The sequence below is a fragment of the Hordeum vulgare genome, chromosome 5H, assembly GCF_904849725.1.
Source record: "Hordeum vulgare subsp. vulgare chromosome 5H, MorexV3_pseudomolecules_assembly, whole genome shotgun sequence".
NCBI classification, from domain to species: domain Eukaryota; kingdom Viridiplantae; phylum Streptophyta; class Magnoliopsida; order Poales; family Poaceae; genus Hordeum; species Hordeum vulgare.
Window position 1 is genome coordinate 92,709,793 of NC_058522.1, and position 72,089 is coordinate 92,781,881.

Below are 72,089 nucleotides of genomic sequence, written 5' to 3' on the forward strand. Positions count from 1 at the left end.
GAATCGTTGCCGTCTGCCTCCGTGTCAATCTTTGTCGTCTGCCTTCTCCTCCCCTCCCCTCCCCTCCATCTTTGCCGTTTGCTTCCAGGACCATCTTTGCCGTCTGCCCCCCAGGAAGCAGACGGCAAAGAGACTATATGGCCAGCTGCTACTGCCTAGGTTGCACAGCTGGGCGCCACGTGGCACCTTTGCCGTCGGCTGGCTGACGGCAAAGGCCTTTGCCATCAGCTGGCAGACGGCAAAGAACCTATATTGTCACATATTTATTTATTTTTTCTATTTCACAGCACATATACATATAATTCATAGCACATATATCATAAATAGATCACAACACATATATGATATACATATAAAGCTCATCAATGCCATTTGTTCATCAACGTACATCCCATATATCAAAAGAACCAACACATACAAAGTTTCATCCATATATACATACATATAGTTGCACATATATTGTTCATCAACACATTGTTCATCAACACATTGTTCATCAACTCAAATAAAAACGGAAACTAAAGCACTCCAACGCCAGCTTCCATGCATGTAGTACATCCAATCTGCAAAATGGGAATAATAAAGTCAGAAGAAGAAGAACAACAACATATGTATGACAAATAAGCTAAATTGAAGAAGAAAGAGAAGAAGCAAGAAGAGAACAAGGAGAAGAAAAACAAGAAGGAGGAGGAGGAGGAGGGGAAGGGGAAGGAGAAGGAGAAGGAGGAGGGGAAGAAGAAAAAAGAAGAGAAGAAGAAGGAGAAGAAGGAGAGAACAAGAAGGAGAAGAAGGAGGGCTCCTTCTCCTTCTTCTTCTCCTCCTTCTCCTTCTTATTCTCTTCTTCTCCTCCTCCTTATTCTTCCTCTCCTTCTCCTTCTCTTATTCTTCTCTTCTTCTTCTTCTTCTTCTTCTTCTTCCTTCTCATTCTTTTTGAGCTAACCAAGGTTCTTATGCCATTTTGAGCTTATTATGGTATTTTGGAGCTAAATGGGCTAATTATGTCATTGTTGGGTTAATTAAAGCAAGGATAATATGGAAGAGGAGAAGAAAGAGGAGGAGGAGGAGGAGAAGAAGAAGAAATCAAGAAGGAGGAGGAGTAGGAGGAGAAGGAGGAGGAGGAGAAGGATAGAAGGTCCTTGGCCTTCTCCTCCTCCTCCTCCTCCTCCTCCTCCTTCTTCATCTCTTCTTCTTCTATCTATCTTTTCATTTTGCCTATTTCTTCTCCTCTTCTCCTCTTGTTGGAGCTAAATTACCTAATTATGTCTTTTTTGAGCTAAGTATTCCAATTATGTCATTTTAGAGGAAAACAAGCTAAGTATATAATATTCATGAGCTAACCAAGGTTCTTGTGCCATTTTGAGCTTATTATGGTATTTTGGAGCTAAATGGGCTAATTATGTCATTGTTGGGTTAATTAAAGCAAGGATAATATGAAAGAGGAGAAGAAAGAGGAGGAGAAGAAGAAGAAATCAAGAAGAAGGAGGAGGAGGAGGAGAAGGATAGAAGGTCCTTGTCCTTCTCCTCCTGCTCCTGCTCCTCCTCCTCCTCCTTCTCCTTCTTCTCTTCTTCTTCTTCTTCTTGTTCTTCTTTCTTTTCATTTTGCCTATTTCTTCTCCTCTTGTTGGAGCTAAATTACCTAATTATGTCTTTTTTGAGCTAAATGGGCTAATTATCCCATTTTAGAGGAAAACAAGCTAAGTATATAATATTAATGAGCTAACCAAGGTTCTTATGCCATTTTGAGCTTATTATGGTATTTTGGAGCTAAATGGACTAATTATGTCATTGTTGGGGAAATTAAAGCAATTGCAAGGATAATATGAAAGAGGAGAAGAAAGAGGAGGAGGAGAAGAAGAAGAAATCAAGGAGGAGGAGGAGGAGAAGGAGGAGGAGGAGAAGGACTAGAAGGTCCTTGGTCTTCTCCTCCTCCTCCTCCTTCTCCTTCTCCTTCTTCTCTTCTTCTTCTTCTTATCTTCTTCTTCTTCTTCTATCTTTTCATTTTGCCTATTTCTTCTCCTCTTCTCCTCTTGTTGGAGCTAAATTATCTAATTATGTCTTTTTGAGCTAAATGTTCCAATTATGTCATTTTAGAGGAAAACAAGCTAAGTATATAATATTCATGAGCTAACCAAGGTTCTTGTGCCATTTTGAGCTTATTATGGTATTTTGGAGCTAAATGGGCTAATTATGTCATTGTTGGGTTAATTACCCTGCTGCTTGGACATGCACCTACCACGCAAAGTTCGGAGGTCCATAAGGTGCCATTGTTGGGTTAACTAACCAAGCTAACTAAACCTATCGCTAAACCTAGATAGCACTAAACAGCAAAAAAAATAACAAAAACAGAATCTACCACTATAACAAAAACAGAATCTACCACTAAGTAAGTAAAAAAGAATCTAGCTACCACTAAATACCAAACAATAAGAAATCAACTTCTTTTACTTTTTTCTTTGCTTCTCCTTCTTATTTTTTTCTTATTCTCTTCTTCTCTTCTTCTTCTCTTCTTCTTTACTTCTTCTCCTTCTTTTTTTTCTTCTCTTCTTCTTCCTTTTCTTCTTCTTCTCCTTCTTATTTTTTTCTTCTCCTCTTCTTCTTCTTTTTCTTCTCCTCCTCCTCCTCCTCCTACTCCTCTTCTTCTTCTCCTCTTCTTGTCCTCCTCCGCCTCCTCTTCTCCTCTTCTCCTCCTAACTAAATCTACTAACCTAACTAAAACTACTAACCTAACTAAATCTACTAACCTAACTAAAACTACTAACCTAACTAAATCTACCACAAAAACTACTAACAATAACAAGTACTAAAACTACTAAAAAATAATAAAACACGTAAAAAATAATGCGGGTGGGGGGATGGGGGTGGTGGTGTGGGGGTTCACCGAGAGGGGCGGCTGTGGAGGGGCCGGGGTGGAGGGGCGGCGCCGGGGGCGCTAGGTGCGGCGGCGCGACGGTGGTGGGGCAGAGGCAGCGGCAGCAGGGGCGAGGTGGGGCAGCGGCAGGGGCAGCGGCAGCGGGGGTGAGGCGGGGCAGCGGCAGCGGCAGAGGCAGCGGGGGCGAGGTGGGGCAGCGGCAGGGGCGGCGACGCGACGGGGCCGGCGGCGCGACGGTGGTCCTGGCGGCCGGAGAGAGGGGCGCGCGGGGTGGGGAGAGAGAGCGAGGGGCTGTTACAGAGAGAGATGGGGGCGGGGTGGGGGGAAGGAGTCGTTAACGGAGTTAGCGCTTTGCCGTCTGCCTCCGGACTCTTTGCCGTCCGCCAGCAGACGACAAAGGTCCGACTCCTGTTTGACCTAGCCACCCCGCGGTAAGGTGGGCCTATCTACATCTTTGCCGTCTGCCTCTGGACTATTTGCCGTCCGCTAGCAGACGGCAAAGAAGTGACATATGGCAAAAAGACTGTATGCCATCAGCCAGTACTATGCCGTCCGTTTTGCTGAAGCTGACGGCAAAGACTATCTTTGCCATCAGCTAGCAGACGGCAAAGACTAGGCAGATGGCAAAATACTGATTTCCAGTAGTGAATGCTAATAAAGGTACATGGAAACGTATGACCGTTGACCTCCAGGGGGGTTACGATGCACAGAGTGGAATCCAGTCGGTAAGTTCGATACGCTCCGAATGCTCATCTCCGACTGGATGATGGAGGAATCGTCACCGACTGGATGATGGGAAGTCCTTAATTCAGTCGGAACTGACTAAGGGCCTTATCCCTTATGAAGGGTAGTCCTTGGGTAGGACTCATAGGGCAGGCCTATGACCCTACCCTAGGACTATAACTCCATCATTACTCCCCGAATGGATTAGGGTTGGAACGACGAAGCGATCCTTGGAGTACGGATCCGACTGGTACGGATGCGACTTTGGCGTAGTTTGCCTCGATCCATTTTATCCTCTTTGACCAGTGATCCGAGTGGATCTAAGCCTCGGAAGGCTTTGCCGCGGATGAGGGTCACAGTTCCCGTCACCTAACCGTAAGTGCATTGTTCTTCTATCTTCTTCCAATATTTGATTGAACTCATGCTTATTGGTCGAATGAATTTTACTCGACAGAGCTGCCACCTCCGCCACCTCTCAGCCACGCCAGGGGAATGATCCCTTGGACATGGATAATGTTTTCACATCCCAGCCAGGTCCGTCGTGGCGATTCCGAGAGCTGTACATTATTGCATCACGAATTATGTCTTTGGTCTTGCTTTTTTTTTCTGTGATCTCACGTCGTTCGGTCGGATTTCCTTCAGAGGTGATTCCCGTGGAGGAGGACGACCAGGAGAGGCCCGAGCAAGCTACGGTGCCTGTCCTTGAGGCTGTTCCACCGGTTACTACTGCTATCATGGACGCGCCACCGACTGAGACGATGCCGTCGACTAGAACGGCACTTATCGGTGCTGAAACGACTGGAGCAGGACTTGGGATGCCCAAGGAGTCTCTTGTAGTGCGAGGTCCGTCGACTGTCTAGTACAACGCCCGGCGTCTCTCGGAAGATCAGGTGAGGGCTGCCAAGGAGGCCATGGTGCAGGCGGAGTTGATGGCGGGTGACGCCAAGAGAGCGTACGACTCCATCGCGTCTGTGTACAAGCGAAGCTTGGAACTCCGGGACGATATCCGAGTAAGTGGGCTAGTAAGTATTTACTTTCCTCTTGTAACCCACAGGGTGTTTAAGCAATGTACTCGGATACAGTATGATTATTTTGCAGTGGGTTCACTCTTAGTGAACCCAGTGGGTGTAGTCCCCGAGACTTCTGTCGAGTGCTTGCATCGGCAGTTGTCTTTATATACATTTTCTTTAACTTGATCAGATCGAAACTAATCTGTTCAAATGTTACCGGTGGGGGCACTCCGAGTGATCCTACTGGATGAGTCCCCGAGAGTAATTTTACTCACGTCGGGTAGTAGTAACCTCATAGGCTTTTTTGTTGTTATGTATCTCAATAGGGCGGGCCTGTTTGAGCTTCATGCCAGTGGGGTCACTCTTAGTGAACCCACTGGGTGTAGTCCCTGAGACCGCTGTCGACTGCTTGCGTCGGCAGGGGTCTGAAGAACTTCGAATTTGTATTGTTGTCCTTTTTGAATTTGTCTGATCGTCTCTTGGCGGTGACTTGCAGAAGACTTGCGAGATGGGATCAGCGTACGAGACTCTGAGGGCTGAAAAGGTTCAGTTTGCTGCGGAACTGGATGCAGCAATGCTTGCCTTGGCTGGTCTGAAGGATGTTCTGTCTGAACGAGAAAAGTCCTTGGAGGAGTCCCGTGAGGCAAACAAGGCATTGGCAGCTGAAGTGGAGAAAATGGGGAAACAAAGGACCGAGCTGATGGAACAGATGCAGGTGTTGAACAGGCGGTGCATAGCGCAGGAGAATTACGTCAGTGACTCGGCAAGGAAGATGATAGCGCTTCTCGGTGGTAAGTTCTGTTTTTCCGAGTGCTTCTTGACTGTGTATTTCACTCTGAGCTTATTTTTTCTCGTCCTGTCTGTGCAGATTTTTGCATGGAGCTGAGGCTGAGGCAGCTGACGTTGAGCGGTCGGTTCTTCCGAACATTCCGCTCGGCGAGGACGCCAATCGAGACCTGCTCCGAGCGCACATTTGCCTGGGCAAAGTGGGACCTTTCATCGGTCGACTGAGAGAGGTCGTCGGCCGAATCGACAAGGAGCTTTGGCCTGAAGACGAGTCTCGGCAAGAGATGGAAGGTTTGATGACGGGGCTGGAGGAGGTCCCGAACCGAGTGCAGGCGTGGAAGAAGTCTGCGGCTCGCTGTGGTGCGGACGTGGCGCTGTCGCTGGTCCGAGTGCACTGCAAGGAGGCTCGCGAAGAGAAGCTGAAGGCGTTGCAAGTCGCCCACACCAAAAAGCTTTGATTCGAAGATTTCATGGAGACCTTCCTTGAGAGCGCCACTCGCATCACAGACGGGATCGACCTCGACACTTTCGTGGAGCCTGCCAGTCCCAGTGCCAGTCCTGACGACGTTTGAGAAAACTTTTACCTCGGTATGACGAGTGTTAGCTGTATGAAACTTTGGCCACTGCTGTTGGCCGTCACATTCGTGGTTCGGTGTGGATAAGCTTGATCTACACCGAACCGACTATCTTTAGACGAACTTTGAATTTGAATCGGATCTTTTGCTCTTCTTTTGCCAAAGAGTTGTTGACACGATTTTGGCTTGTGGTTTTTGTTTGACGTTTCTTGGTGAAGCCAATGGCAAACCTGCGGAGCATGTAATTGTCAGTTGTCTTGACATCTGCATAAGCCTCACTGAGGGTCTGCTGAATCTCCGAGTGGATCTGGAGGATACACTAGAAGGCAATCGAGTACTTAGGCGATTCGTGATCGTGGCTAAGTCTTCGAGTGCGACTGTCATGTCGTACTCGGAGCGAGTTGTTACTCATGTAATTGTCAGTTGTCTTGACATCTACATGAGCCTCAATGAGGTTCTGCTACTCATGTAATTGTCAGTTGTCTTGACATCTACATGAGCCTCAATGAGGGTCTGCTAAGCCTCCGAGTGGATCTGAGAGATACACTCGAAGGAAGCTTTCTATTTAGGCGATTCTTGATCGCAAACAAGTCCCCGAGTGCGATGTTAAGTGCACACTCGGAGAAAGTTTGTACTTAGGTGATTCGTGATCGCAGCTAAGTCCCCGAGTGCGACGATTAGTGCGCACTCGGAGAAAATTTGTACTTAGGCGATTCTTGATCACAGCTAAATCCCCGAGTGCAATTAAACGTTAAGTGCACACTCGGAGAAAGTTAATACTTAGGCGATTCTGGATCACAGCTAAGTCCCCGAGTGCGACGTTTAGTGCACACTCGGAGAAAGTTTGTACTTAGGCGATTCGTGATCGCAGCTAAGTCCCCGAGTGCGACGATTAGTGCGCACTCGGAGAAAATTTGTACTTAGGCGATTCTTGATCACAGCTAAGTCCCCGAGTGCGACGTTAAGTGCACACTCGGAGAAAGTTTGTACTTAGGCGATTCTTGATCGCAGCTATGTCCCCGAGTGCACTTAAACGTTAAGTGCACACTCGGAGAAAGTTAATACTTAGGCGATTCTGGATCGCAGCTAAGTCCCCGAGTGCGACGTTTAGTGCACACTCGGAGAAAGTTAATACTTAGGCGATTCTGGATCGCAGCTAAGTCCCCGAGTGCGACGTTAAGTGCACACTCGGAGAAAGTTAATACTTAGGCGATTCTTGATCGCGGCTAAGTCTCCGAGTGCGACGTTAAGTGCACACTCGGAGAAAGTTAATACTTAGGCCATTCTGGATCGTAGCTAAGTCCCCGAGTGCGAAGTTTAGTGCACACTCGGAGAAAGTTTGTACTTAGGCGATTCTTGATCGCGGCTAAGTCTCCGAGTGCGACGTTTAGTGCACACTCGGAGAAAGTTAATACTTAGGTGATTCTGGATCGCAGCTAAGTCCCCGAGTGCGACGTTTAGTGCACACTCGGAGAAAGTTTGTACTTAGGCGATTCGTGATCGCAGCTAAGTCCCCGAGTGCGACAATTAGTGCGCACTCGGAGAAAAATTGTACTTAGGCGATTCTTGATCACAGCTAAGTCCCCGAGTGCGACGTTAAGTGCACACTCGGAGAAAGTTTGTACTTAGGCGATTCTTGATCGCAGCTAAGTCCCCGAGTGCACTTAAACGTTAAGTGCACACTCGGAGAAAGTTAATACTTAGGCGATTCTGGATCGCAGCTAAGTCCCCGAGTGCGACATTTAGTGCACACTCGGAGAAAGTTAATACTTAGGCGATTCTGGATCCCAGCTAAGTCCCCGAGTGCGACGTTAAGTGCACACTCGGAGAAAGTTAATACTTAGGCGATTCTTGATCGCGGCTAAGTCTCCGAGTGCGACGTTAAGTGCACACTCGGAGAAAGTTAATACTTAGGCGATTCTGGATCGTAGCTAAGTCCCCGAGTGCGACGTTTAGTGCACACTCGGAGAAAGTTTGTACTTAGGCTATTCTTGATCACGGCCAATTCTCCGAGTGCGACGTTTAGTGCACACTCGGACAAAGTTTGTACTTAGGCGATTCTTGATCGCGACTAAGTCTCCGAGTGCGACGTTTAGTGCACACTCGGGGAAAGTTTGTACTTAGGCGATTCTGGATCGCAGCTAAGTTTTTTTTTGAGACCGGAGTCTGCGACCGCGGAAGAATTTTGAATCTGCAAAAACTCAATCTGCTTTGTATTACTTCAACGATACTTGTTCTTTACATTGCTTTAGTCGACGGTCACGTGTAGAAGCGCTTGAGGAGATCTCCGTTCCATGCTCGCGGCTCGTCCGTTTCCCTGTCGATGTTGTAGAGTCGGTATGCTCCGTTGTTCAGCACCTTGGAGATGATGAAGGGTCCTTCCCATGCGGGAGCCAACTTGTGAGGTCTCTGCTGATCCACTCGGAGCACCAGGTCCCCTACTTGGAATGTACGACTCCTGACGTGTCGCGCGTGAAAGCGCCGCAGATCTTGTTGGTAAATGGTTGAGCGTGTCAGTGTCATCTCGCGCTCCTCCTCTAGGAGATCCACTCCGTCTTGCCTTGCTTGCTCTGCTTCAGCTTCGGAGAAGAGTTCAACTCGTGGAGCGTTGTGAAGAAAGTCACTCGGAAGGACTGCCTCTGCTCCGTAAATGAGGAAGAACGGGGATTGCCCTGTAGATCTATTTGGGGTTGTGCGGAGAGCCCAAAGCACCGAAGGTAGCTCGGTGACCCATGCACCGGCGGCATGTCCCACTTCTCGCAGGAGTCGAGGCTTCAAACCTTGCAGAATAAGTCCATTCGCCCGCTCTGCTTGCCCGTTTGTTTGGGGATGCGCCACAGATGCAAAATCCACTCGGATACCTTGGCCTGTATAGAAACTTTTGAATCTGTCCAAGTCAAAGTTTGTTCCGTTGTTAGTGATTATGCTGTGAGGTACCCCGAATCCGGAGATGATGTCCCTGACAAACTTGATGGCCGTAAGGGCGTCGAGCTTCTTGATGGGCTTGGCTTCAATCCACTTTGTGAACTTGTCGACTGCCACCAACAGATGTGTGAATCCCCCTTGGCACGTCCTGAATGGACCGACTGTATCTAATCCCCATACTGCAAACGGCCAAACAAGAGGAAATGTCTTCAACGCAGATGTTGGCTTGTGGGACTTGTTAGAGTAGAACTGACAGCCTTCACACCGGTCGACCATATCTTTCGCCATTTCATTTGCCTGCAGCCAGAAGAAGCCAGCTCTGAATGCTTTGGCGACGATTGCCCTCGAGGAGGTGTGATGACCGCAGGTTCCCGAGTGAATTTCTTCCAGGATTAACTATCCCTCCTCAGGGGAGATGGATCGTTGAAGGACGCCTGAAACGCTTTCTTTGTACAACTGGCCATTAATGACAGTGAACGACTTTGACCTTCGGACGATCAGTCTGGCTTGGACTTCGTCTTCTGGTAATTCTTGCCTTAGGATGTATGCAATGATCGGCACAGTCCAATCGGGGATGACAGCAAGAATCTCCATGATCAAATCAACCACAGAAGGTACTTCGACTTTAGTCGGATCTGTCGAGCACTTTGGTTGTACTGGTTCCTCTGTGAAAGGATCTTCTTTAACTGAGGGAAGGTGGAGGTGCTCGAGGCAGACGTCACTCGGGACTGGTCTCCGAGTGGATCCGAGTTTTGCCAACTCATCAGCTGCTTGGTTTTTCAGTCGCAGAACATGGTGGAGTTCTAGACCTTCAAACTTTTTCTCGAGCTTCCTCACTTCATTGCAGTATGTGGTCATGGTGGGGTTTCTGACGTCCCACTCCTTCATCACTTGATTAACCACCAAATCCGAGTCGCCATAGACCATCAGGCGACGGACGCCGAGTGCGATGGCCATGCGCAGTCCATAAAGGAGAGCTTCGTACTCTGCCTCGTTGTTGGAGGAATCAAAGTGTATTTGCAACACATACTTGAGTTTGTCACCCTTTAGCGATATGATCACAACGCCAGCGCCGGAGCCATTCAACATCTTGGACCCATCAAAGAACATTGTCCAATGAGCCGAGTAGATGTGGGTAGGTTGCTGTTGTTCTACCCATTCTGCTATGAAGTCAGCCAGAGCTTCAGACTTTATAGCTTTCTTGGCCTCGAACTTGATGTCGCAGTACAACATCTCCATTGCCCACTTCGCCACTCGGGCCGATGCGTCCCGATTGTGGAGGATTTCCGACAACGGAGCATCAGAAACAACAGACACCGAGTGGTCTTGGAAATAATGAGCCACCTTCTTCGCAGTCATGTAAATCCCGTAGATGAGTTTTTGATAGTGGGGATACCTCTGCTTGGAAGGAGTCAGGACTTCGGAGACATAATACACTGGCCGCTGAACCTTGTATGCTTTCCCTTCTTCTTCCCGTTCGACTGTGAGAACAGTGCTGACGACTTGATTTGTAGCTGTGATGTACAGAAGAAGGGGCTCTTTACTGAGCCGAGCAGTAAGAACCGGCTGGGTGGAAAGTAGGACTTTGAGGTCATCGAACGCGACTTGGGCTTCGTCTGTCCACTAGAAAGTAACTGATTTCTTCATGAGTCGTTAGAGAGGAAGCGCCTTCTCGCCGAGTCGACTGATAAACCTGCTCAAAGCCGCTAGGAAACCTGTGAGCCTTTGAACATCGTGTATTCTAACCGGCTGCTCCATTCAGACGATGGTCCCGATCTTTTCGGGGTTGACATCGATCCCTCGTTCGGAAACGTAGAAACCGAGCAACTTTCCGCTGGGAAGGCCGAATGAACACTTGGCTGGGTTGAACTTGATATCGTACCTATGAAGGTTGGCGAATGTTTCTACCAAGTCAGTCAGCAGGTTGGAACCTTTGCGTGACTTGACTACGATATCATCCATATACGCCTCCACATTCCGACCGATCTGGTCAAGGAGGCATTTTTGGATCATGCGCATAAAGGTTGCTCCTGCATTCTTCAAACCAAATGGCATAGTGATGTAGGAGAAGCACTCGAATGGGGTGATGAAGGCTGTTTTTACTTCGTAGGGGCCATACAGACGTATCTAATGATAGCCCGAGTAGGCATCAAGAAAAGACAAACTCTCGCAACCCACAGTCGAATCGACAATTTGATCGATGCGGGGGAGCGGAAAATGGTCTTTCGGGCAGACCTTATTGAGATGCTTGAAGTCGATGCACATTCGGAGCAACTTGTCCTTCTTGGGCACCATGACAACATTGGCGAGCCACTCGGAGTGGTGTACCTCGCGAATGAAGTTGGCTGCCAAAAGCTTGGCCACCTCTTCTCCGATTGCCTTCCTCTTGTGCACGGCGGACCGACGCAGGCGTTCTCGGACAGGCCGAGCGGCGGGATCCACCTGCAGTCGGTGCTCAGCCAACTCCCTGGGTACACTTGGCATGTCAGAGGGCTTCCATGCGAAGATGTCGTAGTTCTCACGGAGGAATTGGATGAGCTCGGCTTCCTATTTAGGATCGAGGGTGGTGGAGATGTTCGTCGGGGCAGCGGTGTCGTCCGTCGGGTGGATGCAGACGTTCTTCGTCTCTCCCGCCGACTGGAATGCGGATTCTGAAGCTGGCTTCTTCGAACGCATCAAGTCAGCGGGGTCGACTGACTTCTTGTACTCGTCAAGCTCGAGGACAGCCATCTGCTGATCGGCGATCCTCGATCCCTGCTGCAGACACTCCTCAGCCCGCTGCCGATTGCCTGTGATAGTGATCACACCTTTCGGGCCTGGCATCTTCAGCTTCAGGTACACGTAACATGGACGGGCCATGAAACGCGCATACGCCGGGCGGCCCAGAATTGCGTGATACGCACTCTGGAAGTCCACCACCTCGAACGTCAACTTTTCCTTGCGGAAATTCTTGTCGGAGCCGAAGACGACGTCCAACGCGATCTGGCCGAGTGACTTGGCCTTCCGTCCAAGGACGACTCCATGGAACTGCATGCTGCTCTCGCTAAGTTTGGACATCGGAATGCCCATCCCCTTGAGAGTGTCAGCGTACATGATGTTCAAACCACTGCCGCCGTCCATGATGACTTTGCGCAGTCGGACTCCTTCCACCACCGGGTCGACGACCAGAGCCTGCCTCCCTGGGGTGGGTACGTGTGCTGGATGATCCGACTGGTCAAAGGTGATTGCAGTCTGAGACCATTTGAGGAATGTGGGGTTGGTCGGCGTGGCCATGTTCACCTCCCTGTTGACCAGCTTCAGCCGACTCTTGCTCTCAACGTCAGCAAAAATCATCAGTGTTGCATGGACTTGGGGGAACGGATCCTCCTTGTCCTGCTCATCCTGTTCATTGCCCTTTTCACTCGGTTGCCCTTCACCGAACCCCTGGAGCAGGAGGCGACATTGCCGAGTGGTATGCTTCGGATATATGGTGTTGCCCTCTTCATCCATCTTCGTGTGAATCGGACATGGCTGGTCCAGGATGGGGTTTCCGAACTGCTTCTTCTTGGGGGTGAACTGAGACTTCCCCTTGCCCTTGAACTTGGCATTGGTAAAGGCTGCGGCCTCTGCCTGTAGAGTGGACGGAGCTTTCTGCTTCTGCTTTTCGAGTGTTGTTCCCATCTCCATCGGCGACTGCTTTGTGCTTGCCGCTCCGAATGCGGTCTTCTTCTTCGCCATTTGCATAGCGTGTCGCTATCTCCATCATCTTACTCATGGAGATGTCGCCTGTTTGACCGAACTTCAGGTACAAATCTCTGTACCGCATGCCTGCCTTGAAGGCGCAGACTGCTTGGTGCTCTGTGATGTTCTCCACCGTGTCATAGAGGGTCGTCCAACGCTGAATGAAATCGCGCAGGGGCTCATTCTGCTTCTGGACACAGTGCTGGAGCTCCATGAGGCCAGCAGGGCGTTTGCACGTCCCTTCGAAGGTCCTGACGAAGACTCGGGCCAGATCTGCCCAGCTGTAGATGCTTGAGGGGGCCAACTGGTTCAGCCACGCTCGTGCCGAGCCGTCGAGCATCATAGGAAGGTGTTTCATGGCGACGTGGTCGTCCCCTCCTCCGATCTGGACTGCCACTCGGTAGTCGTCCAGCCACGTTTCTGGCTTGGATTCTCCTGTAAACTTGCTGATCCCCATCGCCAATCGGAAGTTGGGAGGGATGTCAGCCGAACGGATGGCTCGACTGAAACACTCGAGACCAGAGACAATGGTCCTGCTTCCACTCGGACGGTCCATATCGTGACCATCGCGGTGGGCTCGGCCCCTGTCAACCCTCCTCTGGGCGATATGCCCCCTCACGTCGGGCCTTGGATCATAAGTGTCACCGACTGAACGCCGATCATCATGATGTCGGGGCTCGTAGGGCCCACCCCGCGGAGGGGTGCGTGAGCGGCGACGATCTTCGGGTTTCATGGAACGGCTGCCTCCCCTGTGTCGCTGATGAGAACCGGGGCTGTGAACTGACCGATGCGTGTTCGCGCGAACAGAACTTTTGTGGATCCTGTTGTGCGACTGGGAGACCGCCGAATTTTGCTGCTGCGCCGTGTGCAGCAGGGCACGGATCTGCTCGATCCCTCTGCCAGCCTCTGAATCAGTCGGCTGGAGGGAATCGGTTATCCTGGCGGCGGCAGCCAGGTTGAGGACGGGTCTGCGGAACACCTCCACATTGCTGTGACGAGTGCACCGACTGGCAGAACGGAAGGGTTGACGGCGAGCGCCGGAGGTTTCGCTGACCTCGTGCTCGTTCCGGCCGGTCTGGCGGGGGCTTTCATGGGAGTTGGCCATGTGCACTTCGGCTGCAGGCCCGCGACCCACGTAATCGGAAGGGAACTCAGTCGGAACTGAGTCCGAGTACTGGGACGGCGGCGCAACTACAACCGACTCAAGGACCGCCACTTGTGAAGACGCGCTCTGGCGCGCCTGGGCGTGTTGCACCCAACGCTGGAGCCGCGGACGGCGAGACCGCTTGTCGCGGCGCGTGACAGGGGCGAAGGTCGACACCGGAGCCGACTGCTGGAGAAGAAGAATGACGCGGGTGCCGGCACATAAGTGCGTAGCCCCGCGACTGGGGAGCGCCTCGACGTCAAGAGGGGCATCCCGAAGCCATCCCGAATCGTCGACGATGAAGGAGAGAGCGCCGAAGAGGATCTCGTGAACCATGCTCAAATCTCTACTGGATGACATGATGAAAAGTGTAGTCGCAAACTCGCCGGAAGTCGCTTAGACGCCTGCCCCACGGTGGGCGCCAATTGTTGTGGGTATAAGTCTGACAGTAGATGTGTAGGGTACGAAAGGATGGGTAGAGCCTTAGCTACGGTGAGGTCGTATGAGTTCAGGCCCCTCTACGGTGGAGGTAAAAGCCCTACGTCTCAGTGCTCTTGGGAGCTTGTTGTCGAGTGGAATATGGATTACAGTGAATTGCTAACCCCTGCTCCAGTGGGGAAGGGCGGCTTATATAGAGTGCGCTACCCTTAAAAACGGTTCGGTGCGCAGGCGTGGAGTACTGGCGAATAAATGCCTATGTTACAGGTAACGTATGTCTTAAATGCTAATAAAGGTACATGGAAACGAATGACCGTTGCCCTCCAGGGGGGTTACGATGCACAGAGTGGAATCCAGACGGTAAGTTCGATACGCGCCGAATGCTCATCTCCGACTGGATGATGGAGGAATCGTCGCCGACTGGATGATGGGAAGTCCTTAATTCAGTCAAAACTTACTAAGGGCCTTATCCCTTAAGAAGGGTAGTCCTTGGGTAGGACTCATAGGGCAGGCCTATGACCCTACCCTAGGACTATAACCCCATCACTATCCACGACTCGCATGCCTCCAAATGGTGTATGAGTGCAAGAAGTTGGAGATGGGTTGAGATCATAAAATAATTTTTTAATTGAGAACTCAATCTACTAAAATTTCACACTTGGCCTCCTTCGGAATCTTATTTTGACTGATCCCAGACCACAAGTCAGGCACAAGTCAAAATGATCCTCTCCCTTTCGACTTTGAGCACTCATGCAATGGATGAGCGTAAGCAAGATATGTTGGCACTTAGGATGGTAAATAGAATAATGATGGGGAAGGAAGACAAAAAGGTGTGAAAGGCTCACATCAATTAGGGCAACCATAGGCTAGAGAAAGCCAAATGATTGATATGATGTGAGGAGTTGGGATTGCCATGCAACGGATGCACATATGAGCTAAGGTAAGCTCTCCAATGGAACTAGTGGGGGTGCATCCAGCTTGTTTTCTCATGAAGACCTAGAGCTCATTTGGGGATGCTCATCATTGGAATATGCAAACCAAGTTCTATAGTCTAAGGGTCTCCACATAGTCATGCATGAATGATAATCTCTATGTAGTACAAATATAGCAATGGAGTACGAGTGTGGATCTTTCAAAGGAATAGTATTGTTGCCCACTTCTCTCTTTTTTTATCTTTTTTCTCTTTTTATTTTATTTTTTGTGGCCTCTTTGGCTGTTTCTTTTTATCTCTCATTTGTCCTATTTGGGATCTTTTGTTTGTCCTCTTTGGGATCTTTTCATCACTTAAGGGCAACACTCTATGTTTTACCTGAATAAAAATAAGATCATCACACTTTATAAGAAGTACTCAACATAAAGACAAGTGAAAACTATCATGATGTATGAAAATTTATGCCTGTGCGAGTGTAGTAGGATATGCAATGATACTAGCGCGTCATGTAGCAATAATTGGGGGCAAGTCCCAACTATCATGCGGCTCTAAGATCAAGCAAACGCATGTATGACATGAAGATCAAGTCATGAGATGGTGGATGTTGCATGGCAATGTATCTCGGAAAGGCTATGTAAATGCCTTAATAGGTAGGTATGGTGGCTGTTTTGAGGAAAGATATAATGAGGCTTATGTATGACAGAGCGTAACATGTCATGGGATTGGATGCACTAGCGGAGTTTGCACCAACTCTCAGTGTGAGAAAGGGCAATGCACGGTACCGAAGAGGCTAGCAAAATATGGAAGGTGGAAGTGCCAACAATCGAATACTCACATTAATCCGAAGAACTCATACACTTATTATCGGTAACTCTCTATCTAGTTAGGAAATTCACAAAGAGACAAGTACCCCGAGGAAGACTGTTTGGGGGTTTGGTTATCCTTGCGCATCCTTGACTCATGGTAACATGAGGGTACTCTATATATTCCAACCCCTCCAGAGGTTAGCGATCAATTTAGTAGCTAGATTTCTCAACTAATTTTTGTTTTTGAATAACACATAGATTTTCTAAAATACGACACCTATCACTAATAGGCTCAAGCTCTTGGCGCCAATAGTCCAAACATTACTCAAATCAATACCTCAAAACTATTGCAGGTTACTACTATACTTAAATAGCAATCTTAATTACCTACTCATGCAAGACACACAACTCAGTGCAACGAGCCAACTCTCTAAACAAGATAAGCATGATAACTCAAGAGACTTCCAAAAACAACGTAAATAAAAGCTCTTAAAAGATAGGCATGAAAACTAAGAGCTAAGCATGACAATAGCTACGAAAAGATGAAGAACACACAAAAAGGGGTAAGCATGAAAACCTATGTTGTGTTCTAGAGTGGAATGGAGCGTGTTTCTCCCCCAAACAAGGTAGGCTAGGTTCCAACTTGTTATTAAAAACAAGCAAAACTGAAACAAACTAAAAAGTAAATAGCGGGACGCTCCAAGCACAACAAATAACATATGAAGTGATAAAAATATAGCAAGGAGATGGATGAACTGATGATTATTGATAGAGAATGGGATGCACGGGGGAATACCCAACCGTAGACGCTTGAGTCTCCTTGAATATTTTTTGTGGTGCATGGGGGCATCCCCAAGCGCTTGACACTAATGTATCTTCTTTCATCATCTCCCATCGCGTACTTGAAAAGTCCCTTCATACCAAACTTATCATAAGCTGATTAGAGTGGTTAGTACCCTTAATAAAGTAATTCATTACCTGCTGGAAATAAAGATTTTCGTGAAAAGCTACTGCTTCTCATGATTGACAAAAGGTTTTTTCAAATAAAAAGTAAACTTAGGATTTGCAAAACAATGAAAACGCAAAACATGGCAGAATCTGTGAAAAACTGAACAGCAGGTAGTAAATAATTTATTCGGGGCACTTATGCAATTAAAATCTGAAAACTCAGAACAGATTCCAGAAATACAATTATATATAGCATACTGTCAAAAAAATGCAGATCAAAAAGATGATCTGGTGATTTTTGGCGAATTTTTCCATCAAGGAGACATAATCTGTTTCTGGACAGCATGTCACAATTTTTGAACTTTCTTGCAATCGGACGCTATAACTTGGCACAAAGCTTGAAAATAAAGATACAATTATGTTGCTACATTAGTAACAAGCATCAAGACCACTAAAACTTAAAGTAAAAAAGCTCAAGGTAAAGATACAAGTGTTGTCTCCCTAGAGCTCTTTCTTTATAGCCATAAAGATAGGCTTAAGATTTTAATGATGCTCTCGTAGGAATAAGAGTTGTAGAACAAAAGAGGGCCTCAAGAAGCAAATACCAAACACATTTAATTATAACATGCTTCCTATGCATAGGAATATTGCAATAGAATAATTCATTGAAGCACAAAGCAATAAGCATAGGAAGACAAAACAAGTACAACTTCAAAACCTTCAACATAAAGAGAGGGAACTTGATATTATTCAAATATCTATAAGCATATGTTCCCTTCTCATATTAATTTTCAGTGGGATCATGAATAAACTAAACAATATAAGTATTACATAAAGCATTGTTACCTTGATCGACATGGACTTCATGAAGAGGATAAAACTTGGAGTAAAAGAGAGACTGAATCTCTTCCCAATCCCGTAGGTGAGAAACATCTAGTAGCCTATACCATTCCAATGATTTTACTTTTAGTGACAAGGAAAATAATTTCCTCATGACTCAATCTCTTGTCAAACCTGAAATCTTAAACAACTCACAAAGTTCTGTAAGTTTCAACAAATGAATACTAGGATTGACTGTTCCATCTCCTGCATAATAATCATTCCTTATTATTTCAATTATCCCAAGTGGTATTTTGAATGGGATACATTCAGTAGGTGGAGGAGACTTCTCTACCACGGGTGTGGTAGAGCGGCCTTCCCCAAGAAGCGAACTAAGAGTGCAGTTTTCCATATGCCTAACTAGTGAAGTGACACAACTTAGTGTTCTCAGTGGAACACATAGCAGCAGCAACAAGCAAGAACAAATCAACTATTTTGTTTGTGGTTTTTGGTATAAGACTCGAAAGCAAAAAACTAAAAAGCAAACTAACAAGACTAAAAAGCAAAGGTAAAAGAGAGCGTGCAACTCCCCTATCTTGAAGACTGGAGTCCCCGGCAACGGTGCCAGAAAACTTTGCTTGATGACGAGATGATGTATATACTTCTCGCACCTCGTTGCTTACCCCAAGTGGAAGGTTGAGATGCAGTCAGCAGCAAGTTTTTCCTCACACGGAGACTGAGTTTTATCGAACCAGGACGACTCCTAGGATCAACAAGTAGGTGTCTCCTGTCCTGGTCAGCAGAAGACGTGGACCTGCACACACAAGAAATAACTTTGCTCCCAACGAGTACATAGAGGTTGTCAATCTCTCCCGCCTTGTAGTTTGTAAAGGATCAAAACACAAGCGGGAAAGTTATAGTGATTACAACGGGAAAGTAAATGAAAGCGGTAAATGATGGAGGTTTAACAATGATGATGATGATATGGACCGGAGTCACATGATGTTCACTAGTGATGTCTCTCTCCCAAAAGACGATAAACAACTATGCTTGGGTAAACAAATCACAGTTCGGCAATTGACACAATTATGAACGCACTGCAATGCTAATTATGCTACTTGATAGTTAGAGGTTCAATAGGATGGGTAGTTCGCCAATACAAGTTGACCGTTTATTCATCATCATCTACTTACTAATCATCCACCTTGAGATATCTGTCCAGAACATCTCGCCGGTATTAAGTTGCGAGCCCCACCCAAAGTGTAAACTCAAAGTAACGGACAACTGCATTAGCGAACTATGTGTAAGGTAAACAATCCTTGCAACACTGGTCATAAGCACCGTTGTTTTCTCCCTCGTGGGAACAATAAATCCCCTAGTATCATGTTTCTGTCACTCAAGCTAGACATCAAGGGGCATGAACCCACAATCATGCATAACGCTCCCTCTTGGAGTTACAATCTACTACTCGGCCAAAGCAATAAGTAGCAACACAGAATATGCCTGAATCACTAAGGAACATAATATAAAAGGATAATCAAATATATAACTCATAACAGTCTGAACATAATCTCATAATCCATCGGATCCCAACAAACCGAGCATAGCAATAGCAAGAGAATTACATAGATGCCTTGATAATGTAGGGGAGCTCACAAGGACTAACCAATGAAGCACAAGACTGGAGACAAGACATCACATAGGTACTGGTCATGGACCCATGGTCCAAGGAGGACTACTCACGGCACGTCCAGGAAGCGTCCATGGCGGTGGAGAAGCTCCCGGAGGTCAATCCTCCCTCCGGCAGGGTGCCGGGAAGAGGTCTCCTGGCGCTCCCGATCTCGGAAGCTTTGCGGCGACGGAACGATGGAGAAATTCGTGATTCTCGGAGTTTCTGTTTCGCTGATTTTTTATATATTTTCCTGGATTTTTTCGGGCTTCGGAAAATTGGGTAAAAGCCCCTGCAAAATAGACATCAGCAGACATAAACTGGCAATGAGTACACTGAGTTAGTAGGTTAGTCCAAATATGTGTAAAATGATATAAAAGTTTAGAAAAACATATAACAATGTCACCAAAAAGATCATGGAACAAGCAGAAATTATAAATACGTTTGGGATGTATGAGCATACCCCATAATATGGTGGTACTTCTTCATATGTGCATTCCTCTTATTTGTTGCAGACTTTTTCAAGGCGTCCTCTGATTTCTTGTACGCCACAACAATTGGTCGAGTAGTCTTTTATCTTCTCACAGCCGTTAGAGAAATCTGGAGTCTTATCTTGCAAGATAAAATCCTTGTGCAATCTTTTCTTCCAGCCCCTGAATAGATCGGCCATCTTCTTAACAGTCCACTCCTTGACTTTTTTCTCTAGGGCCTCTTTTCGCATGTTCATTTCCTCCTCATTTGGCTCCTCCTCATCTAGATCCACCTCTGGCGCTGGCAGGGTGAAGTCAAGCATGAGCTTTCTCCAAAGGTTTTCTTTGGCTATTGTGCCGACATATGAGACTCCTTCCTCCCTAGGCTTAAGCCATTCTCGAGTGGTGATAGGGATGTAGTCCCCAACAAAAATTCCACATGCCTTCACAAATTTCTTCTTTACATCTGTGGGAGCAATCGGTTGCCCACCTTTGGAGACTCTTTCGATCTTGTACCTCTCACCGTCATCCATCTTCTTGCTTGGGCCTCGTTTTGTATGTACTGAAGTTTTGCTCGACCCAGAGGGATAAAAGAAAAAAGAGCGTCAATATATGTATGTAAACAATAGAGTATTAATTTATTAATATATATGCACCTCGCCGGAGCCGTAGGCTTCTCCCTCATCGGAGCCGCTGAGTCCTCCCTCGCCCGAGGCATGGGCGTCTACCTCACCGGAGCTTCTACCTCATGTGTTGAGAGACTCATCTCCGTCGCCTGACTCGTTCAGAAACTGATTGGTGACATCGCCAACAATAAAGTCATCCCTGGGATGACACCATGCATCATGTCTTCTTGATCTTCGTCTTTGTCGTGTATTGGATCCATAGTATGTGCAAATTAAGAACAATGCGCAAAATTAAGAACAATAAGAAAAGGGAACATTTTAATTAACTTGGGGAGAGGGAAACGTTTCAGTATTGTCATTTAACTGGGGGGGGGCTCATGAAGTCCCCCCTCATGTCGAAGTTATCGGGGTTATACTTTCACGAGAGTACACTCCTCCGACGATCGTCGGGGACTCCTCCGACGACCGCCGGGGACTCCTCATCGGCGATCGTCGGAAACTCTTCACCGGCTATCATCGGGGACCCCTCTGACGACCGTCGGGGACTCCTCTAACGATCGTCGGGGTCTCCTCATCGGCGATCATCGGGGACTACTCACCGGCGATCGTCAGGGACTCCTCACTAGTGATCGTCGGGAACTCTTCACCGGCCATCGTCGGGGACTCCTCTGACGACCGTCGGGGACTCTGCACCGGCGATCCTCCGGGACTCCTCTAACGACCGCCGGGGACTCCTTCGACGATCGTGACGGAATCCTCACCGGTGATCGTCGGGGACTCCTCCGACTAGCATTAGGGACTCCTCACCGGCGATCGTCGAGGACTCCTCTGACGATCGTCGGGGACTCATCTCATATAATATCATTATGCAAAAAAAGACAGGGACTCCTCACATGCAAATTTTAACATTTGTTTCTCTATCTAAAAAAACCTAAAAGTAATTCTTTCATCTCTTCTCATCTCTCTCACATTTCCACAAAACATCTCATCTCATCTTCACAAAGCATCTCATCTCAAAAAACAAAGCACATTTAGTCAAAAGTCAACATTGTCTTCACTTTTCTTCACTTGAACACTCATTAGGACATGCTGAGATAGAACACTAATTGCATTTTCAGTAATTCCTATATGTTTATCTTACCAAAACCCCAACCACACCCATATTATCTGACCTATTTGATTTTGACCCAAGATACCATCATTGGAGAAGTTGGCGAATGGGAGTACTAGCCATAAACATGCACGGAAGAATATCAGGACAATAAAAAAATGCATCCAAGATTTGTTGCGGACTTATTTTGATAAATTTACCTTATCCTGTTATCAAGATTCAAAGGAGGATGAATTGACATTATCCTGTTATCCAGAAGTATGACACAGTGTTCACCAATAACTTCAGCTGACAGAAATCATGCACCACAAACGTTCTATCAGTCACCTATTTATGCTTGAATTTCTTTCCATGGAGTACTGCACATACATACTTAAATTGGAACAATGCCTAAAAAGTTTAGTAAATAAACAATTTGGACATGGCTAATGCTACGGTTATAAGTACTAAAAGAAACTCCCTCTTTATGCTATAACCTTCCGAGATCGGAGGTGATTGCTTCAGTGGACGAGGATGAGTCCGTGATGAGAGGTGTCGTTTCTGCCTCGCTCGCTGCTGCTGCGTGATACGTCTCCATCGTATCTACTTTTCAAAATTCTTTTGCCCTTGTTTTGGACTCTAATTTGCATGATTTGAATGGAACTAACCTGGACTGACGTTGTTTTCAGCAGAATTGCCTTGGTGTTGTTTTTGTGCAGAAATGGAAGTTCTCGGAACGACCTGAAAATTTACGGAGAATATTTCTGGAAAATATGAAAAATACCTGCGCAAAGATCCACCGGAGGGGATGGGCCAGTGGGCCACAAGCCTTGTAGCCGCCGCCCCCTGGTGGCGGCTACCAAGCTTGTGGGGCCCACGTGGCTCTGCCGCCCCCAAACTCAGCTTTATAAATTCACTTTCGTCCCAGAAAAAATAAAGAGAGATGACTTCATCGCGTTTGCGATACGGAGGTGCCGCCACATCCTATTCTTCATCTGAAGGGCAGATCTGGAGTCCGTTATGGGCTCCGGAGAGGGGAAATCGTCGCCATCATCATCATCAACATTCTTCCCTCTCCAATTCCATGAAGCTCTTCATCGTTCATGAGTAATCTATTCATAGGCTCGTTGGGCGGTGATGAGCAGGATGAGATCTATCATGTAATCGAGTTAGTTTTGACGGGGATTGATCCCTAGTATCCACTATGTTCTGAGATTGATGTTGCTACTACTTTGCCATGCTTAATGCTTGTCACTAGGGCCCGAGTGCCATGATTTCAGATCTGAAATTATTATGTTGTCACCAATATATGTGTGTTTTAGATCCGATCTTGCAAGTTGTAGTTACCTACTATGTGTTATGATCCGACAACCCCGGAGTGACAATAACCGGAACCACTCCCGGTGATGACCATAGTTTGAGGAGTTCATATGTTCACCAAGTGCTAATGCGTTGTTCCGATTCTTTATTAAAAGGAGAACCTTAATATCCTGTAGTATCCTTTTGGACCCCACTGCTATGGAAGGGATGGTCAATAGATGTCATGCAAGTTCTTTTCCCTAAACACGTATGATGACACACGGAATGCATGTCTACATCACATTGACGAACGGGAGCTAGCCACATATCTCTCCGTGTTATAGTTGTTGCATGATGAATGTCATCCAAACAAATCACCGACCCATTGCCTACGAGTTTGTTCCACTGCTATTGTTACTTGTTTTGCTCTCCTGCTGTTACTACTGTTGCTTGCTACTACTGCTACTTGCTACTATTGCTACTTGCTACTGCTGTCACTACTGCTGTTCCTTGCCACTGCTGTTACTCGTTACACTGTTGCTACCTGCTACAATACTTTTTCTCGCACCGTTGCCGGGAAAGAATATTTCCCGTCCACGGGCAACTTCTGGCGCCATTGATACGACAGTTAGGAATAGTCTGCCTTGTCAACAGATCATTCCTGGCATCGTTGCTATCATACTACTTTGCTACTGATACTTTCCTTGCAGATACTAATCTTCCACGTGTGGTTGAATCTGACACATTCAGCTGCTAATACTTGAGAGTATCCTTTCACTTCCTGTCGGGCGAACCAACAAATTTGGGTTGAATACTCTACCCTCGAAAACTGTCGCGAACCCACGCGTTGGTGGGCCATTGCAAGACAATTGCTAATTGTTGAGAAACTGGGAGCAGTTCTTTTCTGGCTCCGTTGCCGCGGAGGCATCAAGTCAGGAATACGTCAAAAACATTTCTCTAGTGTGGTTGCCGGGGACTGCTAGCAGCATTTTTCTCACGCCGTTGCCGGGGAAGGGATTGCTATGTTCTCCGAGTCACTTGGGATTTATATCTGCTCATCACTATGAAGAATCTGAAAGATCCAAAAACCAAAGTCTTGCCCTCAACTACGAGGGGAGGTAAGGAATTGCCATCTAGCTCTGCACTTGATTCACCTTCAGTTATGAGTAAGTTTGAGACACCACCTACTGCTAGAGATGTTATGCCTGATACTGCTAGAGATGCTATGCCTGATGATGCTATGCTTGATACTGCTATGCCTGATACTGCTAGAGATGCTATGCCTGATACTGCTAGAAATGCTATGCCTGATGATGCTATGCTTGATACTGCTTTGCATGATGATGCTAGAGATGCTATTTTGCCTGATGATGCTATGCTTGATACTCCTAGAGATACTACTTTGCCTGTTATGCCACTAGGGTATTCCTTGATGCTCATATTGCTAGAGTTACTGCCAATGCTCGTGATGCTTCTGAAACTGCCGATACTATTGAGATAGAACCTGCTTTTGCTCCTACTAGATCTAGCTCTCCTAGATATGAATTGCTTGATATACCTCAAGGTTATGTTATGGAGGGAGATATAGCTGAGGATTTTCTTGCGTGTAAGGATGCCTATGACGCTAAGAAATTACTTCTAAAGTGGAAGGAAAAATCTGTGAAAGCTAGGATGAAATACGACCCAAAGTTTTCCACTTCACCTATCTTTATCACCGATAAGGATTATGAATTCTTTGTCGACCCTGAGATAATCTCTCTAGTCGAATCTGATCCTTTCCACGGTTATGAGTCTGAGACAGTCGTAGCCCATCTTACCAAACTACACGATATAGCCACCCTTTTCACAAGTGAGGAGAAGATCCGCTACTACTATATCCTTAAGTTGTTTCCTTTCTCTCTAAAGGATGACGCTAAAGTCTGGTTCACTTCTCTTGCTCCTGGATGTGTGAGTAGTCCCCAGGATATGGTCTATTACTTCTGTGAGAAATATGTCCCTGCCCATAAGAAGCAAGCTGCCTTGCAGGAAATATACAACTTCGCTCAACTCAAAGAAGAGAGTCTCCCACAAGCTTGGGGGAGGCTCATCCAGCTACAGAATGCTTTGCCTGATCACCCTCTTAAGAAGAACGAGATACTTGATATCTTCTATAATGGACTTACCGATGCTTCTAGAGACCATCTAGATAGTTGTGCCGGTTGTGTTTTTAGGGAACGAACTATAGAACAAGCTGAGATTCTACTGAATAACATCTTGATCAACGATAATGCTTGGACTATTCCCGAACCACCTCCTAAGCCAACTCCTAAGAAAAGAGGTATTCTATTCCTCAGTTCTTAAGATATGCAAGAACCCAAGAAATCTATGCAAGAGAAAGGCATTAGAGTTGAAGATGTCAAAAATCTACCACCTATCGAAGAGATCCATGGTCTTGATAACCCGATACAGCTAGTAGAAGTAAATTCTCTGCGTAGGTTTGATGAGAGTGATATTCCTTTGGACAAACCCGCTAGCCTATGCTTTGATGAATTTGTCAACTTTGTTGCCAAACAACAGAGTTTCAATGATTATGTTAGCAGACATTTGGAACAAAGTAGTCGTATGCTTAGTCATTTAAGTGCTTGTGTAGACAGAAATGTCAATGATCTGAAGCTTCTGAGTAAACATGCCTCTATGATTAGTACTCAGGTAGAACAAGTACTTAAAGCTCAGAATGACTTTCTCAATGAATTAAATGACAACTCTGTCAGAGTAATTACTAGAGGAGGAAAAATGACTCAGGAACCTTTGTATCCTAAAGGCCATCCTAAGAGAATTGATCAAGATTCTCAAGGAATTAATGCTGATACACCCAGTCATCCTAAGAAGGATGATAGAAACCTACATGTCAGTTCACCAAATACTATCACACGTGCAGAACCAAATGATATTTCTGCTTCTGATGCAGAAACACAATCTGGTGATGAACATGAACCTGGTGACAATATGGATAGTGATGTTCATAATGAGGCTCAGCCTAGCAATGAGAAGGATGTGGAGATTGAACCTACGGTTAATCCTGATAACCCACAACCTAAGGGAAACGATAAGAATGACTTCACTGCTAGGAAGCATGGTAATGAAAGGGAGCCATGGGTTCAGAGACCCATGCCCTTTCCTCCTAAGCCATCCAAGAAAAAGGATGATGAGGATTTTGAGCGCTTCGTTGAGACTATAAGACCCGTCTTGCTCCAGATGCGGTTAATTGATATGCTCAAAATGTCTCCGTACGCCAAGTACATGAAAGATATCGTGACTAATAAACGGAAGATACCAGATCTTGAGATCTCCACCATGCTTGCAAATTACACTTTCAAAGGTGGAACTCCTAAAAAACTTGGTGATCCCGGAGTGCCCACTATACCTTGCTACATTAAAGGAAATTACGTAAGAACTGCCTTATGTGACCTTGGAGCCGCTGTTAGTGTTATGCAGCTCTCTCTTTATCGTAGACTTGAACTGGATAAGTTGACACCCACTGAAATCTCTCTGCAAATGGCCGACAAATCAACTATTTTCCCTATCGACATTTGCGAGGATGTGCCTGTTGTGGTTGCTAACACCACTATCTTAACAGACTTTGTTATCTTGGATATTCCCGAGGACGATGCCATGGCTGTCATCCTCGGCAGACCCTTTTTAAACACTGCAGGGGCTGTTATATATTGCAACAAAGGCAATGTCACCTTCCATGTCAACGGTAATGAGCATACACTGCACTTTCCAAAGAAACGATATCAAGTACATTGCATCAATGCTATCGAAAAAACTTCATCGATTCTTATTGGGAGCTTTGAATGCCCTATTCCTCGTGTCAAGATGAAGTATGATTTGCTTGTTGGGGAGATACATGTCCCCATTGAGGTGACTTAGTGGCTATTAGACAATTCTCTATTTCCTCTTGCGATTCGAAAAGGTTTTTTTATGAGGATTTGATCAACCCCATTGACAGATTTCTTTCGATGACCATGAAATGGATGAATCAAAGAGTCACATACCTCTGTTTTAAGCTTTCACTTTCTGTTGCTTAGAAGAAAAATGATAAATTTGGTTTAGTTTTTCCTGCTTTCTGTTTTAGAGTCCCGGAGAAAAATACCCCGAAAATAAAAGTTCTCCGATGGTCCTGAAAATCTAGTATGATTTTTTTTGGATTTTTTGAAAAATACTGGGACTGAGAGCTGGCCTGGGGGCCACACCAGTGGGCCACAAGCCGTGTAGCCGCCGCCCCCTGGTGGAGGCTACCAATCTTGTGGGGCCCACAGGGACCCTGTCCACTAATTCCAGCTCCCATCCTCTTCTTCTACCTCCAGAAAAAAACATTTCGTAGCTCAACCCCGCGTTCTTGCTCATTTGGCTGAGATTTTCGATCTCCTTGCTCAAAGCACCATTCTTCGAACCGTTTTGGGGAAATTACTCCTTGGTAAGTGACTCCTCCATTGGTCCAATTAGTTTTTGCTCTAGTGCTTTATCCTTCACGTATTCTTGCTACCTTGGTGACCCTGTTCTTGAGCTTGAAATGTTGATTTTAGCTGGTCCCAAGTAGTTTTGGCGCGTGATACGGTCTCTAGGCACTAGTAGGAGTAATTGCTACAAGGTGTGGTCGGTCTTCATTCACTTTTCTCTTGAACTACAAAAATTTCAGCAAAAGGAAATTATGTTCAGGAGGAAGTTTCATGGTGGTTCCTCAAGTAAGAAGGGTCCCCGTCTTTCTATTCGGGAGCCCGATCCTTATCAACTAAGGGAGGCACCGGTACAACCATGTGAATGGCCTTCCGATGAGTTCATGATCGAAGCAGGCTTCAAGGATGAGTTTGATACACTTGTTCGCAATGCCGGGTTAGAAGAATTCCTCTCAGATAAATGTGAACAGTATGTTATGCTCACTGCCTCTTTCGTGCGTCGATTTAAATTTTCAGTTGGCCGTGACTCATCCATACTGTTCGATTTGTATGATAAATCCTACACCATGGATTTGGAGGATTTCAATAGGATTTGCAAGATACCCGATGTGGATATTCCTAATGATCCCGCTAAGTCTTCGGTTAGAGATTTTGTCTCTAGTATAACTGTTGGAGAAACTAGAGACATCACGCAAGCTACCATAGGAAGCATTCATTTCCCTGCCTTGCACTACTTTGCCCTCTTCATAGGTAGATGCATTAACGTCAAGGGTGCACATTGTCACCTATGCGCAACCGACCTAAGTATCCTTAAGAGCGCAGTAACAGGTGACAGGAGCTTCAACGTGGGAGGTATAATAGCAAGGAGGCTGAATAATAATGCCATTGACGGGGATTTCTTTGGTAGAATTTATGCTACGCGCTTAGTAAATTTTCTTGGAGTACCCATCCGTTCAGGAGACCGCCCTCTCCGTACATCCTACCTTGATCGTGTCGCCCTAACACGTTGCCAGTTCCTTGAGAGGGATGATGAATCCCTCCTATACCGTTTGATATTTAACCGGTAGCGTGTTTTCGATATTACCCTTCCTCCTCCTGCTTTCTTTGACTTCCAGGTAAAACGGAGATACTACATAACCATAGGAGAGGGAGGCGACGGTTGCTCGTCTTCGTGAGGCAGCTATTCAGGCAGTGGTTGCAGCACTCCCGTATAACACCCATTATGATTTTGGGTTTCGCCAGGACCATCCATGGGAGTAGACCAAGCTAGGCCAAAAGCCTAAGCTTGGGGGAGTATGTGTTCTCACTGACCTTACATTCATGCTTATGCTTTCACTTTGTTAGTCGGTGTTTACATTTTGCCACTTTATTATCCATGCTAGTTAATTTTCGTTTTCTTGTTTTCTTGTTTTGTGTCCTTTTGAGAAAACCCAAAAAGATTTTCCTTTCTTCTTTTGCTTGTTGGGAGTTTTCCCGTGTAAATAGTTTTCTTTTTCTTTGGGCAAGGTAGAAGATATTGGTTACAATGTTTAGTGGCTCTTGGATGCATACCTGTTTAGCTTTCAAAGAGCCATATTTCTTTGTCTTCTCCTTTGTGTTTGCCTGCAGATTCAGCTTAGTCCAATGCACGAGCACTCTTATTATTGTTCACATCGTTCGATCGTGCAAGTGAAAGGCAATAATGATGATATATGATGAAGTGACTGAGACTGGAAAAGCTGGTATGAACTCAATCTATTTTGTTTTTGTAAATATGACTAGCTTGTCGTCCCAGATTCAGCTTTGTTGTGAGAAAACCATGTTTGCAATGACAACTTAGAGATCATAGTTACTGATGCCATGCTTAATTAGCTGAGAGCTTATAATGGTTTGTCTTGAATGCCAACATAGATTTTGAGATTACTATGATGTAGTATGATAGGATGGTATTCTCCGCTGAATGATTCAAGTGGCTTGACTTGGCGCATGTTCATGCATGTAGTTGAAACAAAATCAACATAGCCTCTATGATGTTCGTGTTCATGGTGATTTATATCCTGTTCAAGCTTGCACTCAATGTTAGTCAAACTCATTGCATCTTGATGACTGTTGTTGCTTTCTAGTTGGTCGCTTCCCAGTCTTTTGCTAGCCTTCACTTGTTCTAAGCGGAATACTGCTTGTGCATCCACTTCCATAAACCCAAAAGTTTTTCCATGAGAGTCCACCATACCTACCTATTTGAGGTATCTACCTGCCGTTCCAAGTAAATTTGCATGTGCCATTCTCTAAACCTTGAAGAAATAATCTGTTTTGCATGCCCAAACCGCTCATGTGGTGACAAGGGGCAATTGATATCTTCCATGTTAGGCGTGTTATCCTCGACATGTGTTTATTCACAGTCATTCACGATAAAAGGGCCGGTAATTGGAATGGCCAGTTCCACGCCTAAATCGAAAACATAACTGTAAAACAAGACTTCCCCCGGATTGATGTTACTATGGACGGTACCCGAGGATTCGGCTCGCCGTGGAGTGTGATTGATTGGTGGTGGGAGAGTTAAAACTTTACTTTTCTATTTGGGAACCGCCTATAGCATGAGTACGTGGAAGATATTGAGAACTCTTGGTCATTGCGTTGACAATGAAAGCATGCCACCCAAAATTATTATCTCTGTTTTCAAAGCTTGAGCTCTGGCACCTATGCAAATCAATGCTTCCCTCTGCGAAGGGCCTATCTATTTATTTTCCTGTTGAGTCATCCTCTTCTTGTATAAGCACCAATTAGAGAGCACCTCTGTCATTTTTATGCTTTGCTTTTGATTGATATTGAGTATGACTATGACTGGATCTTCGTTGCTATGAATTACAATGTTTAGTCAACCCTTGATCTTTGAAAGTGCTCTGCATTTATGTTTTGCGGTCTCAGAAAGAGCTAGCGAGATACCACCTATTCATATTGCTTCATGATTGTTTCGATTGAATTGTTGGTATCTGAAACTCATTATTATTTGCTCGCTAGCTGATTATGCCATTGATATTAGTTTACCGTGAGACCTTTGTGTCACTTGCTTATGTGGTTAACTTGTGATCTTGCTAAAATTCTGGTTATTAGTTAGACATAGTTGCAAGAACAAGATCAAATAGAGTTTGTCAAAGTTTTTCTTTCTCTTTCAGTTTGTCAACTGAGTTGCTTGAGGACAAACAAGGTTTTAAGCTTGGGGGAGTTGATACGTCTTCATCATATCTACTTTTCCAAACTCTTTTGCCCTTGTTTTGGACTCTAATTTGCATGATTTGAATGGAACTAACCTGGACTCACGCTGTTTTCAGCAGAATTGCCTTGGTGTTGTTTTTGTGCAGAAATGAAATTTCTTGGAACGTCCTGAAAATTTATGCAGAATATTTCTGGAAAATATGAAAAATACCTGCGCAAAGATCCACCGGAGGGGATCGGCCAGTGGGCCACAAGCCTTGTGGCCGCCCCCCCTGGTGGCGGCTACCATGCTTGTGGGGCCCACGTGGCTCTGCCGCCCCCAAACTCAGCTCCATAAATTCACTTTCGTCCCAGAAAAAATAAAGAGAGAAGATTTCATCGCGTTTGCGATACGGAGGCGCCGCAACATCCTGTTCTTCATCAGGAGGGCAGATCTGGAGTCCGTTTTGGGCTCCGGAGAGGGGAAATCGTCGCCATCGTCATCATCAACCTTCTTCCCTCTCCAATTCCATGAAGCTCTTCATCGTTCGTGAGTAATCTATTTGTAGGATCGCTGGGTGGTGATGAGTAGGATGAGATCTATCATGTAATCGAGTTAGTTTTGACGGGGATTGATCCCTAGTATCCACTATGTTGTGAGATTGATGTTGCTACTACTTTGCCATGCTTAATGCTTGTCAGTAGGGCCCGAGTGCCATGATTTCAGATCTGAAATTATTATGTTGTCACCAATATATGTGTGTTTTAGATCCGATCTTGCAAGTTGTAGTTACCTACTATGTGTTATGATCCGGCAACCCCGGAGTGACAATAACCGGAACCACTCCCGGTGATGACCATAGTTTGAGGAGTTCATGTGTTCACCAAGTGCTAATACGTTGTTCCGGTTCTTTATTAAAAGGAGAACCTTAATATCCCGTAGTATCCTTTTGGACCCCGCTGGCACGGGAGGGATGGACAATAGATGTCATGCAAGTTCTCTTCCCTAAGCACGTACAACGACACGCGGAATGCATGCCTACATCACATTGACGAACGGGAGCTAGCCACATATCTCTCCGTGTTATAGCTATTGCATGATGAATGTCATCCAAACAAATCACCGACCCATTGCCTACGAGTTTGTCCCACTCCTGTTGTTACTTGTTTTGCTCTGCTGCTGTTACTACTGTTGCTTTCTACTGCTGCTACTTGCTAGTGTTGCTACTTTCTACTATTGTCACTACTGTTGTTCCTTGCCACTGCTGTTACTCGTTACACTGCTGCTAGCTGCTACAATACTTTTTCTCACACAGTTGCCGGGAAAGAATATTTCCCGTCCACGGGCAACTTCTGGCGCCATTGATACGACAGTTAGGAATAGTCTGCCTTGTCAACAGATCGTTTCTGGCATCGTTGCTATCATACTACTTTGCTACTGATACTTTGCTTGCAGATACTAATCTTTCAGGTGTGGTTGAATATGACACATTCAGCTGGTAATACTTGAGAGTATCCTTTCACTTCGTGTCGGGCGAACCAACAAATTTGGGTTGAATACTCTACCCTCGAAAACTGCCGCGAACCCACGCACTGGTGGGCCATTTCAAGACAATTGCTAATTGTTGAGCAACTAGGAGCAGTTCTTTTCTGGCTCCGTTGCCGCGGAGGCATCAAGTCAGGAACACGTCAACAACATTTCTCTAGTGTCGTTGCCGGGGACTGCTAGCACTGCGCCGGCGATGACAGCGAGGGGCACGAGGTAGACGATGGTGTGGGCGCGACGGTGGCGACATGAGGAGCTGACTTGGGCTCGGGGATGGAGCTAGCTGTGAACACCGGCGACAACGAGGAGCGGGCTCGGCGATGGGGAGGAGGGCGCGCAAGGAGGTCCGGCGCCGGCGATGGTCAGCGGGATCGGGGACGGCAGGGCGTCGGCGACGGCGTGGTCGGGAAGCCTGGTAGTGTCGAGGTGGTCGTCGGTGCAGTCAGGTGAGAGGAGGAAGAAGGAACTAATGATTTGGATTGGAAAAATTCTATCGACCAGCTTATATAGGTTGACCTTCCGTCCCGGTTTGGGGCTTCAACCGGGACTAAATGACCCCCTTTAGTCCGACTTGGAGCCACCAACTAGGACTAAAGCTCATTTTCGGCACGCCGAACGGCGGGAAGCGGAGGCCTTTAGTCCCGGTTGGTGGCTCCAACAGGGACTAAGTCCCGGTTGGAACCGCAAACCGGGACTAAAGGGGTGTGATGCCGCGGCCAAATGTTTAGTCCCACCTCGTTAGTTGAGAGGAGCTGAGATTGGTTTATAAGCCCCGCTGCGCCAACCGTCTCGAGCTCATCTCAAACGTAGTCCTACGGGGCTAAACGCACTCTGTTTGCCCTGTGGTCCTAGAGGGCCTTCTGCGGGCCTGCATCCTAGCCCATCTAGCTTCTAGGGTTTCTTGTTGTATGCACGCCGTGATGACCTAGTACGTGGCATTTTTTATTTTTTATTTTAATAATTTTTAGTCCAAGTTTATATTTTAATACTTTGCTATTAAAGAATTTTTTTCTCTTTTATTTTAGTTTTCTATTAATGTTTTAACAAAAAAATATGAAAAATATTTTGAGTTGATATTTTTTTGATTATTTTTAGTTAATGTTTTACTTGATTCTTTTTAACAAATAAACACTTTGATAATTTTAGTTGATTATTTTTAGTTCATTCTTTTTAGTTAATGTTTTAGTTGATTTTTTAGCTGATTCTTTTTACTTCATTATTTTTACTATTAGTTTATTCTTTGAGCTAATTGACCCTGAAATTGAAAAGCACTACAAATGGGCTTTGAAAAGGTTGAAAGTTGGCGTAGTTGTTTAGGGTTTAGTTCTCGTAGTTATTTTAGTTCTCGTAGTTGTTTTAGTTCTCATACTCGTAGTTGTTTTAGTTCTCGTAGTTGGTACCTCTTTCACAAAAAACGCCATTTTCCACTAATAAAAGGAAAAGTACATTTTGTTTAGAACCAAGTGGTACCAAGTTTAATACATTAGTACACATCACATAAAGTTTAATACATTAGTACACATCACATAAAGTTTAATACATTACATAAATATATATTTCGATCCCTTGGATATGATCGCTTTGGCCATAACCGTGGAGCATCTTCATTATTTAACGGGATGCTTGGGTCAATTATCACTATGAAGGGCGGAATTTCATCAAACTTATTATAATCTGCTAACATGTCTGTCTTGTCCTCGATTCCCATGATGTTTCTTTTCCCTGAAAGAACTATCTAACGCTTTGGCTCATCGTCCGATGTATTCATTGCTTATTGTTTTTCTTTTTTTGGTCTGGAGGACATGTCTTTCACGTAGAAAACCTGAGCCACATCATTGGCTAGGACAAATGGCTCGTCTCTGTAACCAAGATTCTTAAGATCAACTGTTGTCATTCCGTACAACTGGTCTACCTTTACCACTTCTCCATTCATGTTCACCCAACTACACCGAAACAAAGCGACCTTAAAAGTAGGTCCATATTCTAGTTCCCATATCTCCTCTATGTAACCATAGTATGTGTCCTTTTTCTATTCTCGTTTGTTGCATCATGGCGAACACCACAGTTTTGGTTGGTGCCATTTTTATCCTGTGCAGTCGTGTAAAATGTATTCTCGTTTATCTTGTACCCTTGCAAATGTAATACAATCGAAGAAGGTGATGCGGCCAACAAGTAGATTTGATCTCCAACAGTGTTGTCATTCATGAGACGTGCTCGCAACCAACTGCCAAAAGTATCCATGTGTTTTACTTCAATCCAGGAGTTGGCCTTCCCCGCGTACTCGAAGCGTACAAAATTCTTGCGTTCCTCGATATACAAAGCCACAAAGGTGGAACTATTTAGAACTGTGTAGTGTGCTTGAGTGAAAGAATGCACATCCCTACATATCACTGCTTTCTTTCCTAGCGTGCCTTTTCCACTCAGTATCCCCTCATGCCGCGATTCAGGAACACCAATCGGCTTAAGATCTGGAAGAAAGTCTACACAGAACCCAATGACCTCCTCTGTTCCATAGCCCTTGGAGATGCTTCCTTCTGGCCTAGCACAGTTATGAACATATTTCTTTAAGACTCCCATGAACCTCTCGAAGGGGAACATATTGTTTAGAAATACAGGACCAAGAATGGAAATATCGTCGACTAGGTGAACCAGGAGATGCGTCATAATATTGAAGAAGGATGGGGGGAACACCAACTCAAAACTTACAAGATATTGCACCACATCCCTCTATAGCCTTTCCAAACGTTCTCGGTCAATTACCTTATGAGATACTGCATTGAGGAATACACATAGCTTCAGAACGGGTAACCGAACATTTTCCGCTAGAAGCCCCCTCAATGCAACTGGAAGCAACTACGTCATAATAACGTGGCAATCATGAGGCTTCAGGTTCTGGAATTTTTTTCTCTGCCATATTTATTATTACTTTTATATTAGACAAGAAGCCAGTGGGGACCTTCATACTGCCCGCACATTCAAAAAAGATTTCCTTCTCTGCTTTGGTAAGAGTGTAGCTGCTTAAGTATTGACGCCATTTATCAGTCTTCTTGTCATATGGGTCTTTCATACGTTGCTGCTCCTCCCGTGCTTCTGGTGTATCTTTTGTCTTCCCATACACACCCAGGAAGCCTAGCAGGTTCACGCAAAGATTATTCGTCACGTGCATCACGTTGATTGAAGACCGGACCTCTAGGTATTCCCAATAGGGTAGCTCCCAAAATAAAGATTTCTTTTTCCACATGGGCACGTGTCCGGTAACGACGTCTTTCAGAACAGATTGACCGCCGGGACCCTTTCCAAAGATTACTATTTGACCCAAATCCTTGACCATAGCCAATAACTCATCACCAGTAGGGAGTTTAGGCTTCTTCTGATGATCTGCCTCACCGTTGAAATGCTTGTCTTTCTTACGGGATGATTGGTCGGAAGAAATTGACGACACCCCAGGTGGACAACCTTCTTAGATATTTCCAAATATGTACCTTTAATCTTATCTAAACAGTGTGTGAATGCATTGTAATCCTTGTTTGACTGTCCTGAAATGTTACTAAGAGCAGACCAATCATTGATGGTTACTAATAACCCACAAGTATAGGGGATCGCAACAGTTTTCGAGGGTAGAGTATTCAACCCAAATTTGTTGATTCGACACAAGGGGAAGCCAAAGAATATTCTCAAGTATTAGCAGTTGAGTTGTCAATTCAACCACACCTGAAAGACTTAGTATCTGCAGCAAAGTAGTGTGATAGCAACAATAGCAACGGTAACAATAGCAGCAGTAACAGCAGTAGCGGTAACAATAGCAGCAGTGACAGCAGCAGCGACAGAGTAACAGTAGCAGCAGTGACAATAGTAGCGGCAAAGTAACGTAGCAAGGACCAGTAGGAAAAGACTCGTAGGCATTGGATCGGTGATGGATAATTATGCTGGATGATATTCATCATGCAACAGTTATTACACGGAGAGATATGTAACTAGCTCCAGTTTGTCAATGTAATGTAGGCATGCATTCCTTATATAGTCATACGTGCTTAGGGAAAAGAACTTGTATGACATCTATTGTCCACTCCTCCCGTGGCAGCGGGGTCCTAATGGAAACTACGGGATATTAAGGTTCTCCTTTTAATAGAGAACCGGAACAACGCATTAACACTTGGTGAATACATGAACTCCTCATACTATGGTCATCTCCGGGAGTGGTTCCGGCTATTGTCACTCCGGGGTTGCCGGGTCATAACACATAGTTGGTGACTACAACTTGCAAGATAGGATCAAGAACACACATATATTGATGACAACATAATAGGTTCACATCTGAAATCCTGGCACTCGGGCCCTAGTGACAAGCATTAAGCATGGCAAAGTAGTAGCAACATCAATCTCAGAACACAGTGGATACTAGGGATCACTCCTCGTCAAAACTAACTCGATTACATGATAGATCTCATCCAACCCATCACCGTCCAGCAAGCCTATGATGAGATTACTCACGAACGGTGAAGATCATCATGGAATTGGCGATGAAGGATGGTTGGTGGTGACGATGGCGACGATCTCCCCTCTTCGGAGCCTAGAACGGACTCCAGATCTTCCCTCCAGAGGAAAAACATGTGGTGGCGGCGCCTCCGTATCATAAAACACGATGAACTCTCCTCCTTGATTTTTTTTCCGGACGGAAGGGACTAAATAGAGCTGGAATTGGAGGCGCTGGAGCTCCGTGGGCCCCACAAGCCTGCTAGGCGCGGCCAGCGGGGAGGGGCGCCTGGTGGGCTTGTGGGCTCCTCGCTCCACTCCTCCAGTTGATTCTTGCGTCAGTATTTTTTATATATTCCACAAAAAATCCTCGTAAATTTCCAGGTCATTCCGAGAACTTTTATTTCTGCGCAAAAACAATACCATGGCAATTATACTGAAATCAGTGTTAGTCCGGGTTAGTTCCATTCAAATCATGCAAATTAGAGTCCAAAACACGGGCAAAAGGGTTTGGGAAAGTAGCTACGATGGAGACGTATCAACTCCCCAAGCTTAAAGCCTTGCATGTCCTCAAGCAATTCAGTTGACAAACTGAAAGAGACAAAAGAAAAACTTTTACGAACTCTGTTTGATCTTGTTGTTGCAATTATGTCTAACTCATATTCAGATTTTCAGCAAGATCATAAGCAAACCACATAAGCAATGACATCTAGGTCTCATGGTAGACTCATATCAATGGCATAATCAACTAGCGAGCAATAATAATGAGTTTCAAATATCAACACTTCAACTAAAACAATCATGAAGCAATATGAACAGGTGGTATCTCTCTATCTCTTTCTGAGACCGCAAAACATAAATGCAGAGCACATTCAAAGACCAAGGGCTGACTGAACATTGTAATTCATGGCAAAGAAGATCCAGTTGCAGTCATACTCAATAACAATTAAAAGCAAAGCATAAAAATGACGGAGGTGCTCTCTAATTGGTGCTTTTATAAGAAGAGGATGACTCAACAGAAACATAAATAGATAGGCCCTTCACAGAGGGAAGCATTGATTTGCAGAGGTGCCAGAGCTCAAGCTTTGAATACAGAGATAAATAATTTTGGGTGGCATGCTTTCATTGTCAACGCAATGACCAAGAGTTTTCACCATCTTCCATGCTACACATACTATAGGCGGATCCCAAACAGAAAAGTAAAGTTTTGACTCCCCCACCACCGATCAGTCACACTCCACGACTAGCCGACTACTCGGGTGCCGTCCATACCAACATCAATCCAGGGGGAGTTTTGTTTGCAATTATCTTTTCGATTTGAGCATGGAACTGGGCATTCCAATTATCGGCCCCTTTCTCGTGAGTGATAGTGAATAAATACATGTCAAGGATAACAAGCCTAGCATGGAAAATAGTGATCGCCCCTTGTCACCACATGAGCCGTTCATGCATGCAAAACAGATTATTTCTTGAAGGTTTAGAGAGTGGCAGATGCAAATTTACTTGGAACGGCAGGTAGATACCACATATAGGTAGGTATGGTGGACTCATAACTTTGGGTTTATGGAAGTGGATGCACAAGCAGTATTCCTGCTTAGTACAAGTGAAGGCTAATAAAATACTGGGAAGCGACCAAGTAGAGAGCGATAACAGTCATCAATATGCATTGAGATTAACCAACATTGAGTACAAGCATGAGTAGGACATAAATCACCATAAACATGAATATCATAGAGGCTATGTTGATTTTGTTTCAACTACATGCGTGAACATGTGCCAAGTCAAGCCACTTGAATTATTCAAAGGAGGATACCATCCCATCATACTACACCATAATCATCTCGAGATTCATGTTGGCATCCAAGACAAATCATTATAAGCTCCTAGCTAATTAAGCATGGCATCAGAAACTATGATCTCTAAGTTTTCATCGCAAACATGTTTCTCTCACAATAAAGCTGAATTGGGAACGATGAGCTAGTCATACTTACAAAAACAAAATAGATCGAGTTCATACCAGCTTTTCCAGGCTCAGTCACTTCATCATATATCGTCATTATTGCCTTTCACTTGCACGACCGAATGATATGAACAATAATAAGAGTGCTCGTGAATTGGACTATGCGGGAATCTGCAAGCAAACACAAAGGAGACGACAAAGTAATATGGCTCTTTGACACATAAACAGATATGCATGCGAGAGCCACTAAAAATTGTAACCATGGTCTTCTACCTTGACCCAAAGAAAAAGAAAACTATTTACACGGGAAAGCTCCCAACAAGCAAAAGAAGAACGAGAAATCTTTTTGGGTTTTCTCAAACTAGACAAACACACGAGAACAAAGCGAGAAAAAGAAATAAACTAGCATGGATAATAAAGTGGCAAAGTGTGGACACTGATACGTCTCCAATGTATCTATAATTTTTGATGGTTTCATGCTATTATCTTGTCAAACTTTGGATGTTTTGTATGCCTTTTATATATTTTTTGGGACTAACTTATTAACTGAGTGCCAAGTGCGAGTTCCTGTTTTCCATGTTTTTGACCCCTTTCAGAGGAGGATTTTGAACGGAGTCCAAACGGAACGAAACTACCAAAAAGATTTTTTCCAAAACAGAAAAAGATCGGGAAGCTTGAGAATCAGGGCAGGGGGCCTGCAGGGACCCAACAAGCCCCCTAGCCACGGCCAGGGGGGCACGCCTCCCTGGTTGTGGGCTCCCTGGGCCACCTCTGCCCTAGGACTTTCGCCTAAAAATTCCCTAAAATCCCAGAAACAATCACGAGATCATCGAAAGTACTTTTCCGCCGCCGCAAGCTTCTGTCTCCGTAAGATCCCATCTGGGGCACGTTCTCGTGCCCTGCCGGAGGGGGATTCAGATATGGAGCGCTTCTTCATCAACACCATGACCTCTCCAATGATGTGTGAGTAGTTCACCATAGACCTACGGGTCCATAGCTAGTAGCTAGATGGCTTCTTCTCTCTCTTGGATCTTCAATACAAAGTTCTCCATGATCTTCACAGAGATCTATCCGATGTAATCTTCTTTTGCCATGTGCTTGTCGAGATCCGATGAATTGTGGATTTATGATCAGATTATCTATGAATCTTATTTGAGTTTCTTCTCATCTCTCTTATGCATGATTTCATATCCTTGTAATTCTCTTCGAGTTGTGGGTTTTGTCTGGACAACTAGATCTATGATTCTTGCAACGGGAGAAGTGCTTGGTTTTGGGTTCATACCGTGCGGTGACCTCACCAAGTGACACAAGGGGTAGAGAGGCACGCATCGTGGTGTTGCCATCAAGAGTAAAAGGATGGGGTTTTCATCATTGGTTTGAGATTATCCCTCTACATCATGTCATCTTGCTTAAGGCGTTACTATGTTCGTCATGAACTCAATACACTAAATGCATGCTGGATAGCGGTCAATGTGTGGAGTAATCGTAGTAGATGAAGAAAGTATCGGTCTACTTGTCTCGGACGTGATGCCTATATGTATGATCATTGCCTTAGATATCATCATGACTTTGCATGGTTCTATCAATTGCTCGACAGTAATTTGTTCACCCACCGTAATATTTGCTATTTTGAGAGAAGCCTCTAGTGAAGACTATGGCCCCCGGGTCTACTCCACACCATATTTCCAGCCTTACACTTTTTCTTCGTTGCATTTTCCGCCTTCAGATCTCACTTTGCAATCAATCCTGAAGGGATTGACAACCCCTTTATAGTGTTGGGTGCAAGCTCTTTTGTGTTTGCGCAGGTACTCTGGACTTGACGAGATTCTCCTACTGGATTGATAACTTGGTTCTCAAACTGAGGGAAATACTTACTGCTCCTGTGCTGCATCACCCTTTCCTCTTCAATGGAAAACCAATGCAAGCTCGAGAGACGACAGAAGGATCTTTGGCGCCATTGCGAGGGAAGGAATTTTGTTGCCATAGCAGACATCGACTAACAAAGTGAAAATGTAAGCAAGAATATAAAGTCGGTGAGAAACATGTACTCCCCCAAGCTTAGGCTTTTGGCCTAAGTTGGTCTACTCCCAAGGATGGTCCGGGCGATACCCAAAATCATAATGGGGGTTGTATGGGAGCGCTGCTGCTACCGCCTGAATAGCTGCATCACGGAGGTGAGCAGCCTTTGCCTCGCTCTGATACCCCTCTACCTCTTCTTTGGTTATGTAATATCTCCGTTTTACCTGAAAGTCAAAGAAGGCAGGAGCAGGAAGGGTAATATGGAAAACACGTTGTCAGTTAAATACTAACCGGTATAGGAGGGATTCATTATCCCTCTCAAGGAACTGATAGTGTGTCATAGCGGAGCGATCAAGGAAAGCAGTATAGAGCGGGGGATCTCCTTCGCGGATGGGTACTCCAAGAAAATTTTCTATGCGAGTGGCATTGATCCCACCAAAGAAATCCCCTTAATTAGCATTGTTATTCAGCCTCCTTGCTATTATAGCTCCCATGTTGAAACTTCTATCACCCGTTACTACGCTCTTAAGAATACTAAGGTCAGGTGCACAGAGGTGATAATGCTTGATCTTGCCGTTAATGCATCTACCTATGAAGAGGGCAAAGTAATGCAAGGCAGGAAAATGAATGCTCCCCATGGTAGTCTGCGTAATATCTCTAGTTTCTCCAACAGTTATACTAGAGATGAAATCTCTAACCGAAGATTTAGGAGGATCATTGAGACCATCCCAATCAGGTATCTTGCAAATTCTATTAAAATCCTCTAAATCCATGGTATACGATTTGTCATAGAGATCAAACAGTACAGATGTGTCACGACCAGCTGAAAATTTGAATCTACGAACAAAAGAAGTAGTGAGAGTAGTATACTGTTCACATTTGTCGGAGATGAATTCTTCAACTCCAACGTTGTGAACAAGTGTATCAAACTCTTCTTTGAAACCTGCATCAATCATGAATTCATCAGAAGGCCATTCACATGGTTGTATCTGTGCGTTCCTCAGTTGGTAAGGATCGGGTTCCAGAATCGCGAGACGGGGATCCTTCTTGCTTGAGGAACCACCATGATAGTTTCTCCTGAACATCTTCCTTTTCTGAAATTTTCAGTGGCTCTAAGGAAAAGTGAACAAGGCTCAACGAAACTCATGGCAACTACTCCGACAAGTGCCTAGAGGCCATATCACGCATCAACACTACTTGGGACCAGCTAAAATAAGCATGCAAAACTCAAGAACAGGTTGACCAAGGCAGCAAAAATACGCAACGTATAAGGCACTAGAGAAAAAACTAATTGGACAAATGGAGGAGTCAGATACCAAGGAGCAATTTCCCCAAAATAGTTTGGAAAATGGGGCTTTGCACAAGGAGATCGAAAATCGCAGCAAGAAGAGCAAGAACACGGGTTTGAGTTGTGAAACGATTTTTTCTGGAGGTAGGAGAAGGAGATGGGAGCTGGAATAAGTGGAGGGGGACACGTGGGCCCCACAAGACTGGTAGGCGCAGCCAGGGGGGTGCCCACGCCTCTTGGGCTTGTGGCCCACTGGTGCATCCCCCTGACTAGCTCTCCGTCTTAGAATTTTTCAAAAATTCCAGAAAAAATCATACATGATTTTAAGGGCATTCGAAAAACTTTTATTTTCGGGACACTTTTCTACGGGACGCAAAAAGCAGAAAACAGGGAAAACTAAAGATAAATCTATCATTTTTCTTCTCAGCACCCAAAGGTGAAAGCTTGGAATAGAGGGTTGTGACTCCTCAATTCATCCATCCCATGGTCATCGAAAGAAATCCGTCAATGAGGTTGATCAAGTCTCCTTGACAAACTTTTTCGAATCGCATAAAAAAAGAACGGAGAATTTTTGAATAGTCACTAGGTTACCTCAATGGGGATGTGCATATCCCCAACAAGCAAATCATACTTCATCTTGACAGTAGGTATAGGGCATTCAAAGCTCCCAATAAGAATCGATGAAGTTTTTTCAATAGAATTGATGCAATGTACTCGATATTGTTTCTTCGGAAAGTCCACCGTATGCTCATTACCGTTGACATAGAAAGTGACATTGCCTTTGTTGCAATCTATAACAGCCCCTACAGTGTTTAAAAAGGGTCTTCCAAGGATGACCGCCATGGCATCATCCTCGGGAATATCCAGAATAACAAAGTCCGTTAAGATAGTAATGTTAGCAACCACAACTTGCACATCCTCGCAAATACCGATAGGGAAAGCAGTTGATTTGTCGGCCATTTGCAGAGAGATTTCAGTGGGTGTCAACTTATCCAGTTCAAGTCTACGATAAAAAGAGAGAGGCATAATACTAACACCAGATCCAAGATCGCATAAAGCGGTTCTAACATAATTGCCTTTAATGTTGCAAGGTATAGTGGGCACTCCGGGATCACCTAGTTTCTTAGTAGTTCCACCCTTGAAGGTGTAATTAGCGAGCATGGTGGAAATCTCAACCTCAGGTACCCTCCTCTTATTAGTAACAATAACCTTCATGTACTTAGCATACAGAGACATTTTGAGCTTATCTGTCAAACGCATTTGCAGAAAGACAGGTCTAATCATTTCAACAAATCGCTCAAAATCATCATCATCTTTTTTCTTGGATGGTTTGGGAGGAAAGGGCATGGGTTTCTGAACCCATGGTTCCCTTTCTTTACCATGCTTCCTAGCAATGAAATCGTTCTTATCGTATCTCCTATTCTTAGGTTGTGGGTTATCAAGATCAACTGGTTCAATCTCCACATCCTTATCATTGCTAGGTTGAGCATCAACATGAACATCACTATCGATGTTATCATTAGGCTCATGTTCATCACCAGATTGTGTTTCAGCATCAGAAACTGAGACATCATTTGGACTCTCGGGCGTAATAGCATCAGGGTTGCTAGCATGCAAGTTCCTATCATCTTTCTTCTTCTTTCTAAGACAACTAGGTGCATCAGTGCTAACTCCTTGAGAATCTTGTTCAATTCTCTTAGGATGACCCTCCGGATACAAAGGTTCCTGGGTCATTCTACCGCCTCTAACAGAATTGTCATTCAACTCATTGAGCAAGTCATTCTGAGCCTTAAGTACTTGTTCTACCTGAGTAGTAACCATAGAGGCATGTTTACTCAACAACTTAAGATCATTGACGTTTCTGTCCACACAAGCACTTAAATGACTAAGCATACGAGCATTCTGTTCCAATTGTCTGCTAACATAATCATTGAAACTTTGTTGTTTGGGAACAAAGTTATCAAATTCATCTAAGCATAAGCTAGTAGGTTTATCAAAAGGAATATCGCTCTCGTTGAATCTACGAAGAGAATTTACCTCTACTACCTATATCGGGTTATCAAGACCATGGATCTCTTCGATAGGTGGTAGATTTTTGACATCTTCGGATTTAATGCTTTTCTCTTTCATAGATTTCTTACCTTCTTGCATATCTTCAGGACTGAGCAATAGAATACCTCTTTTCTTAGGAGTTGTCTTAGGAGGTGGTTCGGGGATAGTCCAAGCATTCTCATTGCACAAGATATTATTCAATAGAATCTCAGCTTGTTCCACAGTTCGTTCCCTAAAAACACAACCATCACAACTATCTAGGTGGTCTCTAGAAGCATCACTTAGTCCATTATAGAAGATATCAAGTATTTCATTCTTTTCAAGAGGGTGATAAGGCAAAGCATTCAGCAGCTGGACAAGCCTCCCCCAAGCTTGTGGGAGACTCTCTTCTTCAACTTGCGCAAAGTTATATATTTCCTGCAAGGCAGCTTGCTTCTTATGGGCAGGAAAATATTTCTCAGAGAAGTAGTAGATCATATCCTGGGCGCTACGCACACAACCAGGAGCAAGAGAAGTGAACCAAGTCTTAGCATCATCCTTTAGCGAGAAAGGAAACAACTTAAGGATATAGTAGTGGAGGATCTTTTCCTCGCTCGTGAATAGGGTGGCTATATCGTGCAACTTAGTAAGATGTGCTACAACCGTTTTGGACTCATAACCATGAAAAGGATTAGATTCGACCAAAGTGATTAACTCGGGGTCGACAGAGAATTCATAATCCTTATCGGTCACAAAGATAGGCGAGGTAGCAAACTTCGGGTCGTATTTCATCCTAGCGTTCAAAGATTTTTCTTTCCACTTGCGCAGTAATTTCTCAACATCATAGCTATCCTTACAAGCAAGAAAGTCCTCAGATATCTCTCCCTCCATACAATAACCCTCAGGCATATCAAGCAATTCATATATAGGAGAGCTAGTTCTAACACGTGAAATAGCAGGTTCTACTTCAATAATCTCAGCAGTTTTAGAAGTATCGTCACATCTAGCAACAACTCTAGCAATTTGTGCATCAAGGAATGCACCTAGTGGCAAAGCAGTATCAAGCAAAGAATCATCAAAAGCATCATGGATAGCAGAAGTAGAATCATCAAGCACAGGCGACACATCAAAATTTGTATCACGAGGTGGTGTCGCAAACTTACTCATAACTGAAGGTGAATCAAGTGCAGAGCTAGATGGCAGTTCCTTACCTGTCCTCGTAGTTGAGGGCAAGACTTTAGTTTTTGTATCTCTCGGATTCCTCATAGTGATTAGCAGACGTAAATCCCAAGTGACTCAGAGAATAGAGCTATGCCTCCCCGGCAACGGCACCAGAAAATAGTCTTGATAACCCACAAGTATAGGGGATCGCAACAATTTTCGAGGGTAGAGTATTCAACCCAAATTTGTTGATTCGACACAAGGGGAAGCCAAAGAATATTCTCAAGTATTAGTAGTTGAGTTGTCAATTCAACCACACCTGAAAGACTTAGTATCTGCAGCGAAGTATCAATATCAAAGTAGTGTGATAGCAACAGTAGCAACGGTAACAGTAGCAGCACTAACAGCAGTAGCGGTAACAATAGCAGCAGTGACAGCAGTAGCGATAGAGTAACAGTAGTAGCAGTGACAGCAGTAGCGGCAAAGTAACGTAGCAAGGACCAGTAGGAAAAGACTCATAGGCATTGGATCGGTGATGGATAATTATGCCGGATGATATTCATCATGCAACAGTTATAACACGGAGAGATATGTAACTAGCTCCAGTTCGTCATTGTAATGTAGGCATGCATTTCGTATATAGTCATACGTGCTTAGGGAAAAGAACTTGTATGACATCTATTGTCGATCCCTCCCGTGGCAGCGGGGTCCTAATGGAAACTACGGGATATTATGGTTCTCCTTTTAATAGATAACTGGAGCAATGCATTAGCACATGGTGAACACATGAACTCCTCATACTATGGTCATCTCCAGGAGTGGTTCGGGCTATTGTCACTCCGGGCTTGCCGGGTCATAACACATAGTAGGTGACTACAACTTGCAAGATAGGATCAAGAACACACATATGTTGATGACAACATAATAGGTTCAGATCTGAAATCATGGCACTCGGGCCGTAGTGACAAGCATTAAGCATGGTAAAGTAGTAGCAACATCAATCTCAGAACATAGTGAATAGTAGGGATCAATCCCCGTCAAAACTAACTCGATTACATGATAGATCTCATCCAACCTATCACCGTCTAGCAAGCCTACAATGAGATTACTCATGAACGGTGAAGAGCATCATGGAATTGGCGATGAAGGAATGTTGGTGATGACGATGGCGATGATCTCCCCTCTCCGGAGCCCAGAACAGACTCTAGATCTGCCCTCCAGAGGAAGAACATGTGGTGGCGGTGCCTCCGTATTGTAAAACGCGATGAACTCTCCTCCTTGATTTTTTTCGGACGAAAGGGACTAAATAGAGCTGGAATTGGAGGCGGTGGAGCTTCGTGGGCCTCACAAGCCTGCTAGGCGCGGACAGGGGGCGCCTGGTGGGCTTGTGGGCTCCTCGCTCCACTCCTCCAGTTGATTCTTGCGCCAGTATTTTTTATATATTCCACAAAAAGTCCTCGTAAATTTCCAGGTCATTCCGAGAACTTTTATTTCTGTGCAAAAACAATACCATGGCAATTCTGCTGAAAACAACGTTAGTCCGGGTTAGTTCCATTCAAATCATGCAAATTAGAGTCCAAAACAAGGGCAAAAGAGTTTGGAGAAGTAGATACGACGGAGACGTATCAGTTACGAACAACAATGCTCGTAGGTCAAATTCCTTTTGTTTGTCCTCATCCCACACACGTACACCTGGTTTGGCCCACAACTACAAAAGTTCATCAACTAATGGCCTTAGGTACACATCAATGTCGTTGCCAGGTTGCCTCGGTTCTTGGATGAGCACTGGCATGATAATGGACTTCCGCTTCACGCACAACCAAGGAGAAAGGTTGTAGATACATAGAGTCACGGGCCAGGTGCTGTGACTGCAGCTCTGCTCCCCAAAAGGATTCATGTCATCTGTACTTAGACCAAGCCATAAGTTCCTCGCGTCACCTGCAAAGTCCGGGTACTTCCTCTCGATTTTTCTCCACTGCGACCCATCGGCGAGGTGTCTCAACTTCTCGTCTTTCTTGCGCTCTTCTTTCTGCCATCGCAATAACCTGACATGATCATTGTTTCTGAACAGACGTTTCAATGGTGGTATTGTAGGAGCATACCACATAACCTTAGCACGAACCTTCTCCTCGGGGGGCTCGTCATCGCCCTCAACATCACCAGGGGCATGTTGTCTGATCTTGTACCGACATGCAGTGCATACCGGACATTTCTCCATATTCTCATACTTCTCACCACGGTATAGGATGAAGTTATTAATGCATGCATGTATCTTCTGCACATCTAATCCAAGAGGGCAGATAGTCTTCTTTGCTTCGTACATAGTCTCGGTCAATTTGTTATCCTTTGGAAGCTTCGGCTTCAATATTTTCGGTAACTTCTCAAATCCCTTGTCAGATAAACCAGTTTTTGCCTTCCATTTCAACAGTTTTAGTGTGCTACCCAGCTTTGTGCTGCCATCTTTGCAATTTGGGTACAACAACTTTTTATGATCCTTTAGCATGGCCTCCAACTTCAGCTTCTCCTTGTGCGTATCACATTCTCGCTTTGCTTCAGAAATGACCTGACCAAGACCATCGACGGGCTCATCTGATGCTGGTTGTTCTTCACCTCCTTCTTCTTCATTGTCTTCCATTGTATTACACAGTATTCTTCAGTGAACATAGGACAGTTGTCATCAACATCTTCTTCTTCATTGTCTTCCATCCTAACCCCTCTTTCTCCGTGCATGGTCCAACAATAATATCTGGTCATGCAACCTCTCCGAAGCACGTGGCCTTGAATGGTTTTCGAGCTAGAGTACTCCCTCACGTTCCGACAGTCAACACATGGAGAAGGCATGAAATTATCCACTTTGTTTGACTCAGCCACATCGATAAACTTATGCAGGCCTGCAATAAATCCGGAACCGCGTCATTCGCCGTACATCCATCGCTTCCGTGCATCGATCTGCATCATAGATGAATAGTGAAATGACCACCCTACATGGACACATGCAATATTTTTGTATCAATTAGAGATGAAAAGGATAAGGTTGCTAACCTCGGTCGAGGATACCATTTTGTGTGAACTTAAGTGTGACTCGGACATTAGTACCGGTTCGTAATGTACTCCGAAGTGCGTCGGTCACCGTACAACCATTGGCGGTTCATCTCTATTATGAAATTAAGTATATCAAAAAACCATTGCAGAACATCATGAATAGAGAAATGACCAAATTAATACAAGTTCATCATCACATTAAAACCAAAGTACAGTAGTGATGAAATGTTATTATTGCAAAAATAAATACATAAAGTTCTCTCATAAAACAACATACAACTATGTAAAACATCTAAATGCAACAACAATTGCGATCAAAATCGCAACTAAGGTAACAATTGACCCAACAGCATAATGATACCAAGCCTCTTTATCAATGGCATATTTTATGATATTCCTAATCTTCAAGCGCATTGCATCCATCTTGATCTTTTGATCATCGACGACATCGGCAACATGCAACTCGAGTTCCATATTCTTCTCCTCAATTATTTTCAATTTTTTCTTCAAGTAATTGTTTTATTTTTCAACTAAATTTAACCTCTCGACAAGAGGGTCGGTTGGAATTTCCGTCACATACATCATAGATAAAAACATCCATGTCACACTGGTCGGCATAATTGTCGTCATAAACACTAAATGAAACAAATAGTCATAAAAGAAAATGTACCACGTCCGAATCATAGGCCGGACGAGGGCCGACGTGGGCGGATACCAAAAACATCACACTATATAATAACAAAAATAATAAAAGTAAGTAATTTATACAAGTATCTATCTAAATCATACAAGTAAGAATTTTTTTTTCTTTTAAAAAGAAGATAAGGACAAGAGGCTCACCACGGTGGTGCTGGCGACGAGATCGGCGCGGGCGATCGACAACGGTGAGGACGGGCATGGGACGGCACCCTACACATGTGCAGACTCTAAGAAGTTAATTTGAGCTCAAATTTTGCATCTAAATCAAAAGAACTCCCACATACACTCCTACACTAAAACCCACAAACTACTCTACTTATAGATCATTTAAATTGAGCTAAACTAGTAGTGAGATATGAAAGGATGAAGCAGCTAACCTTTTAGAACACTTGTGTAGTTGGTGCACCGCCAAACCTACACAAATATTGAGGAAAATGGAGCTTGGAGGTCGAGCTTGGAGAGGAGAAAGCTTAAGTGTGGCTTGGGCATTTCATAAAACACCTCATGTGCATGCATAGAAGGGTGGCAACAAGAGCATGGCATGCACACCGCTAGGCCAAAAAACAAAGGAGAGGGTGAGCAGGGTGCAGGTATATATATATGCATCTCTTTGGTCCCGGTTGGTGGCCAGAACCGGGACAGAAGATTAACCATTAGTCCCGGTTCCAGCCACCAATCGGGACTAATGCCTAGTGGGCTTGGAAGCAGAGGGACAAGACCGACAAGGTGGCTTGCCAGGTAAGCTGCCATGCGGCCCAATATCCAAAGAGGGCGAATGAAGGTCCAAGGGGTGGAAGGTCGCCCAGAGTTTCCTTGCTTAGGAGGCAAGGCGAGTTAGAGACATACTCGGTCAGGAATGATAACATGACTCGAACCCTTGTAAACTCAGGGCCTCGACCTGTATATAAAGGCGAGTCCCTGAGGCTAATAGACTAAGTTACAATCGATCAATATCTAGTTCAAGCGAATCCACTCCCTTGCAATTGATCTCCAAGCAATACACACAAAGCAGGATGTTTGCTTTTAACTCGATCATGAGGGTCCGAACCTGGGTAAGCCGTGTCTCTTGATTCCGATCAACCAGACAAGCTAATCACCTAGTTTTGATGCCCTCACATCTAATTCCTCACACTAGGACACCTACCGTGACAAAACCACGACACACATAATGTAATTCAGTTTTGTGCACTGCGTTTTTTGGGATCCGATAAATTGTGGCTTTTTGTTCAGATTATTCATCATAAATATTTGAGTCTCCTCTGAAATCTTATACGATTCTTATGTGCATGATTATGATAGCTTCGTAATTCTCTCCAATCTATTGAAATAGTTTGGCAACTAGGTTGACATTTCTTCGATGAGAGAGGTGCGTTGTGGTAGGTTCGACCTGGGGAATTTCTATATCCGATGACAGAAGGGGACAAGATGTGTATTTGTATTGCTGCTACTAAGGATAAAACTATGGGGTTTATTCATATTGCTTGAGTTTACTTTGTCTACATCATGTCATCTTTCTCGAAGCATTACTCTATTTACTTAATACTCTAGATGCATGTTGGAGAGCGGTCAATGAGTGGAGTAATAGTAATAGGTGCAGACAGGAGTTGTCCTATTTGTTTATGGACATGATGCCTATATACACATGATCATTGTCATGAATATCACATAACTATCCGCTTTTCTATCAATTGCCCAACACTAATTTGTTTATCCACCATATGTTATTTTTCATAAGAGATGCCATTAGGAAAAGCTATGACCCCCGGGTCTATTCTTAATATATTGATAAACCTTCAATACCTTGATGCCATTTATTTGGTTTCTATTTATTTTGCAATTTACTATTATCTGCAACTATCTACACACCATACTTGCTTGCAAATAACAAGACCAAGGGGATTGACAACCCTCTTGCCTGCGTTGGGTGCAATTTGTTTGTTATTTTGTGTGCAGTCGCAGAAGTCAGTTGTGATTGATATTCCTATTAGTTTGATAAACCTTGGTTTCATAAATTAGGGAAACTAATTGATACCCCGCACGTTGTTGCGGAAATGTTTGCAGCATATTTCAATGTGATTCACTACATGAAACATGAATATTTAAAGTAATAATATAAAAAGCTAAAACTGAATATGTATATAAATTATTAGGGTCAATTATTATATATTTATATCTTTTATTGTTAAACATGAATAGATAATAGAATAAAAATTCATATGTATCTTTGCATGTATATGAGTCCTTTTTCCACATATATTTAATGATGAAGTGGTATGCTTGCATGTTGAGATACCTATGATAATGAGGGTGGCTCTTTTTTCATGCATGTTGTGGGATCATGTGGCATGCTTGCATGTTGAGAAAAATAGTTAGTGGATGCTAGATATTTAGATATAGAAGATACTTACCCACATTGTGTTGTGGTAAGTCCTTCCTCTTCACGGAAAACCCAACACACATCACAAGTATCACGAAGGATTTCTGGGGCTGTTGTCGGGGATTATCATCACCAACTACCAAGTAACTCCACATAATATTTCATTCACTTGTTCATCTTTATATTTGCTAGTATATTGAGTTTGTATCATAAGAAAATAAAAATAAAAATTATTTATTTTCGCTTGCTACTTGTCTTCTTGCTTAAAGTCATGGATAGTTCTTCCTTTGTTTGTGTTACTCCCAATAATGATGTTATCAGTTTTAAACAAAGGGGAGGAGAAAGTTTGAAAGATGCTTGGTATAGAATTTGCTACGCTCAAAATAAAGCAACTAATAAGCTATCCACTACTACCTTGCTCCATAATTTTTATGTTGGTGTGACAACGTGGTATAGGTTTGTTCTTGACACCATCGTCGGTGCACTTTGGATGCCTATAGTGCCATTAAAAATATTTTTGGAACACCACCCATTATCATTAATGAAACCAATTTAACATTGGAACATGTTATGCAAATAATTGGTGTTATTGAATGGAAAATGGTTACGCGCGAACCAATTGATGAGCCACATAAAAAATTGCATAATTATATCACTCAAGTTGGGTCACGTGTAGGAATGACTTTGAAATTCTTAAAGGAAAAAGACACTATTATTGATGAGAGGGTAGATCAAGGTTTGAGTAGAATTGATAAAATGGAGGAGGTGATTGACAAAGTAGGTTCTCCCTTTACACCATCTAAAACTAATGCTAGTACTTCTCGAGACAAAAGTCCCAAGTTCATATACGTTCCTAAAAGCATTAGTACACCTCTCACAAAAGTCCCAAATTCTTAAAGGTGATTGTAAATTTTTGTTTTTCAGAAGTGGGGGAGAGGAAAACGAGAGGCAAAAAAAGTAAATGCAAGAGATGAGTTTGCGACGGTTACTTGGATAAGCTTCACTTAGAATAATCCCCGGTGCCAGAAATTGACACGTTGGAGGAAGGCTATTCTTGACTTGATGCTCCCCGGCAACGGCGCCATAAATTGGCACGTTGACGGGAGACTATTCTTGACTTGCTCCTCCTCCCCGGCAACGGCGCCAGAAATTCTTCTTGCTACCTCTTGAGCTTGCGTTGGTTTTTCCCATGAAGAGGAAAGGTTGATGCAGCACAGTAGCAGTAAGTATTTCCCTCAGTTTGAGAACCAAAGGTATCAATCCAGTAGGAGAATCAAGCCAAGTCTCCAAAGTACCTGCGCAAAAATAGCAAACTTGCACCCAATGCTACAAAGGGGTTGTCAATCCCTTCAAGATTGATTGCAAGGTGAGATCTGAAGGTGGAAAGTGCAACAAAGTGAAAGTGTAAGGCTGAAAATATGATGTGAAGTAGACCCGAGGGCCATAGTGTTCACTAGAGGCTTCTCTCAAGATAGCAAATATTACGGTGGGTGAACAAATTACTGTCGAGCAATTGATAGAACCACGCAAAGTCATGATGATATCTAAGGCAATGATCATACATATAGGCATCACGTCCGAGACAAGTAGACCGATACTTTCTGCATCTACTACTATTACTCCACACATCGACTGCTATCCAGCATGCATTTAGTGTATTGAGTTCATGACAAACATAGTAACGCCTTAAGCAAGATGACATGATCTAGAGGGACAAATTCATGCAATAGATATAAACCCGATCTTTTTACCCTTGATGGCAACAACACGATGGGTGCCTCGCTACCCCTTCTGTCACTGGGTGAGGTCACCGCACGGTATGAACCCAAAACCAAGCACTACTCCCATTGCAAGAACCGTAGATCAAGTTGGCCAAACGAATCCCACAACTCGAAGAGAATTACAAGGATATGAAATCATGCATATAAGAGATCAGAAGAAACTCAAATAAGATTCATAGATAATCTGATCATATATCCTCAATTCATCGAATCTCGGCAAACACACTACAAAAGAAGATTACATCAGATAGATCTCCATGAAGATCATGGAGAACTTTGTATTGAAGATCCAAGAGAGAGAAGAAGCCATCTAGCTACTAGCTATGGACCCGAAGGTCTATGGTGAACTACTCACGCATCATCGGAGAGGCAATAGTGTTGATGAAGAAGCCCTCCGTGTCCGAATCCCCCATCCGGCAGGGCACCAGAACGTGCCCCGGATGGGATCTTGCGGAAACAGAAGCTTGCGGCGGCGGAAAAGTATTTTCGTGGCTCTCCCCCGTGGTTTCAGATTTTTTGGGGATTTATAGGCGGAAGAAGTATGGCATATGAGCCACAGGGGGCCCACAAGCCTGCTAGGCGCGGCCCCGAGGCCGCAGCTAGGGGACTTGTGTCCTCCCCTGGTGCCCTCTGCCTTGGTTCTCAAGCTCCTTGCGTATCTTCTGTTTCGGAAAAAATCTTTTCAGAGGTTTTATTCCATTTGGACTCCATTTAATATTCTCCTCTGAAAAAGGTCAAAAACACGGAAAAAACAGGAACTGGCACTCGGCACTGAGTTAATAAGTTAGTCCCAAAAAAGATATAAAAGGCATACAAAACATCCAAAGTTTGAAAAGATAATAGCATGGAACCCTAAAAAATTATAGATACGTTGGAGACGTATCAAGCATCCCCAAGCTTAACTCCTGCTCGTCCTCGAGTAGGGAAGTGATAAAGATTGGATTTTTGATGTGGAATGCTACCTAGCATATTTGTCCTTTGTAACTTCTTTCATGTGACATGAATGTTCAGATCCGTAAGATTCAAAACAATAGTTTGCTATTGACATGAAAACAATAATACTTCAAGCAAACTAGCAAGATAGTCATGAATTTTCGAAACAACAAGGCCAAAGAAACTTATCCCTACAAAATCATATAGTCTGGCTATGCTCCATCATCCCCACACAACGAATTTAAATCATGCACGACCCCGGTATTGGCCAAGTAATTGTTTTCGCACTCTTACTTTCTCAAACCTTTTCCAACTCTCACGCAATACATGAGCGTGAGCCATGGATATAGCACTATAGGTGGAATAGAGTGTGGTGGAGGTTGTGAGGCAAAAAGGAGAAGATGGTCACATTGACTCGGCATATCAAAGGGCTATAGAGATTCCCATCAATGGATATCAATGTGAATGAGTAGGGATTACCATGCAATGGATGCACTAAGAGCTATAAGTGTGTGAAAGATCAGAAGGAGAACTAGTGGGTGTGCCTCCAACTTGCTTGCTCACGAAGACCTAGGGCAATTTTGAGGAAGCCCATCATTGGAATATACAAGGCAAGTTACATAATGAAGATTCCCACTAGTATATGGTGGTGACAAAACAAGAGACTCTCAATCATGAGGAACATGGTGCTATTATGAAGCACAAGTGTGGAAAAAGATAGTAGCATTGTACCTTCTCTCTTTTTCTGTTTTTTTGTTGGGCTCTTTGGCCTCTTTCCATATTTTTTTGTGGGCAACTTTGGCCTCTTTTTTTCACATGGGACAATGCTCTAATAATGATGATGATCACACTTTTATTTACTCACAGCTCAATGCTTAGAACAATGATGACTCTTATAGGAAATGCCTCCGGCAGTGTACCGGGATGTGCAATGATCTAGCTTAGCGTATGACTCGCTAGCTATCTTACGATCATGCAATGGCAATATGAATGTGATGGCACAAGTCATGAGACGGAACGGTGGGAGTTGCATGGAAATATATCTCAGAATGGCTATGAAAAGGCAATGATGGGTAGGTATGGTGGCTGCTTTGAGGAACGTCTATGGTGGTTTTGTGTACCGGCGAAAGTTGCGCGGCACTAGAGAGGCTAGCAATGGTGGAAGGTGAAAGTGCATCTATACCATGGAGTCACATTAGTCATGAAGGACTCATATACTTATTGCGAAAGTTTTTATTAGTAATCGAAACAAAGTGCTAAATGCGTACTCCTAGGGGAAGGGTTGGTAGGTGTTAACCATCGCGCGATCCCGACCGCAACACAAAGGATGACAATCAATAAATCAATTATGCTCCAACTTCCTAACATAGCGGTTCACCATACGTGCATGTTACGGGAATCACTAACTTAAACACAAGTATTTCTAGATTCACAAGACCCTACTAACATAACTCTAATATCACCATATCCATGTCTCAAAACTAATTGAGAGGAATCAAACTTCTCTTTCTAATCAATGTACAAGAATATGGAAGTTTTATTGTATCCTCTTTGGATGCCTATCAACTTTAGGACTACTTTCATAGCACAAGCCAACTACCAAGTTACTCACAGAGAGCACTCTCAAAAAGATATAAGTGAAGATCGAGAGTTCTTATTTCTCCAAAATATGACACCACCGTGCTCTAAAAAGATCTAAGTGAAGCACTAGAGCAAAGTTATCTAGCTCAAAAATATATAAGTGAAGCACATGTGAGCTAAATTGCCTTACTCAAAAGATATAAGCGAGGCTCAATGAGTATTCTAGCAAATTCACGATGAGTGAATGTCTCTCTCAAAAGGTGTGCAGCAAGGATGATTGTGACACAACAAAAAGAAAAGACTTCTATAATACATGACGCTCCAAGAAAAACACATATCATGTGGTGAATAAAAATATAGCTCCAAGTAATGTTACCGATGGATTGAAGTCGAAAGAGGGGATGCCTTCCCGGGGCATCCCCAAGTTTAGGATTTTTGGTGTCCTTGAATTTGGCTTGGGATGCCTTAGGCATCCCCAAGCTTGAGCTCTTTCCACTCTTTATCCTATTGTCCATGAGAACATCACCCAAAACTTGAAAACTTCACAACACAAAACTTAAACAGAAACTCGTGATATCATTAGCACAAGAAAACAAACTACCACCTCTTTAGGTGGTGTAGCAAACTTGATTTCTATTTATATTGGTGTTAGATTACTGTATTCTCACTTTTCCATGGCTAGTACCCCCCTATACTATCCATAGTTTCATCAAAATAAGAAATCAACACAACAAAAACAGAATCTGTCAAAAACAGACCAGTCTGTAGCAATCTGTATACTTCGTATACTTCTGGAATCTCAAAAATTCTGAACAATTACGAAAATTTGGGAAATTGGCATATCAACCTGAATCAAAAAGAATCAACTCAAAATCTCTTTCTGGATAAAAATGAAAAATAGCTTCGTGAGCGAAAAGTTTCTGTCTTTTTCCAGCATGATCAAACAACCATCACCAAAACTAGTCATAAAGGTTTTACTTGGCTCGAACACAAAAAGAAACACAAAAAACACAATCATAACAGAATTATGATGGTGTGGACACAACAAAACAGGAACCAGAAAGCAAAGATAAATTCATTGGGTTGCCTCCCAACAAGCGTTATTGTTTAACGCCCTTAGCTAGGCATAAGGTGATAGAATCACGTATCGTCGTCTTTGGTACTCAAACCATAAGTAGCCCTCATCATGGATTCATAAGGAAATCTTATTTTCTTTCTAGGAAAATTTTCCAGGCCCTTCTTTAATAGAAATTGAAATCTAATATTCCCTTCCTTCATATCGATGATATCACCAATAGTCCTTAGGAAAGGTCTACCAAGAATGATAGGACATGTCGGATTGCAATCAATATCAAGCACAATTAAATCCACGGGTACATCGTTCCTATTTGCAATAATGAGAACATCATTGATCCTTCCCATAGGTTTCTTAACAGTAGAATCCGCAAGATGCAAATGAAGAGAGCACTCATCAATCTCATTGAAGCCTAGAACATCACATAAAGACTTTGGAATCGCGGAAACACTAGCACCCAAATCACACAAAGCATTGCATTCATAGTTTTTAAAGTTGATTTTGATAGTAGGTTCCCACTCATCATGAAGTTTTCTAGGAATAGAAACTTCCAATTCAAGTTTATCTTCAAGAGATTTCATCATAGCATCGACAATATGATCGGTAAAGGCCTTGTTTTGGCTATAAGCGTGTGGAGAGTTTAGCATGGATTGCATCAAGGAAATACATTCAATCAAAGAGCAACTATCATAATTGAATTCCTTGAAATCCAAAGTAGTAGTTTCATTACTACTCAAAGTTTTGATATCCTCTACTCCACTTTTAATGCTTTTAGCATAAAGATCGATGGACTCCGAATGATTGGGGCGTTTTTCAACCAAAGTGGATTCATATCCAGCACCATAATCATTAGGTTTGACACTAGAAAACAAGGATTCAATGGGAGTCACACCAAGCACTTTAAGATCTTCGTGATTCTCATCACGAGAACATGCCTTTTTAAGCCATTCATGTCTAGCACGAATTTGGGCGGTTCTTTCCTTACTCTCATTCATGGAAACACGCATAGCTTTCAAAGTTTCATCCATATTGATCTTGGGAGGAGCACATCTCACTTTCAAAGCATCAATATCAAGAGACATTCTATCAACGCTCCTAGCCAAATCATCAACTTTTAGTAGTTTTTCTTCTATGGATGCATTGCAAATCTTTTGCGAGTTGATAAACTCTTCAATATTACTCTCTAGATCAGAGAGTAATTTATTGTAATTTCCATGAGCATTGTTGTAGGAATTGCCAAATTTATTAGAGGGGTTACTAGGAAAAGGCCTAGGAATATAGTTTCCTCTAAAAGCATTGTTGTTGCCAACATTATTCCTACCGACGAAATTAACATCCAAGCTCTCATTGATACTCTCAATCAAGGAAGACAAGGGCATATCATTTGTATCTAAAGGAGCAACTTTACTAGCAAACAATTTCATTAACTCATCCATCTTAGCACTCAACGAGTTAATTTCTTCTATAGCGTGTACCTTTTTACTAGTAGGTGACCTTTCAGTGTGCCACTGAGAATAGTTTGTCATGATATTGTCTAGGAGTTTTGTGGCTTCTCCTAATGTGATTTCCATGAAAGTTCCACCGGAGGCGGAGTCCAAGATATTTCTAGAAGCAAAATTCAAACCAGCATAGAAGATTTGTATAATCATCCAAAGACTCAAGCCATGAGCGGGACAATTTTTAATCATCAATTTCATTCTCTCCCAAGATTGTGCAACATGTTCATGATCTATTTGCTTAAAATTCATGATATCATTATGGAGAGAGATAATCTTAGCAGATGGAAAATACTTGGATATATAGGCATCTTTGCACTTGTTCCAAGAATCAATACTATTTTTGGGCAAAGATGAAAACCAAGTTTTTGGTCGATCTTGCAATGAGAACGGAAATAGCTTCAATTTAATCACATCATTATCCACATCTTTCTTATTTTGCATATCACATAAATCAATGAAGGTATTAAGATGGGATGCGACATCTTCACTAGGAAGGCCGGATAATTGCTCTTTCATAACAAGATTCAGCAAAGCAGCATTGATTTCATATGATTCCGCACTAGTGGCGGGAGCAATCGGAGTACTAATAAAATCATTATTATTAGTATTCGAGAAGTCACAAAGTTTGGTGTTTTCAGTCATGGTTACTTCAGCAAGCAGACAAGCACACAAGCGAACAAAAAGCAAGCGAAAGAAAAGGGCGAACGAAAAAGGAAAATATTTTTGTAAATTTTTGTTTTTCAGAAGTGGGGGAGAGGAAAACGAGAGGCAAAAAAAGTAAATGCAAGAGATGAGTTTGTGACGGTTACTTGGATAAGCTTCACTTAGAATAATCCCTTGTTCCATAAATTGACACGTTGGAGGAAGACTATTCTTGACTTGATGCTCCCCGGCAACGGCACCAGAAATTGGCACGTTGACGGGAGACTATTCTTGACTTGATCCTCCTCCCAGGCAACGGCGCCAGAAATTCTTCTTGCTACGTCTTGAGCTTGCGTTGGTTTTTCCCTTGAAGAGGAAAGGGTGATGCAGCACAGTAACAGTAAGTATTTCCCTCAGTTTGAGAACCAAGGTATCAATCCAGTAGGAGAATCAAGCCAAGTCTCAAAGTACCTGTGCAAAAACAGCAAACTTGCACCCAACGCTACAAAGGGGTTGTCAATCCCTTCAAGATTGATTGCAAGGTGAGATCTGAAGGTGGAAAGTGCAACAAAGTGAAAGTGTAAGGCTGAAAATATGATGTGAAGTAGACCCGAGGGCCATAGTGTTCACTAGAGGCTTCTCTCAAGATAGCAAATATTACGGTGGGTAAACGAATTACTGTCGAGTAATTGATAGAACCGCGTAAAGTCATGACGATATCTAAGGCAATGATCATACATATAGGCATCATGTCCGAGACAAGTAGACCGATACTTTCTGCATCTACTACTATTACTCCACACATCGACCGCTATCCAGCATGCATCTAGTGTATTGAGTTCATGACAAATAGAGTAACACCTTAAGCAAGATGACATGATGTAGAGGGATAAATTCATGCAATAGATATAAACCCCATATTTTTACCCTTGAGGGCAACAACACGATGCGTGCCTCACTACCCCTTCTGTCACTGGGTGAGGTCACCGCACGGTATGAACCCAAAACTGAGCACTACTCCCATTGCAAGAACTGTAGATCAAGTTGGCCAAACGAGACCCACAACTCGAAGAGAATTAAAAGGACATGAAATCAAGCATATAAGAGATCAGAAGAAACTCAAATAAGATTCATAGATAATCTGATCATAAATCCACAATTCATCGGATCTCGACAAACACACCGCAAAAGAAGATTACATCAGATAGATCTCCATGAATATCATGGAGAACTTTGTATTGAAGATCCAAGAGAGAGGAGAAGCCATCGAGCTACTAGCTATGGACCCAAAGGTCTATGGTGAACTACTCACGGATCATCAGAGAGGCAATGGTGTTGATGAAGAAGCCCTCCGTGTCCGAATCCCCCTCCGGCAGGGCACCAGAACGTGCCCCAGATGGGATCTTGTAGAGACAGAAGCTTGCGGCGGCGGAAAAGTATTTTCGTGGCTCTCCCCCGTGGTTTGAGATTTTTCGAGAAATTATAGGCAGAAGAAGTAGGGTAGAGAAGCCACAGGGGGCCCACAAGCCTGCTAGGCGCAGGCCCCCCAAGGCCGTGGCTAGGGGGCTTGTGGCCTCCCCTGGTGCCCTCTGCCTTGGTTCTCAAGCTCCGTACATATCTTCTGTTCCGGAAAAAAAAATCAGAGGTTTTATTCCGTTTGGACTCCGTTTAATATTCTCCTCTGAAAAAGGTCAAAAACACGAAAAAACAGGAACTGGCACTTGGCACTGGGTTAATAAGTTAGTCCCAAAAAAGGTATAAAAGGCATACAAAACATCCAAAGTTTGACAAGATAATAGCATGGAACCATCAAAAATTATCGATATTAAGAGATGTTAAACTTCTTGTTCATCTAAAAAATTAGAGAGGAATGGTGATGATGTGTGAGCATTTCTATTCCTTGGTGAAATCCTAGTGTTGTTTTGAGTCGGAGTCGCGCGATGGTTAATTCCTACCAAACCTTTCCCTCGGTGCACACGAGTAGTACTTTGATTTTTGATAAAACTAATAGAAATTCGCAATAAGTATATGAGTTCTTCATGACTAATGTGACACCATGGACATATGCAATCTCGCCTCCTCATATCTGCTAGCTTCTTCAGTACCATGCATCGCCCGTTCTCACCTTGAGGATTGGTCCAACTTTTGCGAGTGCATCCAAACCTCGTGACATGACACGCTCTCTTGCACATAAACCTTTTTATATCCTCCTCAAAACAGCCACCGTACCTACCTATCATGGCATTTCCATAGCCATTCCGAGATATATTAACATGCAAGTGTCATCGTCACTTCACATGACTAGGTCATTCATCATCATAATGCTTTGCATGATCATATAGAGCTGACATAGTACTTATGGAAAAGCCACCATTCATCATATTTTTGATACATGCCATGCTAGATCTTTGCACATCCTCGTACACTGCCAGAGACATTCATTCAGAGTCATATCATACTATCAGTTTTCATATTGAGTTGTAAGCAAATAAAAGTGTGATGACAATCATTATTAAGGCATTGTTCGAGTGAGGAAATAAAATTTGGAGATGCCAAATGAGCCACCATAAAAAAGGAATGAGAGAAAAAGGGAGAAGGGACTTTGCTACTATCCATTACCACACTTGTGCCTCAAAGTGGCACCTTGTTCTTCATATAGAGAGTCTCATGTTATATCATTCATATGCTAGTGGGAATCACTATTCCATCAACTTGGCTTGTATATTCCGATGATGGGCTTCCTCAAATGCATGAGGTCTTCATGATAAAGCTAGTTGAATGCACACCCCCACTTAGCTTCAGTGGAGCTTTCATACACTTATAGCTCTTGTGCATCATTTGCATTGCAATCCCTACTCCTCGCATGGATATCTATCGATGGGCATCTCCATAGCTCGTTGGTACACCTAGTTGATGTGAGACTATCTTCTCAACTTTTACCCCTTTGAAACCTACCACCATATTCTATTCCACCTTTATGCTATGTCCAATGGTTCACGCTCATGTATTGCGTGAAGAATGAAAAATTGATGCATATTGAAAAAGTATGATCCACTTTCCTTACTTGGACACCGTGGTGCTTTACATTTGTATTAATGTGGTGAATATTGAGCCATGCCTTGCTAATATAATAAAGATGGATGGGGGGTTAAACAATCTTTGACGATCGTATACTTTGAAAAAATAATTATTTGTTGTTTATACATATAAGTATTGTTGTGTTAATGTGTGTTAATTCATCGTTTCTGAATAATCATACATGCATAAGGTTACATCATGGGTAGCATGTCGTATAATTTTTTTTTTGTTTTCATATTTACCTACTCGTGGACGAGCAGGAATTAAGCTTGGGGATGCTTGATACGTCTCCAAAGTATGTATAATTTTTGATTGTTACATGGTGATATATTGTCATTCTAGAATACTTTCGTGGTATTTATTTACCAAATTATTTTATTGTTGAGCACTAACCTATTGATGTTTTCTGTGTATTTTTCACATTTCTGTTTTTCCATACCAAACGAAGTCCAATTGCCCTGAAACATTTTGGTGATTTTTTCTAGACCAAAAGAAGACCAACGAACATCGGAAGAAGGCTGGAGGCCTCACAAGGGACCCACAATCCAACACGACGCGGCCTGGGGGTGCCCTGATGGCTTGTGCCTCCCCCGTGGCCCTCTTGACTCTGTTCTCTGGCTTATAAATTCTCATCTACCCTAAAAACACTAGAAGGAGTCCCGAAACACTTTTTACGCTGCCGCAAGTCTCTGTTCCGATGGGAGGCCATCTCGAGCTTCGTTGTGGCACCCTCCCACACGGGAGAACAATCATGGAGGGCCTCTTCATCAACCTTTCTGCCCTCACGATGATGTGTGAGTAGTTAACCGCAGACCTACAGGTCCATGGCAGTACCTAGATGGCAATCTCTCGTTCTCTGTCTTGATTTTCAATACAATCGTCATTTAATCTTCTCTTTGATCCACATGATATAATTCACTTTTGTGCGGTGCGTTTGTTGGGATCTGATGAATTCCGGGTTTATGTTCAGATTATTCATGATAAATATTTGAGTCTTTTCTAAAATCTTATATGATTATTATGTGCATGATTATGATAGCTTCGTAATTCTCTCTGATCTATTGAAATAGTTTGGCCAACTAGATTTATATTTCTTCGGTGAGAGAGGTGCATTATGGTAGGTTCAACCTGGTGAATTTCTATATCCTAGTGACACAAGGGTACAAGATACATGTATGTGTTGCTACTACTAAGGATAAAATGATGGGGTTTATTCATATTTCTTGAGTGTACTTTGTCTACATCATTTCATCTTTCTCCAAGCATTACTCTGTTTTACTTAATATTCTAGATGCATATTTGATATCGCATAACTATCCGCTTTTATGCCAATTTCCCAACAGTAATTCGTATACCTACCATATGGTATTTTTCATGAGAGATGCCATTGGGGAAAGCTATGGCCTCCGGGTCTATTCACAACATATTGATAAAACCTTCAATACCTTGCTGCCATTTATTTGTTTCTATTTAATTTTCAATTTACAATTATTCACAACTATCTACACAACTTACTTGCCAGCAAATAACAAGACCAAGGGGATTGACAACCCTGTTGCCCGCGATGGGTGCAAGTTGTTTGTTCTTTTGTGTCCAGCCACTGAAGACGGTTGTGGTTGATATTCCTATTGGTTCGATAGACCTTGGTTTCATAACTGAGGGAAATAATTGCCCAAATTATCCTGAGAAACCCATTCCTCTTCATGGAAAACCCAACGCGGATTACAAGTCTCAGTTATCACGAGGCACAATGCTCCCTAAGAAGCCACTAGGGCCACTGTAATCTCCTCACGTCCTTGCACAATGCAAGATGGATTGGGATGAAAGAGGGGATGCCTTCCAGGGCTTCCCCAAGCTTAGACGCTTGAGTCTTCCTAGAATTCTACCTTGGGGTGCTTTGGGCATCCCCAAGCTTAGGCTCTTGTTGCTCCTTATTCCATTGTCCATCGCGATAACACCCAAAACTTGAAAACTTCAATCACACAAAACTCAACAAAACTTCGTGAGATCCGTTAGTATAAGCAACATATAAAATACTTAAGTACTGTTCTAAATTGATTCTTATTTCATTATTTCATAATAGGTAATTTATTATAATTTCTCCATGGCTTATAACCCCTATATAATCCATAGTATCACAATAACAAGCAAACTATGCAAACGAAAATAGAATGTGCCTAAACAAGAATAGTTTGTAGTAAACTGTAATGAACCTATACTTCTGTAACTACAAAAATTCTGACAAATTAGTAAGATCTGAGTAATTTGTACAACAATACTTTTTAAAAACTTTAGCTTAAAAAGACATTACAATAAAATCACAGGAAGTCTACACTGGACGTCAAAGTTCCTGTTTTTGCACTGTATCACTGATACTTATCATACAAGTCATCCCAAAGGTTTAACTTGGCACAAACACTAATTTAAACAAAAAAACACAATAATTACAGAGGAAATAATCATGTATCACACCACAACATAAAGTAAAAAAATAATATAACTTTTAGGTTGCCTCCCAACAAGCGCTATTGTTTTATGCCCCAAGCAAGGTGTAATACATATCATCAAGTGTTGTCATCTTTGACACTCAATCCATAAGTAGCCCTCGTGATAGTTTTATAAGGTGATTTGATTCTCTTTCTAGGGAAGTGTTCCATAACTTATTTAATGGAAATTCGTACCTTATGTTGCCCTATTTATATCAATAATTGCACCTATAGTTTGTAGGAAAGGTCTTTCAAGTATTATTGGACGAGTAGGATTGCAACCAATATCAAGCACAATGAAATCTACAGTGTTAGAGCATATTTCTCCGTATGTGGTTTTGGTAGTTGATGACAATCCCTATGCACTAATGGTTTCCTTGAGTTATATTCGATTGATTTGTCCATCGACACTTATTGAAGTCCATCTATTGGTTTCAAGGAGTTTATATGATGGCCAAGGTGGTATTTAAGGTATTATCCAAAGATTATTCATAAAGACGCAAGGTTGATCAAGACTAAGTCAAAGAGAAAATCAAGTTGATCAACACATAAAGCATACAAGATGTACCGAGAGGGACCAAGTGATCCCATGGTATGGTAAGCATTGTCCATTATGCTTGGGTCTACTAACCCATGGTCTTCGTGAGAGTTCTATGTGGGGTTAGGTGTATTTTCATGGGTCTGCATCAAGAGGAAGATCTCATTCAACCCATGAAGGATGACATCAAGTGGTGATCGTCATCAAGATTGCGGTGTGAAAGTTCAAGTGGAGCATCACGAAGATATCATGCTTGAAGCTTGTCGTCCATTCTCGTGGCAATGGACTTGTGAAGATGTGTTGAAGAGTGGCTCACCCATAGTGGAGTATGGGGGGGAATTTACAAGTCTTCGTTGATTCAGTGCAATCAAGAAAGGTGGTCCATCATGAGGAAGTCAAGATCGTCATCATCTAGCTCAAGTGGACCATGTGCAAGGTATAGGTTTGTCCTTGATAGGTTTTCTATCTTAGGATAGATTGTCGTACTGTCAAGGGGGCTCTCAAGTGAGTAGCTTGATCGTATTTTTCGTTAGGAGCTCAAACAATTTGCATCCTTGCATCATCTTTCCTAGGTTTTTTTGGTGGTTCTATTTGTGAGTATTAGAGCTTATGGTCATCTTTATGACAAGCTCGAGTTCATCGAAAACGGAGTTCATGTGCATCTTCTATGATGTTTTCGAGGTTGGAGTTTTTTTCCTGTTCTTCATTCATAGAGTTCTCACATATCCATACCATTGGCATTTTCATAACTGCATATTCCTAAGACTGAGTTTTCTCTTGAATAGCTCTTGTCGTCCTGAATCCAACAAGCTTGCGTTTGCTCAATTCGGAGCTCATTTGCATAAATTATGGCACTTCTTGTCTTACCTATTTTCTTGATACGGTTGTACCACTGACCCTAGCGGTTGTACCGCTCGCTTGTGTCATCCGATCTAACCAACACTCCAGGGGTGATACCCTGGTGGTGCTGCCACTCGGTGGTCCCCAGCGGTTGTGCTGGTGCCCCTGGGCAGTTGTATCGCCCACAGCTGGGTGACCTAGGGTGGCATCCTTGGGCGGTTGAACCTGCCCAACATTGGGCTTCAACCGGACATAGTTCTGTTGACCTCTGGTTGTTGGGCGGACGTGGACCGGTTGTACTGCTATTTTATATAGCCCGATACCATCGGGGTTCCAGGCGGTTATACCGCTTGGGACTTTGATGTGTCCAACGCTCCAATTGAGCGGTTGCACTAGTGGTTGGGCGGTTGTACCGATCATGCCAGTTGTACCGCCCTTGTGTAATTCTGCACATAATGAGCAGATTTGTGGGGACCTATTTAAGGAGGTCTTCTTCCCCAATGGTTCCCCAACTCTTGAGCTCGTTTTTGCCCCCCATTGTTAACCTTCTTTAAGCTTGCTAACTCTCAAGCCCTCCAATGATTCTTGCTAGTTCTTGATGGAAAAGAGAGAGGAGATGTAGATCCACATTTCCACCTTTCACTTTCTCCTCTTTGTGAGGGGAACCCCTTGGATCTAGATCATGAAGTTCTTCGTGTTCTTCTTCATCCTTCCACTCATTTTCTTCCATAGCATTAGTTGTTGTGGAGGGATTTGGGAGAGAAGGACTTGGGAACTCCGTGTGCCCTTGCCATTGCATTTGGTGCATAGGTCTGAGTTCTCGACGGTGATACGTGGAAGTGAAGTTTGAGAAGCTTATTACTCTTGGGTGCTTGGTACCCTAATACTTGTTCTTCTTGGCTGATTTGGCATCCTAGAAGCTTGGTGGTGCCTTGGAGCTCAATCATTGTGGTGCAAAGCTCCGGGCAAGCTTCGGGGTCTCCAACTAGGTGTGGATATTGCCCCGAGCATTTGAGGTTACCTCGAAGCCATATTCCATTTGGTGAAGCTTCGTGGTGTTGTTGGGAGCCTCTAATTAAGTTGTAGATATTGCCCCAATCTTTTTTGTACGGGTTCGGTGACCGCCCTCAAGGGTCCTGATGACGAGTTGATGGATATACTTCTCGCCCCTTGTTGGTTACCCCAAGTGGAAGGTGGAGATGTAGTCAGGAGCAGATTTCCCTTACATGGACACTGTAAGGTTTATCAAACCAGGAGGACTCCTAGGCTCAAAAAGTAGGTGTCTTCCACCCTGGCCCTAGCAGAAAATGTGGACCTCCACACACAACAAATAGCTTTGCTCCCAAGGAGTACAACGAGGTTGTCAATCTCTCCGGCCTTGTAGTTTGCAAAGGATCAAAACACAAGCGGGAAAGTAACAGTGATTGCAACGGAAAAGTAAATGCAAGCGGTAAATGATGGAGGTGTAAACAATGATGGTAATATGGACCAGAGTCACATGATGTTCACTAGTGATACCTCTCTCCCAAAAGACGATAAACAACTATGCTTGGGTAAACAAATCAGAGTTGGTCAATTGACAGAATTATAATCGCACCGCAATGTTGATTATGTTACTTGATAGTTAGAGGTTCAATAGTAATGGGCCATACGCCAAGACAAGTAGACTGTTTATTCATCAGCATCTACTTACTAATCATCCACCTTGAGATATCTATCCAGAACATCTCTCCGGTATTAAGTTGCGAGCCCCACCCAAAGTGTAAACTCAAAGCAACAGACAACTGCATTAATGAACTATGTGTAAGGTAAACAATCCTTGAAACCGTGGTCACAAGCACCGTTGTTTTCTCCCTGGTGGCAACATGCACATCCCCTAGTCTCATGTTTTTGTCACTCAAGCGAGACATCGAGGGGCATGAACCCACAATCATGCATAACACTCCCTCTTGGAGTTACAATCTACTACTCGGCCAAAGCAATAAATAGCAACGGAGAACATGCATGAATCACTAAGGAACATAATATAAAAGGATAATCAAATATATAACTCATAACTATTTGAACATAATCTCATAATCCATCGGATCCCAACAAACCGAGCATAGCAATAGAAAGAGAATTACATAGATTCCTTTATCATGCAGGGCAGCTCACAAGGACTAACCATTGAAGCACAAGATTGGAGATAAGACATCACATAGCTACTGGTCATGGACTCATGGTCCAAGGAGGACTACTCACGGCACGTCCGGGAAGCGTCCATGGCGGTGGAGAAGCTCCCAGAGGTCAATCCTTTCTCTAGCAGGGTGCTGGGAAGAGGTCTCCTGATGCTCCCGATCTCGGAAGCGTTGTGGCGGCGGAATGATGGAGAAATTTGTGATTCCAGAAGTTCTGGAAGGGTTTCCTCTCAGGACTCTAAATATAGGCCAAAACAGGGCACCGGAGGAGGTGGGACCCACCGAGGCGGCTTCCTGGCGCGGCCTAGGCCCTGGCCGCACCAGCAGGTCTCCTGGGAGGCCTGTGGCCCCGTGTGGCCCATCTTCGGTGATCCGGAAGCTTCTGTTTCCCTGATTTTTTATATATATTTTCTGGAATTTTTCGGGCTTCGGGAAATTGGGTAAAAGCCCCTGCAAAATAGACATCAACAGATAGAAACTGGCACTGGGTGCACTGAGTTAGTAGGTTAGTCCAAATATGTGTAAAATGACATAAAAGTGTAGCAAAACATATAACAATGTGACCCAAAAGATCATGGTACAAGCAGAAATTATAGATACGTTTGGGACGTATCAACATGCCCAAGCTTAATTTCTTCTCGTCTTTGAGTAGATAAATGATAACACAATAATTTCTGTGGTGACATGCTAACACACATATAAGAACTTCAAGGTAAAGCAAGTGAGATATGCAATTCAAGTCAAGACAATAACAAGCAAGAGTCTATATCTAGTACTCCCTCCGTCACGGTTTAGAAGGCGTGCATGGAAATTCTCTAAAGCCTAGGTTGTTATTGATTGGCTGTAAAATGAGTTGAAAAATAGAATTCACACTAAGCATGCATATAGAAATAGTACAACAGAGTACTAATTAGCTGTTAGGAGTAAATGCAATACGCCTTCAACTTTTTGTGTTGTGGAAATACACGCAAACTTAACCGTGCCTTCTAAACCGTGATGGAGGTAGTATTGAGTTTAGCAAAGTAAGAAAATAAAGGAGCGAGAGCTCTCGCTGTCCGTGACTCGAATGTCTCCAAATGGTGTTTGCGTGCAAGAAGTGGGAGATGGGTTGAGATCATAAAATATTTTTTGTAATTGAGAACTCAATCTACTAAAATTTCACACTTAGTCTCCTTCGGAATCTTATTTTGACTCATCCCCACACCACTAGTCACACACAAGTCAAAATGATCCTCTCCCTTTCGACTTTGATCACTCATGCAATGGATGAGCGTAAGCAAGATATGTTGGCACTTAGGATAGCAAATATAATAATGATGGGGAAGGAAGACAAAAGGGTGTGAAAGGCTCACATCAATGAGGACAACCATAGGCGAGAGAAAGCCAAATGATAGATATGATGTGAGGAGTAGGGATTGCCATGTAACGGATGCACATGTGAGCTAAGGTAAGCTCTCCAATGGAACTAGTGGCGGTGCATCCAACTTGTTTTCTCATGAAGACCTAGAGCTCATTTGAGGAGGCTCATCATTGGAATATGCAAACCAAGTTCTATAGTGTAAGGGTCCCCACATAGTTATGCATGAATGATAATCTCTATGTAGTACTAATATAGCAATCGAGTACGAGTGTGGATCTTTCAAAGGAATAGTAGTGTTGCCCCCTTCTTTGTTTTTTTTGTTTTTTTTTTATTTTTTTTATTTTTGGTGGCCACTTTGGCTCTTTCTTTTTATCTCTCATTTGTCCTCTTTGGGATCTTTTGTTTTGTCCACTTTGGGATCTTTTCCTCACTTAAGGGAAACACCCTACGTTTTACATGAATAAAAATAAAAATCATCACACTTTATAAGAAGTACTCAACATGAAGACAAGTGAAAACTATCATGATGTATGCAAATGTATGCGTCTACCAGTATAGCAGGATATGCAATGATACTAGCGCGTCATGTAGCAATAATTGGGGCAATGCCCAACTATCATGCGGCTCTACGATCAAGCAAAAGCATGTATGGCATGAAGATCAAGTCATGAGATGGTGGATGTTGCATGGTAATGTATCTCGGAAAGGCTACGGAAATGCCTTAATAGGTAGGTATGGTGGCTGTTTTGAGGAAAGATATAATGAGGCTTATGTATGACACAGCGTATCGTGTCATGGGTTTGGATGCACCAACAGAGTTTGCACCAACTCTCAATGTGAGAGAGGGCAATGCACGATACCGAAGAGGCTAGCAAAATATGGATGGTGGAAGTGCCAACAATCGAATACTCACATTAGTCCGAAGAACTCATACACCTATTATCGGTAACTCTCTATCTAGTTAGGAAATTCACAAAGAGACAAGTACTCCGAGGAGGAGTGTTTGGGGGTTTGGTTATCCTTGCGCATCCTCGACCCATGGTAAGGTGAGGGTACTCTATATATTCCAACCCCTCCAGAGGTTAGCGATCAATTTAGTAGCTAGAGTTCTCAACTAATTTTAGTTTTTGAAAAACACACGGATTTCCCAAAATACGACACCTATCACTAATAGGCTCAAGCTCTTGGCACCAATAGTCCAAACATTACTCAAATCAATACCTCAAAACTATTGCAAGTTACTACCATACTTAAATAGCAACCTCAATTACCTACTCATGCAAGACACATAACACAGTGCAACGAGCCAACTCTCTAAACAAGATAAGCATGATAACTCCAGAGAGTTCGAGAAGAAACTTAATTAATAGCTCTTAAAAAGATAAGCATGAAAACTAAAAGCTAAGCATGACAGTAGCTACGAAAAGATGAAGAACACACAAAAAGGATAAGCATGAAAACCTATGTTGTGTTCTAGAGTGGAATGGAGTGTGTCTCTCTCCCAAACAAGGTAGGCTAGGTTCCGACTTGTTATGAACAGCAACAAAAACTAAAAAAACTAAAAAGTAAAGAACGAGACGCTCCAAGCATAGCACATATCATATGAAGTGATAAAAATATAGCATGAAGATGGGCAAAGTGATGATTGTTGATAGAGAAGGGGATGCACGGGGGAATCCCCAAGCTTAGACGCTTGAGTCTCCTTTGAATATTTCTTGGGATGCATGGGGGCATCCCCAAGCTTGAGCGCTTGACACTCATGTATCTTGTTTCATCATCTCCCATCGCATACTTGAAAACTCCCTTCATACAAAACTCATCATAAGCTTATTAGAGTGGTTATTTCCCTTAATAAACTAATCCATTACCTACTGGAAATAAAGTTTTTCATGAAAAGCTACTGCTTCTTATGAATTCCAAAAGGTTTTTGCAAATAAAAATTAACCTTAGGATTTGCAAAACAATGAAAACGCAAAACATGGCAGAATCTGTGAAAATAGAACAACATGTAGTAAATAATTTATTCGGGGCACTTCTGCAACTCAAATCAAAAAACTCAGAACAGATTCCAGAAAGGAAATTATATAGAGCATGCTTCCAAAAAAATGAGATCACAAAGATGATATGGTGATTTTTGGCAAATTTGTCCTTCAAGCAGACAAAATCTGTTTCTGGACAGCATGTCACAACTTTTGAACTTTCTTGCAATCGGAGGCCATAACTTGGCACAAAGCTTAAAAATAAAGACATAATGATGTTGCTACAGTAGTAACAAGCATCAAGACCACCAAAACAGAAAGTAAACACAAATTGGGTTGCCTCCCAACAAGCGCTTTCTTTTATTCCTTTGAGCTAGTCGTAATGCAAGAAGATCAAATGTTATCAACTCCAAAACAATAACTTGCCCGAGTAACGGACTCATAAGGTAACTTAATCTTCTTTCTAGGGAAGTGTTTCATTCCCTTTTTGAGAGGAAATTGGAATTTATTAATTCCCTCTTTCATGTCAATGATAGCACCAACCGTGCGGAGAAAAGGACGTCCGAAAATAATTGGACATGAATTATGTCCATAATAAGAAAATCAACGGGCACATAATTATCATTGATAATAATAAGAACATCATCAATTCTCCCAAAAGGTTTATTTATCGAAGAATCAACAAGACAAACACCAAAAGAACATGGATCATAAGGTTTCCAATCAAGCATATCATACATTCTTTTGGGCATAATGGAAGCACTAGCTCCAACATCACACAAAGCAAAGCAAGAGATATTATTCAATTTTATTTTGATCATAGGATCCCAACCATCTTCTAGTTCCCTAGGAATAGAAGTCTCTAGCTTTAGCTTCTCCTCCCTAGATTTTATAAGAGCATTGGTAATATGCTCGGTGAAGGCTAGTGTGGGGGTCTTTAGCCATTCTTTGCAAAAAAGGTCATAACTTCGGAGAGACTACAATTGTCAAAATCAAGGTTACTACAATTAATTAAAGTGGTATTAATGTCATCTAAGCTCATTATTTTGGTAGTCTCTAAATT